Here is a 72,089-nt window from a genome sequence, read left to right as displayed (position 1 = left end):
AACTTCATCCAAGCGTGCCTTCTCTTTGGCCGAAATGACATGTGCCGAATAATTCATAAACCATGGTCGGCAAAACACGCTCTCCTCGCCCAAAATAGCTCGCGCCCACTATTTCAAAACACACTCACCTCGCCCAAAATCGCTCGCGCCCACTATAGTTCAAAACACGCCCTCCTCGCCCGAAATCGCTCCCGCCCACTATTTGTGGAGAAGCAAAGTTACTCTACTATCCCCGACCCTCAATACACAGACCCAGGCCGAGAAGCCTATAGGCAAGGGTAGAACTGTAACTCCCCCTCACATTTCAGACAAATGCGTCCGTAAGACATGGTTCCACTCCCCTCCCAATTCCCGCCCGCCCGCCCCCATTCATACCTCGTGGGCACCAAATCACCTTCTCCCCGGGAAGCTCCCTTCTCTCAAGCCGCGAAACCTAAGCCCCACCTCCATGGCGCCCCCCACCGCACCAATTTCACAGCCGCCCTCCTCCCTAATGCCGGAGACGCTGTCCATTTGCTGTCGTGCACAGGGCCGTGTGCCTCTTACTCCGTGCTGCCGGTGCTGCCTCAACGACGGCCGTGTGAACCGTATCGGAGCCGATTTACCCCCGCCGTTATTCACGGCGCCGGAGCGGCTCCAACTTCGGATTCGTCCAGAGTCCTGGCGCTGCTTCCACGTAGCCATCGACCGTCGCGACATCGCTCTTTCCCTACCGCCGGTCGCCACCACAACCGCGTCGGCCTCACCGACTCGGCAGCTGGACCTGCCTACTTCACCATGCTGCCATATAGGTCGCACCCTCATCTCAAATCACTTTATTTAGGCATCAGTTGTCTGAATTTTTATTATGGGCCAATCCATTCCCAATGGGAAGCAGCACCCCTCGAGGCGGCGGAGCTCCTAGGCTGCCGGTTGGCTGGTGTCTAATGTAAGAGTGCGGGGCCGCAAGTTCACCGCGGAAGCAGCGCTTAGATGGCTATCTTTTAGAGTTGCGTGAGTTGAAGGTACTGTCGCCGCCGGATCTGGATGACGGGGAGTCTTTCTGGATTGGCCCGGGGGCGGCGCAACCATGGCAGTGCGGTGGGGCAGGGAGCGGGGTTTTGGCCAGGGCCACGGATGACGGAGGCAGGCTGCTCTGTCGTTGGTCGCTGGCTCTTCAGGGAAGATTCTGATCAGTGTCAGCCGGGAGGCACAAGACGGCCAGCCATCCGGCGTAGATCGGATAGTACCAAAATAAAATAAAATCGTGTGACCCCAATTTAGTCTTCAGTCAACAAACGTGTGACCACTCTCGTACCTTGCTATTGATCTCTTAGTGTATTTCTTCAGATCAAAGAGATATGTCGTTCTTAACATTATGCGTTATCTGCATCTTCAGACACACTGTCTTCTGAATCACCGCAGCTGCTCCAACAAGGGAAGCATACACCAAAAGGGAGCTATAGTCCCCACTCAACAGTTCCCTGCATTGAATGTGCGCGCCCGACATGGACAGCCACCACAACTGCAGGGCCATCGACAAGTCAGCACATGATGCTCACTCCTATGGATGGCAGCCAGATAGGTTGTACCCTCATCTTACTTGTGTGCAACATTTATGGCTTTGTTATTCATCTAAGCATGGAAAATAGATTATCACATTTCACTGTATATTCATGCTGATCTCTTACGGGTCTTGTTCAGGAGTTAACGATGTTCCATAGTTCAGCTAAGATACTTGTTCTTTAGGTAATGTTGTTCCATAGTTATCATCCATCAGCCAATGCTATCCCACAGGCTGGTGATTATAGTATTATACCACTTCTAGTATTACCTATGTTGTTCTTTAATACTTTTCTGTGCCATCTAGTTAATCTTGAGTACAAACGATACATATTTTGTAGCTTTCATCTGTGTTCTCCCTTTAGTTTATGAGACCTGTTGCTGCTAGTTAACCCCAGTCCTACTATTTATGTCGTCTCCTACAGGCGCTCATTACATAAATCTAACTACTAGTTGTCTTCCATGCATGTCAGATATAATTGCACACACTGATATATCCACAAGAACCTCACGGAGCAATGTAAAGGCCAATAAACTTGATGTCAATGATACCCAATATGATGGAACATGTAAAGGCAGTTCTTCAGAAGACTTGTAGAAAGATGATGAATCCTCTTCACCCCACAAGGTCCTTGCTCTAACTTGGCCTGTGATATGGGTATAACATGCATATAATGTCCTGGAGTGTATCTACTCTGTTGCAATGCCATGTTCTTAGTATGCTGATCATGCATGTAAATATGTCATGCCTTCCTGTTTTTCAGTACCTATTCCATTCATGATAACATGTTTTCAAATTCAAGTACGGTCATTCTACTCTATCGCAATGCCATCTGCTTAATTTGGACATCATGCTTCTGAATATCTTATGCGTTATTATTCATCAGTATGTACTTCATCTGTCTACCATACCATGTTTTTTACATTGAAGTGTTGTTCTAGTGCTCTGTTGCAATGCCATCTTATTTTCCCAATCATACATGTGTATGTTGCCTTAGTTATTTTTGTATGTATTTCGCTAGCATACAGTTTTACATTCAACTAGTGTTTTTTTGCTGTGTTGTCCTGTCGTATCCCTAGTCTTACACCATACTCCCTCCGTCCGGATTACATGTTGCCGAAATGGATAAAAAGGAAGTATCTAGAACTGAAATACGCCTAGACCCATCCATTTTTTCCGGATGGAGGGAATACATGTCAATATGTCATGCATTTCTATTCTTCAGTACCTATTCCATCTCTCTGCTGTTGCATGTTTTATAATTAAAGCACCATTCTTCTATACAAGGCATGCAAGGGGAAGACGACTATGTTAGAATCTGAAGGGTTACAAACAAGGCCTTTGCAAAAGATCCAAACGCCAGGAGATAATAAACCAACTCCAGTTTTTATAGATACTGCTCCAGCATAGAGAAACCCAACTCTTACTGATAATAAGCAGATTCCAGTGGCCAAAGAACTAGTCCGCTCCAGTCCAGCAAAAATATGTCAACTCAATTCTAAGAAGCATGTGCGTATCCTTGCATCATGAAATTTTATAGCATGCTGATCATATTTTCTACATGTTTCTTACCCATCTCTCTTTTAGAAAAATAAGCTTAACGGATAGAAGAATTTCTGCAATGGTATTGTTTATGAGGAAAGATTCTTGCAGGAATTCTCTGTGCTCCAATGTAGATGTAAGTACCTGTTGTATATCACTATATTTTTACATCAGCATGTATTTTGTTAATCGGCGTGAATCCAACCTTTATCTGATCTAAATTTAGTTGTAGCAAAATGTATGATTAAAGGCCACAACGTTGATTTTTGCAAGGAAAACTGCTTGGTAGTTTTGCATCCTGAGCTGCATGAGTGTACTATCTCATATCAGTGGGTTTGAATACTTTGGTTCTGCAGTGGGTTTTTCAGTGTTTTTTTACTGTGTTGTCCTGTCGTATCCCTAGCTCTTACATCATACTCCCTCCGTCCGGTTTAAATGTCGCAGAAATGGATAAAACTGGATGTATCTAGAACTAAAATACGCCTAGACCCATCCATTTTTTCCGGATGGAGGGAATACATGTCAATATGTCATGCCTTTCTATTCTTCAGTACCTATTCCATCTCTCTGTTGTTGCATGTTTTATAATTAAAGCACCATTCTTCTATACAAGGCATGCAAGGGGAAGACGACTATGTTAGAATCTGAAGGGTTACAAACAAGGCCTTTGCAAAAGATCCAAACGCCAGGAGATAATAAACCAACTCCAGTTTTTATAGATACTGCTCCAGCACAGAGAAACCCAACTCCTACTGATAATAAGCAGATTCCAGTGGCCAAAGAACTAGTCCGCTCCAGTCCAGCAAAAATATGTCAACTCAATTCTAAGAAGCGTGTGTGTATCCTTGCATCATGAAATTTTATAGCATGCTGATCATATTTTCTACATGTTTCTTACCCATCTCTCTTTTAGAAAAATAAGCTTAACAGATAGAAGAATTTCTGCAATGGTATCGTTTATGAGGAAAGATTCTTGCAGGAATTCTCTGTGCTCCAATGTAGATGTAAGTACCTGTTGTATATCACTATATTTTTACATCAGCATGTATTTTGTTAATCGGCATGAATCCAACCTTTATCTGATCTAAATTTAGTTGTAGCAAAATGTATGATTAAAGGCCACAATGTTGATTTTTGCAAGGAAAACTGCTTGGTAGTTTTGCATCCTGAGCTGCATGAGTGTACTATCTCATATCAGTGGGTTTGAATACTTTGGTTTTGAAGTGGGTTTTTCAGTGTTTTTTTACTATGTTGTCCTGTCGTATCCCTAGCTCTTACATCATACTCCCTTCGTCTGGTTTAAATGTCGCAGAAATGGATAAAACTGGATGTATCTAGAACTGAAATACGCCTAGACCCATCCATTTATTTTCGGATGGAGGGAATACATGTCAATATGTCATGCCTTTCTATTCTTCAGTACCTATTCCATCTCTGTTGTAGCATGTTTTATAACTGAATCACCATTATTCTATATAAGGCATGCAAGGGGAAGACAGCTATGTTAGAATCTGAAGGGTTACAAACCAGGTCTTTGCAAAAGATCCAAACGCCAGGAGATAATAAACGAACTCCATTTTTCATAGATACTGCTCCAGCACAGAGAAACCCAACTCCCACTGATAATAAGCAGATTCCAGTGGCCAAAGAACTAGTCCGCTCCAGTCCAGCAAAAGAATGTCAACTCCATTCTAAGAAGCGTGTGCGTATCCTCGCATCATGAAATTTTATAGCATTCTGATCATATTTTCTACATGTTTCTTACCCATCTCTCTTTTAGAAAATATGGTTAAACGATACAAGACTTCCTCCATTGGGATCGTATTCGAGGAAAATATCTTGCGGGAATTCTCTATGCTCCAATGCTGATGTAAGTACCTGTTGTATATCACTATATTTTTACATCAGCATGTATTTTGTTAATCGGCGTGAATCTAACCTTTATCTGATCTAAAAGTAGTTGTAGCAAAATGTTAAAGGCGCCAGTGTTGATTTTTGTAAGGAAAACTGCCTGGTAGTTTTGCATACTGAGCTGCATGAATGTACTATCTCATATCACGCACATTACTAAATTGTAGTGCTTCTCTGGTTGCCCATTCATTCATTGTGTCAATGTTGCTTTCGTATTACCTTACCTGGCTGATGATAGTTGTGCCATATTGTGTTAATTTGGTGTAGGCTAGTTGCCCAAATGTTCGTTGTGTCAATGTTGCTTTCCTATTATCTGACTTGGCCAATGATAGCAATGCTAGTGTGTTAATTTTGTGCATGCTGCTAAAGATAAGAAGACAAACTCTAAAAACAGCAAGGCAACCCCATTGTTTCTTTCCAGTAAATCTAGGACAGGTAATATGGCAATAACTCATTATTAATCTGTTTGGTTCCCGTCCTAATTTATGTTATGATGCAGTGGTCGAGACACTCTCCACTATCAATAATACAAGCCTGCCAAAATCGTCATCTGAATCTGTTCAGCATCCTCTGTCTCGAATGCAACAGAATAAATGTATGTTTGTGAACCAATTAATGGCTGAAGCAATGATGGAAATGGTGGATGAATCAGAGGTGCAGAGTTGTGCGACACAACAACTGATCAATGTTTTCAGAGACAGTGTAGCAAAACAGCAAGAACTTGCCCACATGCTTATGGGCGTCATCTGTGCTGAGGTTGCAGATTGTGACGTTGTAGATGGTTAGGTTCTGCTCATTTATTTGCACTAGCATCAATCTTTGATTGCCCAGTGGATGTAATTTCCTGTAATATATCTTGGATGTGCAACGTTATTCCCTGTATGTCGTACCTTTGCTAGATCAGTTTTGGTCCTGTGCATAATTGTTCGTCGTAATGGGCTCAAATTATCTAATTTGGCCTAAAGACATGAACGAACTTTAGTGGGCCCATTAAGTTAATGGACCGTTACTAGGCCGAAAGTTAATGGTCGACCCTCTTACCTCCCGGGTCGTTAACAGGCCCTTACTAAGTTTGGGCTACATATGGCCCAACTATACTGTAGGCCTTCAGTAGGCCGAAAGAGACAGCGGGCTTATACTGGACCATGAAGAGCATGGGCCGCTAAGAGGCCGAAAGTCAGGTCGTATTGTAAACGGCCCAACTGTGTTGTGGGCCTTTAGCAGGCCGAAAGAGAAATCGGGCTGGTATTGGACCATGAAGGGCATGGGCCGTTAAAAGGCCAAAACTAAGGTCCGACTACAAATGGCCCAACTCATTTATGGTCCGTTAACAGGCCGAAAGGCACACAGGGCCGGGAATTGGCCCAACACTTAAATGGGTTGCTAAAAGGCCAAAACTCAGGTCCGACTACAAATGGCCCAACTGATTTATGGGCCGTCAACAGGCTGAAAGTGACACCGGGCCAGAAATTGGCCCAACACTTAAATGGGCCGCTAAAAGGCCGAACCTCAGGTCCGGCTACAAATGGCCCATCAGATTTATGGCCGTCAACAGGCTGAAAGACACACCGGGCCGGAAATTAGCCCAACATTTAAATGGGTCACTAAAAGGCCGAAAGATGTACATCCTGAAAATTGGCCCATCCATTAAATGGGCTGTTAACAGGCCAAAATCTCATCGGGCCGATATTGAGCCCAAATATATAGCGCGCTGTTAACGGGCTCGAACTAACGATGGGCTGCAATCGTGTCAAATCTTTAACGGGCCATTGACGGGCCGAATTGGCACATCTCGTATGGGCTGTGGGCTTAAATGGACCTGACACAAGTAGGCCTTATATGGGCCGGCCTGCTAATTTTTACTGGGTCGGCCTTTTTCACCGGAATGGGCCACTGTTAGGTCGTGCCACGTGTCGACCTATCATAGGCGCCTCCTGTCCAGTGAGTGGATGACATCTGTCCCAATGGTGAGGCAACACGTGTTTCCTTCAGCCAATCAGAATTTTACACTGGGAATTTCCCATTGGTCAGGGCTGTTAACGGGTTATCGAATCCAAAATCCGACCCGATAGCTTAACGGCGTTCCGTTACGGTGGATGCCACGTGTCGGTCACCCTTGACGAAAGCACTTCTGTGACGCGCGATTTATCGTCATGGAAGTGGACACTTCCGTGATGATAATTTTGGTAATGTCATGGAACACTTCTACGACAGCACAGGTATGACTATCTTGATTCTGTCATAAATTTGTCGTGGATGTACATGCATGACAAAAAATGCGACCTACTATGACAAACACGTATCATCACGGAAGTGTATTTTTTTGTAGTGTTCACCGCGTCTTCCAAGAGACTCTTTTCCCTCGCATTGGGAATCTGGATATGGTCCACTCCTACCTCGTGGACATGCTTCTCTTCTGCCAGCATGAGAAGGAAGCAAACACTGGAGAGTCCCTGGACATTTCTCATGTTATGTGGTATGAACTTCTTTCTGCCATTTCTGAGCGCAAGTGCCTGATCTATGTTCCTTTCATCATGCTGCTCATTGAGAAGGCCTGGGCACATCACTATCCCAAGGCGGCGCTGGAAACTGGAGAGTTGATTTCTCATGATATCAAGCGTCTGAGGAAGAAGGACAATTGGGGCACCCAGGCCCCTCGTTCTGGTGATCCACCTTCTGAGGCTGACATGGAGATCGAGGACAAGGCTGAGTCCGACAAGGATGAGGACTATGAGCCCTCCGATGTGGAGCCCTCATGGGCTAAGAGGATTAAGCGCAAGATGAAGAAAATTTTCTGCATGGAGTCTCATGGCCAGTACATGTCTCATGTCTCTGAGAAGAAGGCCCGCAGACGTCACAAGGAGCTCATGCGCCAGTTGGGTGCCATTGTTAACAGCGAATCTGAGGAGAGGATCGCTGATGAGGAGGAGAGGGTTCATCAACATTGCCCGTGGACCGATTCAGACGCTGAGCAGTTTCCGACCAATGACGGTGGTGCAGACGATCCCGCTGGGATGTGATGTTCGAGATCCTCGGCTTGCTATCACCTGGAGCCGTAGCAACACTCTTTGCCCTTTTGGTGTCTCGATGCCAAAGGGGGAGAAAGTTTAGGGATTTGTGTTGTTGTTGTTGCCGTGTTGCGAGTGTGTCTTTGTGGTTTGTGGTGTCGTCGTGTTTTCTCGCCGTTTGCTTTGTTTGGTTTTGTGCCAGTAAGACCTAAGTACCAGACATATAGTGTGAGATATATGCTACCTTATCTTTATCTTTTCATTATCTATGTCTATCTAGTACTTTGGTGTCTTATGAGTTGCATGCTTATCCTGTTATATACCCTGCTCTCATGTATCCTTTGCTTAGATCGTTGGACTATAAAATATAGGGGGAGTGTTGATCCTAATGTGTGTGTCTTGCATTCCAAAGGCACTACTAACTAGGTGCAAACATTCAGGGGGACCCCGTCTATATTTTGTAGTTCTAAGTATCTTTACTTTCATGTCTTATCCCTGTGCAAATCCCTGGTTGTCATCAATCCACCAAAAAGGGGGAGATTGTTAAGGCATATCTCTCTCGATGTAGTTTTGGTGATTGATGACAACATGTTTGCGGACTAATCATGTGCTTTGAGCATTTCAGAGATTCATCCTTTGGCACGAGACGATTTATTTCCCCTCGGAGTGTTATTCAAGACGGTGTAGCTCTTTCGTTTCTTGTTTGGTGGACTAGTTTCGTAGGAGTCGTTCTATCAAGAGGGGGTCCGCTTTTGGTAAGGGTTGGGTGGAATCAACACGTACACATCCTTTCCTCACCCTCTGAGCCGTTCCACTTCAATGGGGTGCTCTTTCCCCTTTCAGTGTGCTGTTTTGGGTCCAAGCGGTAGTACCACGGTACCCAGCGGTAGTACTGCTTGTGGGTCTCAGCCGTAGTACCGTTGCGGTAGCGGGCCCCTGCCGCGTCGACTCGAGGGGGTCTCCTCTCGTGTCGGGTTGTGCGGCACTTGCAGCGGTAGTACCGCTCGAGAGCAGTAGTACCGCCCTACCACCGCAGCGGTACCGCACCGGGATCAGTTCCTGCACCGCACGGTAGTACCGCGAGGAGGAGCGGTAGTACCGTTGGGTCCAGTGATAGTACCGTTGCCCCCTGCGGTAGTATCGCCCTCTGCGGGGCTGTTTTGGGGGTTACGGTTGGATGGGTTCCCCTTTTATAAAAGGGGGTTCTCTTCTTCTTCGTTGACTTACCTCTTCCCCCAAAAGCTCCATTAATGCTCCAAGCTCCATTTTCGCCCGATCTCTCTCCCCAGCCAATCAAACTTGTTGATTTGCTCGGGATTGGTTGAGAAGGCACCGATCTACACTTCCACCAAGAGAAATTTGATTCACCCACTAATCCCTAGCGGATCATGTTACTCTTGGGTGTTTGAGCACCCTAGACGGTTGAGGTCACCACAGAGCCATAGTCCATTGTGGTGAAGCTTCGTGGTGTTGTTGGGAGCCTCCGATTAAGTTGTGGAGATTGCCCCAACCTTGTTTGTAAAGGTCCGGTCGCCACCTCCAAGGGCACCAATAGTGGAATCACGACATCTCGCATTGTGTGAGGGCGTGAGGAGAATACGGTGTCCCTAGTGGCTTCTTGGGGAGCATTGTGCCTCCACACCACTCCAACGGAGACGTACTTCCCCTCAAAAGGAAGGAACTTCGGTAACACATCCTCATCTTCACCGGCTCCACTCTTGGTTATCTCGTACCTTTACTTGTGCAAGCTTATTAGTGTTACTTCCCTTGCTTGCTTGTGTGCTTGTTGTTGTTGCATCATATAGGTTGCTCACCTAGTTGCACATCTAGACAACCTACTTTGGTGCAAAGTTTAATTTGGTAAAGAAAAGCTAAAAATTGTTAGTTGCCTATTCACCCCCCCTCTAGTCAACCATATCGATCCTTTCAAAGTTGCTTACATATTGGGCATCAAGATCTGTAGAGATAGATCAAGATGCTTAATTGGACTTTCACAAAGCACATACCTTGACAAAGTTTTGAAGAATTTCAAAATAGATCAAGCAAAGAAAGGGTTCTTGCCTATGTTACAAGGTGTGAAGTTGAGTAAGACTCAATGCCCGACCACCGCAGAAGATAGAGAGAAAATGAAAGATGTTCCCTATGCTTCAGCCATAGGCTCTATCATGTATGCAGTGCTGTGTACCAGACCTGATGTGTGCCTTGCTATTAGTTTAGCAGGGAGGTACCAAAGTAATCCAGGAGTGGATCACTGGACAATGGTCAAGAACATCCTGAAATACCTGAAAAGGACGAAGGATATGTTTCTCGTTTATGGAGGTGAAAAAGAGCTCGTCGTAAATGGTTACGTCGATGCAAGTTTTGACACTGATCCAGACGATTCTAAATCACAAACCGGTTACGTGTTTTTATTAAACAGTGGAGCTGTCAGTTGGTGCAGTTCTAAACAAAGCGTCGTAGCGGGATCTACATGTGAAGCGGAATACATAGCTGCTTCGGAAGCAGCAAATGAAGGAGTCCGGATGAAGGAGTTCATATTCGATCTAGGTGTCATACCTAGTGCATCGGGTCCAATGAAAATCTTTTGTGAAAATACTGGTGCGATTGCTTTGGCAGGGGAATCCAGATTTCACAAGAGAACCAAGCACATCAAAAGACGCTTCAACTCCATCCGGGACCAAGTCCAGGTGGGAGACATAGAGATTTGCAAGATACATACGGATCTGAATGTTGCAGACCCGTTGACTAAGCCTCTTCCACGAGAAAAACATGATCAGCACCAAGGCTCCATGGGTGTTAGAATCATTATTGTGTAAACTAGATTATTAACTCTAGTGCAAGTGGGAGACTGAAGGAAATATGCCCTAGAGGCAATAATAAAGTTATTATTTATTTCCTTATATCATGATAAATGTTTATTATTCATGCTAGAATTGCATTATCCGGAAACATGATACATGTGTGAATACATAGACAAACAGAGCGTCACTAGTATGCCTCTACTTGACTAGCTCGTTAATCAAAGATGGTTATGTTTCCTAGCCATATACAAAGAGTTGTCATTTGATTAACGGGATCACATCATTAGCAGAATGATGTGATTGACTTGACCCATTCTGTTAGCTTAGCACTTGATCGTTTAGTTTGTTGCTATTGCTTTCTTCATGACTTATACATGTTCCTATGACTATGAGATTATGCAACTCCCGTTTACCGGAGGAACACTTTGTGTGCTACCAAACGTCACAACATAACTGGGTGATTATAAAGGTGCTCTACAGGTGTCTCCGAAGGTACTTGTTGGGTTGGCGTATTTCGAGATTAGGATTTGTCACTCCGATTGTCGGAGAGGTATCTCTAGGCCCACTCGGTAATACACGTCACTTAAGCCTTGCAAGCATTGCAACTAATGAGTTAGTTGCGGGATGATGTGTTAGGGAATGAGTTAAAGAGACTTGCCGGTAACGATATTGAACTAGGTATTGAGACACCGACGATCGAATCTCGGGAAAGTAACATATCGATGACAAAAGGAACAATGTATGTTGTTATGCGGTTTGACCGATAAAGATCTTCGTAGAATATGTAGGAGTCAATATGAGCATCCAGGTTCTGCTATTGGTTATTGATCGGAGACGTGTCTCGGTCATGTCTACATAGTTCTCGAACCCGTAGGGTCCGCACGCTTAAAGTTTGATGACGGTTATATTATGAGTTTATGGTTTTTGATGTACTGAAGGTAGTTCGGAGTCTCGGATGTGATAGCGGACATGAATAGGAGTCTCAAAATGTTCGAGACATAAAGATTGATATATTGGACGACTATATTTGGATACCGGAATGGTTCCGGGTGAGATCGGGATAATACCGGAGCACCGGGAGGTTATCGGAACCCCCCGGGAGGTATATGGGCCTTAATGGGCTTTAGTGGAAAGGAGGGGAAAGGATCAAGGGAGGGGGCGCCCCCCCCCCAAGACCAATCCAAATTGGGAGGGGGGCCGGGCCCCCTTTCCTTCCTCCCTCCTTCCTCTTCCTTCCCTCTCCCTCTCCAAATAGGAAAAGGAGGAGTCTTACTCCCGGTGGGAGTAGGACTCCCCCCTTGGGCGTGCCTCCTCCCCTTGGCCGGCCCTCTCCTCCCCTCATTTATATACAGAGGAGAGGGGCACCCCATAGACACAACATTTGATCTCTTGGATCTTTTAGCCGTGTGCGGTGCCCCTCTCCACCATAGTCCACCTCGATAATATTGTAGCGGTGCTTAGGCGAAGCCCTGCGACAGTAGAACATCAACATCGTCACCACGCCGTCATGCTGACGGAACTCTCCCTCAAAGCTAGGCTGGATCGGAGTTCGAGGGACATCATCGAATTGAACGTGTGCAGAACTCGGAGGTGTCGTACATTCGGTACTTGATCGGTCGGATCGTGAAGACGTATGACTACATCAACCGCGTTGTGCTAACGCTTCCACTTTTGGTCTACGAGGGTACGTGGACACATTGTCCCCTCTCTTTGCTATGCATCACCATGATCTTGCATGTGCATAGGAAAATTTTGAAATTACTATGTTCCCCAACACAAGCACCAATCTAAGGTTCCGTTACAAAGATTGAACACAAGAGATGAACTAGGTTTTGAGAGGAGATGGTGCTGTTGAAGATGTTGATGGAGATTGCCCTCCCAAAGATGGGAGAGTTGTTGGTGATGATGGTGACGATGATTTCACCCTCCGGGAGGGAAGTTCCGCCGGTGGAATCGTTCCGCTGGAGGGCAAAAGTGCTCCTGCCCAAGTTCCGCCTCGAGATGGTGGCGCTTCATCCCGAAAGTCTTCTCCTTATTTTTCTAGCTCAAAATGACTTATATACTAGAAGAGGGGCACCAGAGGTGGGCTGAGGAGGGCACAACCCACCAGGGCGCGCCTGAGCTCCCTGGCCTGCCCAGGTGGGTTGTGCCCACCTGGTGGGCCCCCTCGGGTAGTTATTTGCTCCAATATTCTTCATATATTCCAAAACAATTCTCCGTAAATTTTCAGCTCATTTGGAGATGTGCAGAATAGGTAGCTCTGACGTAGATTTTTCAGGTCCAGAATTCCAGCTGCCGGCATTCTCCCTCTTCGTGCAAAGCTTGCATATTATAAGAGAAAAAGCATTAGAATTACTCCATAATGCATTATTATGCATAAAAACATTATAAATAACAGTAGGAAAACATGATGCAAAATGGACGTATCAACTCCCCAACCTTAGACCTCGCGTGTCCTCAAGCGAAAACCAAAATCAAAAACATGTCCACATGCTTAGAGAGAGAGAGGTGTCGATAAAAACAAAATGTGGACATAGAAGCATCATGCATATTATTATAACAACAACAAACTTTAGCATAGAACTTTATCATAGAGCTTTCATCATATAACTTCTCATGAACAATTAACAATTCATCACAACATCGAAGCATAAAGCATAAACTCTATTGAAACCAACAAACTATGTTCTCAGCCAACTTCGCAACTACAATTCATCATGTTTTCAGGAAGGGTCACGTATCGGAGCCTTTTGGCAAGTCCACATACTCAACCATCATATAGTCTTCTATGATTGCTAACACTCACCGCATACACATGAGCAAAAAGTTTCAACCGGACACATAGGAAGATAGGGGCTTATAGTTTCGCCTCCCAACGTATTCACCTCAAGGGTGATGTCAACAATAATAACTCATGTTCACCCATATCCAACTGGATATATGTGCTTAGATCTTTCCTCACCACATGATGCTTGCAAAAGAGAAAATAAAAAGGAATGGGGAAGAATACTTTGACTCTTGCATAAAAGTTAATACATAAAAGTAAAAGATAGGCCCTTCGCAGAGGGAAGCAGAGGTTGCCATGCGCCTTTTTGGTTGTATGCTCAATCTCTTAGTGCAAAAGAACATCACGTTATATTGCCCTTGTGATAGCAACCTTTATTATGCAGTCTGTCGCTTTTATCATTTTGCCATAACAAGTTCGTACAACGCTCAATTTTCTCTTACACTAAATGATCTAACACATTTAGAAGCATTTTTATTACCTTATTGCACCGATGATAACTTACTTGAAGGATCTTACTCAATCCCTATGTCGGTATGGTGGACTCTCAAAATAAGATTTGGTTTTAAGGGTTTTTGGATGCACAAGTAGTATCTCTATTTAGTGCGGAATTTTTGGCTAGAAAGATATTGAGCAAGCGCCATATGTTAAAGGATCTGTGATAATATAACTTCTATGTGAATATGAACAAACATAAATCATTATGTTGTCTTCCTTGTCCAACGTCAACAATTTTGGCATATAATATTTTCATGGGGGATCACAATCATAAAAGATGTCCAAGATAGTGTATTTGCATGTGAATCTTCTCTTCCCTTATTAATTCTTTAACGAGTTGCATCATTGACCAATGCTATGTTTGTCAATCTCCAATAAATTTTACCACTTATACTTTTCCTTATGTGATGTCATTACTCACCATAAGATTAGCATTTGATTTGTTTCATTTATTTTCCTTTCTTTTTATTGAAACCTAAAAGTAAAGAAAGCAAAACTCAAACTAACCTTTATTATATATCTTGCACACGATTACAAAGATAGATAGATCACTAAGAAAACACTCGAAGAAAGATCGAACTAAACTTTCATTTAACTAAATCAAAAGATAACTAAAGATCGAACTAAGATAAATAAAGGCAAAGATAATGGTGGTGATATGATACCAAGGCACCTCCCCCAAGCTTGGCACAAGCCAAGGGGAGTGCCCATACCATGAACTCAAGTCTCCTTTGGTGGTGAAGATGAAGGAGGTGGTGTTGATGATGAGGTAGTAGATTGTTTGTCCTACGGTTTCTATGGTAGTGGCTCACCGTCATAAGAGGAAGAACGAGTCTTGCGAGTCCTGCAGTTGGCAGCCAAACTCATACCTTTAAACCTTGCCTCATATTCAAAGACTTGGTTTTGAATATCATAGATATGGCTTTGCAAAAAGTTAATTTGATCGATGAGGGAGAGGACGACGTCCTTCATGGACTGGCCATCCACCTTGAGATCACGGGTAGGATCCGTAATCATGAGGTAATTGACATTGAGTCCGCGCTCCACCATCCCCTTGCACTTGAAGACCTCTTGCTCCATGGCTTTGAGCCTAGCCTCCATGGTCCCCTTCCCCTTAGGTCCCTAGACATCACGGATGTGGAGCACCCCATCACGCATCTCCATGGCTTGAGGGTGATGCATCACCTCCCACAAATACGGGTTGATGACGTTGTCGAAGAACTTGTCCTTGGAGGAGCTCGAGGCGGCCATGGCGATCTAGATCTGTCAAAAAAACTACAAGAAATAAGAACAGGAGATTTCTCCATGATACGGTGGTCAATAGGTTGGGGGGTATATACAGATTTTTTATCTTGGGAAACAAACAAACGGGAGAAAAACGGAGTCCGGATGGTAACCGAGGTGGGCACAACCCACCTGGGCGCGCTTGGCACCAGGCGCGCCCTGGTGTCTTGTGCCCACTAGGGTTGCCTTCTTGGTTGTTTCTTATTTTTCCTATTTTCTGTAATATTCCAAAACTGACAAAAAAAATTGCGGATTTTTCAGAGTCCTTTTACTTACCGTATCACGTACCTCCTCTTTTTTTCATGATTCTAGAGTATTTCGGAAGGTTTCTTTTATATGTTCCTACGGTTTCATAGTTTGGATAATATTGCTTTCGACATTAATGGGTATACTTGAGATATAATGTTTGATTCTTTGCCCATTGACCACCTTTCGGTTAATACCTTCGGCATTATTTATTTTGATAGCTTCAAAACGATAAACTTCTTCGATAATATATGGTCCTTCCTATTTGGAGAGAAGTTTTCCTGCAAAGAATCTGAAACGAGAATTGTACTAAAGAACATATTCTCCAACTTTAAATTCTCGCTTTTGGATCCTTTTGTCATGCCATCTTTTAACTTTTTCTTTAAATAACTTGGCATTTTCATAGGCTTGGGTTCTCCATTCATCTAGTGAGCTAATATCAAATAACCTCTTTTCACTGGCAAGTTTCAAATCATAGTTGAGTTCTTTAATTTCCCAATAAGCTTTATTTTCTAACTCGAGAGGCAAATGACAAGCTTTTCCATAAACCATTTTATAAGGTGACATACTCATAGGATTTTTATAAGCTGTTCTATAGGCCCAAAGTGCATCATCCAATTTCTTAGACCAATTCTTTCGGGGCCTGTTAACAGTCTTTTGTAATATTAGTTTTATTTCTCTATTGTTAAGTTCAACTTGACCACTAGACTGAGGGTAATAAGGTGATGCACTTCTATGGTTGACATCATATTTAGCAACCATTTTACATAAAGCACCATGAATAAAGTGTGAACCACCATCAGTCATTAAATATCTAGGGACTCCAAACCTCAGGAAGATAACTTCTTTAAGCATTTTAATGGAAGTGTTATGATCAGCACTACTAGTTGGAATAGTTTCTAACCACTTAGTAACATAATCAACATCAACCAAAATATGTGTATACCCATTAGAGGAAGGAAAAGGTCCCATATAATCAAAACCCCAAACATCAAATGGTTCAATAGCAAGAGAATAATTCATAGGAATTTCTTGATGCTTGCCGATATTACCAATTATTTGACATTCATCACAAGATAAAAAAACTTACAGGCATCCTTGAAGAGAGTAGGCCAATAAAAACCAGATTGCAATACCTTGTGAGCAATTCTATCTCTTGCATGATGTCCTCCATAGGCTTCGGAATGACATTTCCGTAGGATTTTTCCCCGTTCATGCTCAGGTAAACAACGTCTAATAATACCATTTACTCCTTCTTTATAAAGATGTGGGTCATCCCAAAAGTAATGTCTTAAATCATAGAAGAATTATTTCTTTTGCTGGTATGTGAAACTAGGTGGTATATATTTAGCAACAATATAATTAGCATAGTCGGCATACCAAGGAGTTTTATGAGAAACGTTTATTGCAGCTAATTGCTCAGAGGAAAACTATCATCAATAGGTTGTGGGTCATCAAGAATATTTTCTTACCTAGAAAAGTTGTTAGCTACGGGGTGATGACCTGCAAGTATAGGGGATCTATCGTAGTCCTTTCGATAAGCAAGAGTGTCGAACCCAATGAGGAGCAGAAGGAAATGACAAGCAGTTTTCAGCAAGGTATTCTCTACAAGCACTGAAATTATCGATAACAGATAGTTGTGTGATAAGATAATTCGTAATAGTTAACAAGTAACAAAAGTAACTAAGGTGCAACAAGGTGGCCCAATCCTTTTTGTAGCAAAGGACAAGCCTGGACGAACTCTTATATAAAGCAAAACACTCCCGAGGACACATGGGAATTATTGTCAAGCTAGTTTTCATCATGCTCATATGATTCGCGTTCGTTACTTTGATAATGTCATATGTGGGTGGACCGGTGATTGGGTGCTGCCTTTCCTTGGACAAGCCTCCCACTTATGATTAACCCCTCTCGCAAGCATCCGCAACTACGAAACAAGAATTAAGATAAATTTAACCATAGCATGAAACATATGGATCCAAATCAGCCCCTTATGAAGCAACACATAAACTAGGGTTTATGTTTCTGTCACTCTAGCAACCCATCATCTACTTATTACTTCCCAATGCCTTCCCCTAGGCCCAAACAATGGTGAAGTGTCATGTAGTCGACGTTCACATAACACCACTAGAGGAGAGACAACATGCATCTCATCAAAATATCAAACGAATACCAAATTCACATGATTAGTTATAACAAGACTTCTCCCATGTCCTCGGGAACAAACGTAACTACTCACAAAGCATATTCATGTTCATAATCAGAGGAGTATTAATTATCACTAAGGATCTGAACATATGATCTTCCACCGAATAAACCAACTAGCATCAACTACAAGGAGTAATCAACACTACTAGCAACCCACAGGTACCAATCTGAGGTTTTGAGACAAAGATCGGATACAGGAGATGAACTAGGGTTTGAGAGGAGATGGTGCTGGTGAAGATGTTGATGGAGATTGACCCCCTCTCAATGAGAGGATCATTGGTGATGACGATGGCTTCGATTTTCCCCTCCCGGGGGGGGGGGGGGGGGGGGGTTCCCCGGCAGAACAGCCCCGTCGGAGCCCTAGATTGGTTCTGGCCAGGTTCCGCCTCGAGACGGCGACGCTTCATCTTGAAAGCTCCCTTCTATTTTTTCAGGTCAAAACACACCTTATAGGGCGCGCCCCCACCCTTGTGGATGGCAGGTGGCCCCCACCCTTCCAAAACAATTCTCCGTGAAGTTTCAAGTGTTTTGGAGTTGCGCAAAATAGGTCTCTAATATTTGCTCCTTTTCCAGTCCAGAATTCCAGTTGTCGGCATTCTCCCTCTTCATGTAAACCTTATAAAATAAGATAGAAAGGCATAAGTATTGTGATATAATGTGTAATGACAACCCGTAGTGCAATAAATATTAATATAAAAGCATGATGCAAAATGAACGTATCACGGGGTTCTCGGCTCCTTTCCTATCAGTGATATGCAAATCAGATTCTTGTAGCAAGAGAACCCACCTAATGAGTCTAGGTTTAGCATCTTTATTTTCCATAAGATATTTTGTAGCAGCATGATCAGTGTGAACAATTACTTTGGAATCAACAATATAAGATCTAAATTTATCGGAAGCAAAAACAACTGCTAAAAAATCTTTTTCAGTAGTAGCATAAATTCGTTGGGCACCGTCTAAAGGTTTTACTAGCATAATGGATAACATTTAATTTTTTATCAACTCTTTGTCCTAGAACAGCACCAACAACATAATCACTAGCATCACACATAATTTCAAAAGGCAAGTTCCAATCAGGTGGTTGAACAATAGGTGCAGTAGTTAAGGCTTTCTTAAGTGTTTCAAAGGCTTCTACACAATCATCATCAAAAACAAATGGGACATCCTTTTGTAAAAGATTTGTAAGAGGCCTAGAAATTTTAGAGAAGTATTTAATAAACCTCCTATAGAAACCAACATGACCAAGAAAACTACAAATACCTTTAATATCTCTGGGACATGGCATTTTTTCAATTCCATCAACTTTAGCTTTATCCACCTCAATACCTCGTTCAGAAATTTTATGTCCCAAGACAATACCTTCATTAACCATAAAGTGGCACTTCTCCCAATTCAAAACAAGATTAGTTTGCTCACATCTCTGCAAAATTCGATCAAGATTGCTTAAACAATCATCAAAAGAAGTTCCATAAACGGAAAAGTCATCCATGAAAACCTCAACAATCTTTTCACAAAAATCAGAGAATATAGCAGTCATACATCTTTGAAAGGTGGCAGGTGCATTGCGTAAACCAAAAGGTGTACGTATATAAGCATAAGTTCCAAAATGACAAGTAAAGGTGGTTTTATCTTGATGAGGTTGTGAGACAGGTATTCGAGAAAAACCAGAATATCCATCAAGGAAACAAAAGTGTGTGTGCTTAGATAATCTTTCTAGCACTTGATCAATAAAAGGCAAAGGGTAATGATCTTTTCTAGTTGCCTTATTTAATTTTCTAAAATCAATTACCATTCTATAGCTAGTAACAATTCTTTGTGGAATAATTTCATCTTTATCATTAGGAACAACAGTAATAGCTCCCTTCTTAGGGATACAGTGAACGGGACTTACCCATCTGCTGCCAGCTATGAGATAGATTATACTTGCTTCCAGAAGCTTTAATATTTCAGTTATTACCACTTCTTTCATTTTAGGATTCAAACGTCATTGATGATCAACAATGGTTTTAGCATCAGGTTCCATATTAATCTTGTTGAAAGTGCGTTATATCGACTAGAGGGGGGTGAATAGGCGATTTTTATGGAAGTCTTCAAAACGTGGAAGTTTCGAAGACAAACGATAGAAATAAACCTATTACCATGCAGCGGAAGGTAGACTACACTAGGTAAACCATAGTCAAGTATTCAATGAAGTGAAAGCACAATGACTAATAGCAGCTAGGTAGTAAGGATTAGGTAGGAAGATATTATGAAGCCAAACAGAACACGCAGTTACTCAGTGAAGACAAAAGATAGTGCAATCATACAATGACTTCACAAGGACCAACAGTAAGTAAAGGGAAGGGAAGGATGAAACCAGTGACTCGTTGAAGACAATGATTTGTTGGACCAGTTCCAGTTGCTGTGACAACTGTACGTCTGGTTAGGGCGGCTAGGTATTTAAACCTGAGGACACACAGTCCCGGACACCCAGTCCTAAACACGCAGCTCAGGACACCCAGTCCTCACCGTATTCCCCTTGAGCTAAGGTCATACAGACCTCGCCCAATCACTCTGGTAACTCTTCAAGGTAGACTCCCAAACCTTCATAGACTTCATTCACCGGCGATCCAACAATGTCTCTTGGACGCTCAGAATGCGACGCCTAACCGGCTGGAGGATTCACAGTCCTCAAGTGTAATAAGTCTTCAGATCACACAGACAAGAAGACTTAAGTGATGCCTAACACTCTTAGGCTCTGGGTGGTTAGGGCTTTATCCTCGTAAGGAATTCTCTCTCAAAGGCTTCGAGGTGGGTTGCTCTCAAACGACAAAAGCCGTACACTAACTCTGAGCAGCCAACCGTTTATGGTTGTAGGGGGTGGGCTATTTATAGCCACTAGGCAACCCGACCTGATTTGTCCGAAATGACCCTGGGTCACTAAGGAACTGACACGTGTTCCAACGGTCAGATTTCAAACTCACACGGCAACTTTACTTGGGCTACAAGCAAAGCTGACTTGTCCGACTCTGGACAAGATTCACTCTCATAGTCTTCACTCGAAGACATAGGTTTTGGTTAAGCATCACTTCAGTCATTCTGACTGGTTCTCTTGGACCCCACTTAACAGTACGGTGGTTCCTATGACTCAACAAAGAAGAAAAAGAACTACGAAGGATCTAAGTCTTCGAGCTCCATAGGCTTCATGCGATGTCTTCTCTTGTCATAGTCTTCAATGTGAATATCTTCATATACCACCTTTGACATCAATGTCTTCATACATTTTTAGGGGTCATCTCTGGTAGGAAAATCGAATCAATGAGGGACTTCTACCTGTGTTATCCTGCAATTCTCACAAACACATTAGTCCCTCAACTAAGTTTGTCGTCAATACTCCAAAACCAACTAGGGGTGGCACTAGATGCACTTACAATCTCCCCCTTTTTGGTGATTGATGACAAACTAGTTGAAGTTTTCAACGGGGAATATAATATGTGAAATTGTAAGAGGATAGGGAATTGTCTTCATAAGCTGTGAGGGCTCCCCCTGAAGATGTGCATATAAGTAATTTGCTTTTGGAATGCAAATGCACATGGCAGGTTGTGCTTGTGGAGATCCTCTTCAACTTATGATGACAATCCATTATGCATGAGAAGGTATGTGAAAATAATGGCATGCATAATGGAAAATGGACGTCTACAAGATGATCTAAGTGCGGAATTTATTGTCGCACATGCGGAATTTATCGTCGCATCACGAAGTAGCAAATAAGTAGCAGACGACCATTGAGTTTAAGTGTTACAACTCAAAGAACCAAATGTATCAAAACGAGAGTTGTAAACACGAAGCAAAATATAAAGCAACCGCCCATATGGACCCGCTTGAAGACTATCAAACTCATATGCTTCTCCCCGTTTTGTCAGTAAGGACCAAAAAGGTTTGAAGACATAGAGCATCTACTCATTCCCATGAAGAGTAGGTGAAGCAGCAGGGTCGTCGGTGGTGTTCGGCGGTGCAGAAGAACTTGGAGCAGTGTCGAAGCATGCTGAAGGAGGTGGCGGTGAAGTAGCATCGTCTTCATCCTCGATCACTCTGGCATTCACAATTGCAGCAGAGGAAGAGAACTCAGAGTCTTCAAGAGATGGAGTTCGTCGCAGCACTGCCCTTCGAGGAGGTGTGGAGTCAAACTTGAAGTGTTCAGAGAAGCCATCCTCTTGAAGATCATCTTCACAGCACATCAGCGTCAGCCCTTTCCATGTGCGTCGAGAGGTTTCATGGGCAACAAAGGCATTCTTGGTGGCAAGATTGCGAATGCGATTGACGTCCACCAAGAGGCTTTGCATTTGGCGCTTCAGCCAGTCATGATGCCTATCCTGTTTCTGATGAGGAGCCACCAAAAGCTCTCGGTCATTGAGAACACGAGTGCGCTTCTTGGGTCGTTGGGCAATTGTGCTATCGGTGGCTTCAGTGAGGGAAGGATGTGGTCCACATGTAGTGCCAGCCAAAGGATACACATGAGTGACGGCTTCAACTCCTTCAATGTTCTGAGAAAAACTTTGATGCTCCGCATTCTGAAGACTTAGAGGTTCCTTGGCAGGCTCAGGATAAATGGCTTCAATAGACATATCCACATCAGGCAGAAAGATCTGATGATTGCGAGCAGATGGCTGATATGAGATAGCGGAGTGGAGTTTAATCAGCCGCATTATCCATGGAGCGTAGAACTTCAAGCCAAAGAGATCAGAGGCTGATGCAGCAAGTTGGCGGATGAAGAAGTCTTGTGCATTGAAGCATTTTCCATGAAGAATATAGAAGACCAAAGTCTTCATTGCACCTTCCAGCTTGGCATGTGGAGAATGTCCTTTTATGGGCCAGAGAGTTCGCCTTATGATGTGATAAATAGTCCTTGGCAGATACTCAAGGTCTTCAACGAAGAATTCCTTGGGATATGCAGCATCTTGGGGCAATGGCTTCATCATACTGAGCATCTGACTCATGTTAGGTTCAGGCTTCTGAAAGATGCTCTCCACAGCTTCACTGTGAAGTTGACAGCCAGATTCGTAGAGATCGCCAGGAGTGGGTAGACCAGTGAGCTCAATGATATCAAAGGCTTTGGCTTCGTGATGAACATTTCCTGCCATCCACTCCAGGACCGAAGTCTTCGGATCTCTGTTGTATCCACGGATGTGAAGTGTGGCATAGAATTGGAGCAGCAACTCTTCATTCCAATGTGCTTGGTTGGTAACGAACGGCAGCAATCCAACCTCTTTGAAGCAATCCAGAGCTTCTTCCAGACAGGGTAGACCAGCTATTGCTTCAATGTCAAGATGCTTATGTGCGAAGATGCGACCTTGATTGTATAGAATGCAGGAGTAATAGCTTCGTTGTGGATAGCTCCAGAACCGATCAGAAGATATTCTTTCCCTTGAGTAGGGGTTCCTGGAGCTATTGAAGAAAGTGTTGTCTGCTTTGAAACCATTGACATTGAAGGATCCAGGTGCTGATGCAGGACCTGGAAACCTGGGCAATCTTGGGATTGGCTTCTGTACCTGAGGCCTGTGCTCAACATGATAGTCAAACTGAGGACCAGCAGCAGGTGCAGGAACAGAAGCAGTAGCATCAGTGGCTTCGCTGACTTCTGGTGCTTGGGTTGGTGAAGGCTCCACATTAGCTTCAGCCATGACAGCATTAGTGGCTTCATTGGTGTTGGTGGTGGCAGCCTCAAGATTCTCAACCTCCACTTGACGAGCTGGAGGGTCGGTCACTGTCACGTTCTCCTCGAGAACAGCTTCTTGGTGGGATGGGGGAGTAGCATCTTTTGGGGTTTCTTCTTCATCGGTTGATGCAGCCGGAATGTCTTCAGCAGCTGTAGCTTCAGACTCAGAGACTGGAGGCCTTGATCCTTTGCGAAGCCTGCGTAACGCTGGCGACGCCTGTGGAGTTGGAGTTGGCTGGGCCTCAAAGTCTTCCTCCTCTTGTGCTTGTGGTCGATCAGCCCATGATGCATCCTGAGCAATTGGCGTCAAAGGACGACCAATGTTGATGAGCTCGATGTGCGTTAGCACAGGCGATGATACCTGTTGGTGCTCGAGCTGAGGAAGAACTGCATCATATTCAACATGGTCATGATGACCAATGTCTTCAGTAGTGGTGGGATCAGCTGCTGGAAAGTCTTCAGCTTCATGAGCCTCGGTGAAAGCAGGCTCATGGACAGTCAGTTGGCGCTCCTGAGGTTCAGCGTCAGGGCGAACCATGGAGATGGGTTCAACAATCAAGGGCTCTGTGGGAGCAGCCCGTTCCTTCTTTGTCTTCCGCTTCTTCTTGGAGGGGGCAGTAGCAGAGGCTTCAGGATGTTTCCTCTTCCTTGCTTCAGCCTCAGTAGTCCTCGTCTTCTTCAGCTCTGAAGCGGTTGACTGGGCCTTTGGCTTCAAGCCAGTTATGCTAGTTGGGAAGACAATGGGATCTGCTTCCTGCCTTGGTGCATTGGGTTCGGCCACAGTGGGCTTCTTCTTCTGCTTGGCAGCCATCCTAGGATCAATGCCCGGACGCCCCAAGGGCCTTGCGCTTCTCAGCCTCGTTGTAGCCTTGCACACACTTGTCAGCCAGGCTCTTCATGCGCTCACGAGAACCCTGAGCTCCTGTGCGTTTCTTGAGAAAGGTTTCTTTGAGCTCGTGCAGCATAATCTTGAAGTTTTTCACCTCTTGCATGCTGAGCTTGGACATATGCTTCTTGAACTGAGCTTTCTCAAAGTCAATCCTTTGCTTCAGTTCAACAATGCGCTGGGCGATAGCTAATTCTGAAGCAATGGCGCCATGGAAGGCGACACTGAGGCCAATGGGTAGTTGCAGATCTTCGAAGATGAGGTTGGGCGTGTCAAACCACTCATCAATGAAGTTGTGGATGATTGCGACGTCAAAGAGAGGCGGATCATTGAAGATTTTTGCTTCTTCTTTGCTCTTGATCAGTTGCTCAAGAGCATCATCTGCCAGATCTTCATCACTGGACAGATCAATGGCATCATTGCGCAGAATGGCAGCAGCAGTCAGTTCTTGGCTGGTGTGTGGCAGAGGCATCTTGACCTTCTAGGGCTTGAAGATGCGTGACAAATCTTCAGACTGCACACTGTCTTTAGGAGGTGCAATGGCCAGTGGCTTCGCCCGTGAGATTTTTGGCGCAGAGGCAGGCTTTGAAGCTTTTGGCTGCTTCAGTTTCTTTGGCTTCGGCGCTGCAGGCGCTTCATCTGATTCAGCGTCCTCTGTAGGCTCATTCACGGTTGTCCCTTGAACCACGATGTGAGTGATGAGACCTTCCAGGTTGTAGAAGGGCCCAACAAGATTGGGTTTAGCTTCGCGTGTCCCATCAGCACGGGGAGCAGAGGGACCAGGGTTGAAGTTTAATCCCAGAGACTTCTTGTTCTGCTTCGCTGAGTTCTGGGCAAACTGGAAGTTGCGCTTGAATAGATTGTCGTCACGACACCATAGTAGTGACGATGAGTGTGCATCTGCAGGCTGTGGCCCACGGACCATGCAAGGATAGAAGCCTTGTTCAATGGCTTCATCTCTGGACCTGGGTTGAAGATTTTTGTATAGGATGTCTCCCCATGGTCGCTTGATGGCATTCTTTTCAGCATATTGCTTTGTCACAAATCTGTACTTGAACCAGTGTTCTGCCCAATATCGCCGAATCCATTGGATTCGTGTCTTGCGCTGATTGTAATCCTCTTCAGGATCTGTCTTGTACAGTTCTGAGAGGTCATCGGGCAGATCTCTTGATGTTTCTCCTCGACGCTTTCTGCCACCCTTCCTTGCAGATTTCTCTAAAGCCATGAACTTTAAACTGAAAGGCTTCAAGACGTTCAAAGGCTTCAAAGGCTTTCGCTTGCTGGACAAACAGGAACTGGCTTCGGGAGAATTTATATGATGTTGTAAGAATTCTGCAAATGAATGCAGACTATGAGAACCAAGGGATTCTCCCACGGACATGTACCTGTGACAGCATTAAGGTGCGAGGGAAGGGGAAGAGGTCATATGCATTCTCAGAAGATTTTGAAGATAAATCAGTTTAGAAGACATTGACCTCATCGTGCGAAGACATTCACTCATAGATAAGGAGTTGGTTCCAGATTTGTACGAATCCATGGATCAGTACAAGTGAGGAATCTAACTACTTTGTGAAGTACAAGTGAATATACTAGGCATATTATGAGATGCAGTATGAAAGAGATCCAACTTGTGTGAACAGAAATTGCTTGTGGTAGAAAGTGACGAAGCTATAGGATCAAAGGGGCCGTAAAAAGGAAGTTTTATTTACCACACAAGGAATTGCTAGACGGAGTGGAAGAGGAGGCCGAGCAGTTCGATCGTCCGTGCCCTAACTTGGCGACGGAAGACACCTACGGCGACGGCGGAGAGGACGATGTCCGCGGTCGGCGTGAAGACGGCGTCGGAGAGGTTGCGACAGCGAAGCGCTTCGTCGCCGGCGTCGTCGAGAGCTAGCGGTGGCGCTAGGGTTCGTGCGAGAGTGGAAGAAGAGATAATGACTGTGGTGAGGCATGTATTTATAGGGACAGGGGCGGCACAGCGTTATTACACAGGTGCCCCTGGCGATTCACATCTGAGGAACACGTGGTCATCATGCAGCATATCGGAGGTTGTTTCACGTCCCACGCACGCCTGGATTGTCGGGTGGTCGTTCCCACTTCCCCGGGTTTCAGGTGAAGGAATGAGCATTGAAAACAGACTTAATGTTTGTCTCTGTATTTTCTGCTGACAAGGATGCAGAGAAGACATTCGACAGTTTCAATAGAATGCATATGATTTGGAGAGATAGAGTTTGAGATAGAAAGCATAGATAGGTTAGGGTCCGATCACATTCACTTAGTTCAAAAGATTCAACAAGAAGACATAGCTATAAGTGAATGCTGTAGAGGACAGAACACTAGTATATATATATATATATATATATATATATATATATATATATATTCAACATAGTGAAGATAACCATGAAGGCATGTTGAGATTGAAGCCAAACCAAATGTGAAGACATGGCAAATGTAACGCCATGAGTGAAACACTTCAAACAGAACCTTTGGTGGTGGCGTTACCCACCGTATAGGAAGTATTAGACCCAGACACGGCGCACAATTATCGTGGCGCTCCGAAGTCAAATTCCACATTAATGTATTCACACTTAGAATGTATGTCTTCATTGATTGAAGATATGCTTTACTTCGTGTGTTGCACATCTAAGTCATCAATATGCATAAGTGTTAGGATGTGTGCCTGATCACAGGACATTTGAGGATTCCAAGATATTTAGCTCACACCGTAACTTGCAAAATCTCTTCTCATCCAAGGGCTTGGTGAAGATATCTGCCAATTGCTCTTCAGTGTTGACGTGTATGATATCAATATCTTCCTTCACAACATGATATCTGAGAAAGTGATGACGAATTTCAATGTGCTTTATCTTCGAGTGCTGAACTGGGTTGTTGGCAATCTTGATGGCGCTTTCGTTGTCGCAGTAGAGTGGCACTTGCTTCAGATGAATGCCATAGTCCTTGAGTGTTTGCTTCATCCACAGAAGCTGAGCGCAGCAAGATCCAGCAGCAATGTATTCAGATTCAGCAGTGGAGAGAGATACACAGTCATGCTTCTCTGAAGACCAACATACAAGTGATTGTCCCAGAAAATGACATGTGCCTGATGTAGACTTGCGATCCACCTTGTCACCAGCATAATCAGCATCCGAGAATCCAACCAGATCAAACTCTGAGCCCTTTGGATACCATAATCCTAGAGTTGGGGTGTGAGCCAAATATCGAAGAATTCGCTTCACAGCTAAGTGATGCGACTCCTTTGGTGCCGCTTGGAATCGAGCACACATGCAAACACTAAGCATAATATCTGGCCTAGATGCACATAGATAAAGTAAAGAACCAATCATGGAGCGGTATACCTTTTGATCGAACTCTTTACCATTGTCGTCGGGACCCAGATGATGTTTGGCTGGCATTGGCGTCGTGAAGCCTTTGCAGTCTTGCATACCGAAATTCTTCAGGCAATCTTTGAGATACTTCTCTTGAGATATGAAGATGTCGTTGCGTTGCTGTCGTATTTGAAGACCGAGGAAGAACTTCAGCTCTCCCATCATGGACATTTGATATTGCTCTTGCATCATATATCCAAACTCTTCACTGTACTTCTGATTGGTGCAGCCGAAGATAATGTCATCCACATATATTTGGCACACAAACAGTTCACCATCATATGTCTTCGTGAAGAGAGTGGGGTCGAGGGAACCAGGTATGAAGCCTTTGCTCTTCAGGAAGTATTTGAGTGTGTCATACCAAGCCCGAGGGGCTTGTTTGAGGCCATACAGTGCCTTGTTGAGCTTGTATACCATGTCAGGATGTTTTGGATCTTCAAAGCCAGGCGGTTGTGCAACATACACTTCTTCTTCAATCTTGCCATTGAGAAAAGCGCTCTTCACATCCATTTGATATAGAAGTATGTTATGATGATTTGCATAGGCCAGCAGTATGTGTATGGCTTCAAGTCGAGCCACAGGAGCAAATGTTTCATCGAAGTCAATGCCTTCCACTTGAGTATATCCTTGAGCAATTAGACGAGCTTTGTTTCTGACAACTTGACCATGCTCATCTTGCTTGTTGCAGTATATCCATTTGGTGCCAATTATGTTGTGCTTCCGAGGATCAGGACGCTTAACCAGTTCCCATACATTATTCAGCTCAAACTGTTGAAGCTCTTCTTGCATAGCTTGAATCCATTCAGGTTCCATGAAGGCTTCTTCAACTTTCTTGGGTTCTGTTATTGAGACGAATGCAAAGTGCCCACAGAAATTTGCCAGCTGAGTAGCCCTTGAACGAGTAAGCGGACTAGGTGCATTGATGCTATCAATTATTCTCTCAATCTGCACTTCATTGGCAACACGAGGATGTACAGGGCGAAGATTTTGCTCTTGCTGATCATTGTCATTGTTAGTGGGATTGTCTTCAGGCTGAGCATTGTCTTCAGGTTGATCAGGTGCGGAGATGATAAGTTCCTCTTCAGGTTGAGCTTCAGAGGGTATGATTTCTCCAGTTCCCATTAGCTTGATTGATTCGCTGGATGGAACTTCATTTAGCACATTTGGCAGGTGCTCTCTTTGTGAACCGTTAGTCTCATCAAATCGCACATCCACTGTTTCAACCACTTTATAATGAAAGAGATTGAAGACTCTGTAGGAGTGTGAATTCTTTCCATATCCAAGCATAAAACCCTCATGTGCTTTTGGTGCAAATTTTGAAGTGTGATGTGGATCCTTGATCCAGCACCTGGCGCCAAATACTCTGAAGTAACTGACATTTGGCTTCTTGCCAGTAAGGAGCTCATAAGATGTCTTATTCAGAAGCTTGTGAAGATAAACACAATTGATTGTATGGCATGCAGTATCAATGGCTTCAGGCCAGAATTTTCTTGGAGTCTTGTATTCATCAAGCATCGTTCGGGCCATCTCAATGAGTGTTCTGTTCTTGCGTTCGACGACGCCATTCTGCTATGGCATGTACGGAGCTGAGAATTCATGTGTGATGCCCAAAGTATCAAGATATGTATCAAGGCCAGTGTTCTTGAATTCAGTGCCATTGTCACTTCTGATGTGCTTTATCTTGGCGCCATAGTTGTTCATTGCTTGATTGGCGAAGCATCTGAAGACATCCTGCACTTCAGTCTTGTAGAGGATTATGTGCACCCAAGTATATCTAGAATAATCATCAACAATGACAAAGCCATAGAGACAAGCAGTAGTAGTAAGAGTTGAGTAATGAGTGGGACCGAAAAGATCCATGTGGAGTAGTTCGAAGGGTCGAGTAGTAGTCATGATTGTCTTCAAGGGATGTTTGGCCCTCGTCATCTTTCCTGCTTCACAGGCACCGCATAAGTGATCTTTCTTGAACTTGACGCCCTCGATGCCTATGACATGCTTCTTCTTTGCAAGGGTGTGGAGGTTCCTCATGCCAGCATGCCCTAGCCTCCGATGCCAGAGCCAGCATTCTGAAGCTTTTGCTAGAAGACATACGGCAAGCTGTGGTCCTGCTGAGAAATCTACCACGTACAAATCATCTTTCCGATACCCTTTAAACACTAGAGACTTGTCAGATTCCATTAGAACAAGGCAACGATATTTTCCAAATATTACGATCATGTTCAAATCGCAAAGTATTGAGACAGACATTAAGTTGAAGCCAAGGGATTCAACAAGCATGACTTTATCCATGTGTTGATCCTTTGAGATTGCAACTCTACCTAGACCCAATACCTTACTTTTACCAGTGTCAGCAAATGTGATGTGACTCTTGTCAGATGGACGTAAGGTTGAGTCCATAAGAAGGCTTCTTTTGCCAGTCATGTGATTGGTACACCCACTATCAATAATCCATTTTGAAGACGCTGGTGTCATACCCTACAGTGCAGTTAGGGGGATAGGCTTCACGAAGAGAATTGTGAAGCAAAAACATTTGATGAACCAGTGGGTTATGAAAGCTTAGATCCAGATTAGGACTAATAGGGAGAGTAGCAAGTGATTCAGGAACGAAGTACATAGTAAGACCATTCGGGCATTTGATCTTGCGCCCTAGAAGATGTTTAAGGTCCCCAGCAATAGCGTCAGACGATTTTGGTTTTCTGCTGGAGACCTTTCCCTGCAAAAGAGAGTTAAGCTTTCTTAGCCACCCACATCTTCAAGGGTGGCTTAGAAGCAATAAGTCCAAGTGCAGCGTCTGAGAACTTTGGCTTTGGATCCCTAGCAAAAAGTCTTGCAGGCGGACAATAGTACTCATAAGAATAAGCAGAATAGTTCTTGGTCTTATGAACATGGCGGTTCGATGAACCACGCTCATATTCATAGGCCTGAGTGAACCGCGCTCATATTCATAGGCCTGAGTATGGTTTCCCTGCAAAACATTTGCGTTAGTGCAACTCAGGTGAGTCCTCTGTCTGTATGAAGCCTTTGGACCGTATGAAGCCTGTGGTCTGGGGTTTGTCTTCTTCACCTGTGGTGTCATGATGACATTCACAGGAAGATTTTCCAAACACTTTTTTGGCACCCAGATCTTCTTCATAGGCGGCCCATTCCTGCAGTTAGTGCCAATATACCTGGCAAACACTTCACCATTCTGATTCTTAAACAGTTTATAGTTTGCATCAAAGGATTCATCAATGACAATGGGGTTAGCACAAGTGAAGCCAGATAGATTGGATGGATCTGCTGAAGGTTCCTTTGCAGCAACCCATGTGGTTTTGGGGTACTGCTCAGGTTTCCAGTAAGAGCCATCAGTATTCATTTTCCTTACGAACCCAACACCCTCTTTCCTCGGGTTTCGGTTCAGAATCTGCCTTTTGAGGACATCACATAGTGTCTGATGCCCTTTAAGACTTTTGTACATCCCTGTTTCAAGCAATGTCTTCAACCTAGCATTCTCATCAGCAATAGCAGTGGTATCCTCAGCATAGGGGTTAGTTCCCACATCAACAGTTGAAGATATTGCAACAGTAGCAGCAGTAGAACATTCAGCAACAGAAGTAGCATCATCACGCTCAATGCATTTAAGACATGGTGGTTCAAATCCTTCCTGAGCGGAACTGATCTGTTCGGCGCGAAGTGACTCGTTTTCCTTTTGAAGATCTTCATGAGCCGCTCTCAATTTCTCAAGATCTTGCTTCCTTTGAAGATAATCATAGGAAAGCTTTTCATGAGTTGTTGAGAGCGTTTCATGACGACTTTCAAGTTCCTCATACTTAACGTGAAGATTTTTTATGTCTTCAATTAAGGACTCAGATCGAGTCATTTCAGCACCTAACAGATCATTGCTTTTGTCTAACAGTTTTTGAATATGTTCCATAGCTCTCTGTTGTTTAATGGCAAGGGAAGCAGGTTTTGCATAGCTGGGTCCAAATTCATCACCAAATTCATCATCACTGGATTCAGATAGATAGCATTCAGTTACCTTAGCATCTTTTGCCATAAGGCATGATGCAGAAGATGATGATTCTGGTTCGAATGTCATCGCTTTGAGAGATTCCTTAAAGTCCTCAAACCAAGGATCATGACAAGTTCGATGACCTTCATAGACCTCAGAGAGACGGTCCCAGATAAGCTTCGCATGATCGAGATGCATGATATTCCTGAACTGATTTTGAGACAGACAGGAGCAGATGAAGTCCTTCGCCGTGAGGTTGAGAAGAGTGTACTTGCGAATGTCATCAGCTTCCGCCATCTTGCACAAATCGGTCAGACCAATCTCAGTGACGGTCCACAGCTCGCTGTTCATCGCCATGAGGTGCTTCTTCATCATGGCCTTCCACTTGGGATACTCGTGACCGTCAAAGATGGGGCATGACACAGTCTTCATTCCTATGGTCGACATAACTAGAACTCCAGGCGGTTAAACCAAAATCACACAGAACAAGGGAGTACCTCGCTCTAATACCAATTGAAAGTGCGTTATATCGACTAGAGGGGGGGTGAATAGGTGATTTTTTTGAAAGTCTTCAAAACGTGGAAGTTTCGAAGACAAACGATAGAAATAAACCTATTACCATGCAACGGAAGGTAGACTACACTAGGTAAACCATAGTCAAGTATTCAATGAAGTGAAAGCACAATGACTAATAGCAGCTAGGTAGTAAGGATTAGGTAGGAAGATATTATGAAGCCAAACAAAACACGCAGTTACTCAGTGAAGACAAAAGATAGTGCAATCATACAATGACTTCACAAGGACCAACAGTAAGTAAAGGGAAGGGAAGGATGAAACCAGTGACTCGTTGAAGACAATGATTTGTTGGACCAGTTCCAGTTGTTGTGACAACTGTACGTCTGGTTAGGGCGGCTAGGTATTTAAACCTGAGGATACATAGTCCCGGACACCCAGTCCTGAACACGCAGCTCAGGACACCCAGTCCTCACCGTATTCCCCTTGAGCTAAGGTCACACAGACCTCGCCCAATCACTCTGGTAAGTCTTCAAGGTAGACTCCCAAACCTTCACAAACTTCATTCACCGGCGATCCATAATGTCTCTTGGACGCTCAGAACGCGACGCCTAACCGGCTGGAGGATTCACAGTCCTCAAGTGTAATAAGTCTTCAGATCACACAGACAAGAAGACTTAAGTGATGCCTGACACTCTTAGGCTCTGGGTGGTTAGGGCTTTATCCTCGTAAGGAATTCTCTCTCAAAGGCTTTGAGGTGGGTTGCTCTCAAACAACAAAAGTCGTACACTAACTCTGAGCAGCCAACCGTTTATGGTTGTAGGGGGTGGGCTATTTATAGCCACTAGGCAACCCGACCTGATTTGTCCGAAATGACCCTGGGTCACTAAGGAACTGACACATGTTCCAACGGTCAGATTTCAAACTCACACAGCAACTTTACTTGGGCTACAAGCAAAGCTGACTTGTCTGACTCTGGACAAGATTCGCTCTCATAGTCTTCACTCGAAGACATAGGTTTTGGTTAAGCATCACTTCAGTCATTCTGACTGGTTCTCTTGGACCCCACTTAACAGTACGGTGGTTCCTATGACTCAACAAAGAAGAAAAAGAACTACGAAGGATCTAAGTCTTTGAGCTCCATAGGCTTCATGTGATGTCTTCTCTTGTCATAGTCTTCAATGTGAATATCTTCATATACCACCTTTGACATCAATGTCTTCATACATTTTTAGGGGTCATCTCTGGTAGGAAAACCGAATCAATGAGGGACTTCTACCTGTGTTATCCTGCAATTCTCACAAACACATTAGTCCCTCAACTAAGTTTGTCGTCAATACTCCAAAACCAACTAGGGGTGGCACTAGATGCACTTACACTTGTGCTAACAGAGAGTGGGACTAATGCCCTTAAGATCATCAAGAGTATATCCAATAGCAACTTGGTGCTTCTTCAGAATTTTCAATAATCTTTCTTCTTCATGTTCTGAAAGGTTAGCACTAATAATAATAGGATATATCTTTTTATCAGCGAGATAAGCATATTTCAAAGTGTTGGGAAATTGTTTTAATTCAAACACAGGATCACCTTTAGGTGGACGAGGACCTCCTAGAGTTTCAATAGGCAAATTATGTTTAAGCAGAGGTCGTTGTTCAAAGAAGATTTTATCTATTTCATTTCTTTCATGCATATGCATATCATTTTAATGGTCAAGCAAATATTGTTCTAGTGGATCAGTAGGAGGCACGGCAATAGAAGCAAGACCAATTATTTCATCCTTACTAGGTAATTCTTTCTTATGGGATTGTCTATTAAACTTGGAGAAGTTAAATTCATGAGACTCATCACCAAAGCTAACACTGACAGTTTTATGACAATATATAGTAGCATTAACAGTGTTCAAGAAAGGTCTGCCAAAGATAATGGGACAAAATTCATCTTGTGGGGAAACAAGAACAAGAAAATCAGTAGGATACTTTATTTTCCCACACAAGACTTCAACATATCTAACAATCCCAAGTGGTGTGATCATGTCTCTGTTGACAAGTTTAATAGTAACATCTATGTCTTCTATTTCAGCGGGTGCGATGTCGTTCATAATTTATTTGTATAAGGTAAAAGGAATAGCACTCACGCTAGCACCTAAATCACATAAACCATGGTAACAATGATCTCCTATTTTAACTGAGACAACAGGCATGCCGATAATGGATCTATGTTTATCTTTTTCATCGGGTTTGGCCATTCTAACAGCTTCATCACAAAAGTAAATAACATGGCCATCAATAGTTTCTACCGAGAGATCATTAACCATAGCAACACTAGGTTCTACTTTGATTTGTTCCGCAGGTTTAGGTGCTCTAATATTACTTTTGCGAACCACAGTTGAAACCTTAGCATGTTCCTTTATCCTAACAGCAAAAGGTGGTTTTTCAATATAAGCAGTAGGAACAACTGGGTCAACATTGTAAATAATATTTTTCATCTTTGGCTATGACTGGTTCTATAGTTTCTTCTTTAATAGGGGGATGATATTTAAACCACTTCTCCTTAGGGAGTGATACGTCTCCAACGTATCTATAATTTATGAAGTATTCATGCTGTTTTATTATCATTCTTGGATGTTTTACAATCATTTTATAGCAACTTTATATCATTTTTTGGGACTAACCTATTGACTCAGTGCCCAGTGACACTTGCTGTTTTTTGCTTGTTTTTTAGATCACAGGAAATTAATATCAAACGGAGTCCAAACACCGCAAAACTTTTTGAGGATTTTTTATGGACCAGAAGACTCCCGATGGGCTAGAGCAGCACCTGGGGGTGCCCCGAGGGGGGCACAACCCACCAGGGTGCGCTTGGGGGCCCGGCGCGCCCAGGTGGGTTGTGCCCACCTCGGTGGCCTCCCACACCCCCTCTTTACCCTATAAATTCCCAAATATTCTGAAACCCTTGGGGTTAACCTAGATCAGAAGTTCCGCCGTCGCAGGGCCCCGTAGCAACCGAAAACCAATCTGGACCCATTCCGGCACCCTGCCAGAGGGGGGAATCATCACCGATGGCCATCTTCATCATCCCGGCGGCCACCACGATGAGGAGGGAGTAGTCCACTAATACGTCTCCAACGTATCTATAATTTTTTATTGCTCCATGATATATTATCTACTGTTTTGGACATTATTGGGCTTTATTATCCACTTTTATATTATTTTTGGGACTAACCTATTAACCGGAGGCCCAGCCCAGAATTGCAGTTTTTTGCCTATTTTAGGGTTTCGAAGAAAAGGAATATCAAACGGAGTCCAAACGGAATGAAACCTTCGGGAGCGTGATTTTCTCACCGAACATGATCCAGGAGACTTGGACCCTAGGTCAAGAAATAAAGGAGGAAGCCATGAGGTAGGGGGGCGCGCCTACCCCCCCCCCCCCAAGCGCGCCCTCCACCCTTGTGGGCCCCCTGTTGCTCCACTGATGTACTCCTTCCTCCTATATATACCTACGTACCCCCAAACGATCAGATACGGAGCCAAAACCCTAATTCCACCGCCGCAACCTTCTGTATCCACGAGATCCCATCTTGGGGCCTGTTCCGGAGCTCCACCAAAGGGGGCATCCATCACGGAGGGCTTCTACATCAACACCATAGCCTCTCCGATGAAGTGTGAGTAGTTTACCTCAGACCTTCGGGTCCATAGTTATTATCTAGATGGCTTCTTCTCTCTTTTTGGATCTCAATACAATGTTCTCCCCCTCTCTTATGGAGATCTATTCGATGTAATCTTCTTTTTGCGGTGTGTTTGTTGAGAGCGATGAATTGTGGGTTTATGATCAAGTTTATCTATGAACAATATTTGAATCTTCTCTGAATTCTTTTATGTATGATTGGTTATCTTTACAAGTCTCTTCGAATTATCAGTTTGGTTTGGCCTACTAGATTGATCTTTCTTGCAATGGGAGAAGTGCTTAGCTTTGGGTTCAATCTTGCGGTGTCCTTTCCCAGTGACAGTAGGGGCAGCAAGTGATACGTCTCCAACGTATCTATAATTTTTGATTGCTCCATGCTATATTATCTACTGTTTTGGACATTATTGGGCTTTATTATCCACTTTTATATTATTTTTGGGACTAACCTATTAACCTGAGGCCCAGCCCAGAATTGTTGTTTTTTGCCTATTTTAGGGTTTCGAAGAAAAGGAATATCAAACGGAGTCCAAACGGAATGAAACCTTCGGGAATGTGATTTTCTCAACGAACAAGACCCAGGAGACTTGGACCCTACGTCAAGACACAAAAGAGGAGGCCACGAGGTAGAGGGCGTGCCTACCCCCCCCCCCCCAGGCGCGCCCTCCACCCTCGTGGGCCCCCTGTTGCTCCACCAACGTATTCCTTCCAACTATATATACCTATGTACCCCCAAACGATCAGAAACGGAGCCAAAAACCTAATTCCACTGCCGCAACTTTCTGTATCCATGAGATCCCATCTTGGGGCCTGTTCCGGAGCTCCGCTGGAGGGGGCATCGATCACTGAGGGCTTCTACATCAACACCATAGCCCCTCCGATGAAGTGTGAGTAGTTTACTTCAGACCTACGGGTCCATAGTTATTAGCTAGATGGCTTCTTCTCTCTTTTTGGATCTCAATACAATGTTCTCCCCCTCTCTTGTGGAGCACTATTCGATGTAATCTTCTTTTTGCGGTGTGTTTGTTGAGACCGATGAACTGTGGGTTTATGATCAAGTCTATCTATGAACAATATTTGAATCTCCTCTGAATTCTTTTATGTATGATTGGTTATCTTTGCAAGTCTCTTCGAATTATCAGTTTGGTTTGGCCTACTAGATTGATCTTTCTTGCAATGGGAGAAGTGCTTAGCTTTGGGTTCAATCTTGCAGTGTCCTTTCCCAGTGACAGTAGGGGCAGCAAGGCACATATTGTATTGTTGCCATCGAGGATAACAAGATGGGGTTTTCATCATATTGCATGAGTCTATCCCTCTACATCATGTCATCTTGCTTAAGGCGTTACTCTGTTTTTAACTTAATACTCTAGATGCATGTTGGATAGCGGTCGGTGAGTGGAGTAATAGTAGTAGATGCAGGCAGGAGTCGGTCTACTTGTCTCGGACGTGGTGCCTATATACATGACCATACCTAGATAGTCTCATAACTATGCTCAATTCTATCAATTGCTCAACAGTAATTTGTTCATCCACCGTAGAATACTTATGCTCTCGAGAGAAGCCACTAGTGAAACCTATGGCCCCCGGGTCTATCTTTATCATATTAATATCCTACTACTTAGTTATTTCCTTTGCTTTTTTCCTTTGCCTTTATTTTACTTTGCATCTTTATCACAAAAATACCAAAAATATATTATCTTATCATATCTATCAGATCTCACTCTCGTAAGTGGCCGTGTAGGGATTGACAACCCCTATTCGCGTTGGTTGCCAGGATTTATTTGTTTTGTGCAGGTACGAGGGACTCGCGCATAGCCTCCTACTGGATTGATACCTTGGTTCTCAAAAACTGAGGGAAATACTTACGCTACTTTGTTGCATCATCCCTTCCTCTTCAGGGAAAACCAACGCAGTTCTCAAGAGGTAGCAAGAAGGATTTCTGGCGCCGTTGCCATGGAGGTCTACGCAAAAGTCAACATACCAAGTACCCATCACATACCCTTATCTCCCGCATTACATTATTTGCCATTTACCTCTCGTTTTCCTCTCCCCCACTTCACCCTTGCCGTTTTATTCACCCTCTCTCTCTCTCTATCCTCCCTCTCTTTCTCTATTGCCTCTTTTTGCCCGCTTGTTTTTTGTTTGCTTGTGTGTTAGTTTGCTTGCTTGTCACGATGGCTCAAGATATACTAAATTGTGTGACTTTACCAATACCAACAACAATGATTTTATTAGCACTCTGATTGCTCCTCTTACCGATGCTGAATCTTGTGAAATTAATACTGCTTTGCTGAATCTTGTCATGAAAGATCCGTTTTCCGGCCTTCCTAGTGAAGATGCCGCTACCCATCTAAATAGCTTCGTTGATTTGTGTGATATGCAAAATAAGAAAGATGTGGATAATGATATTGTTAAATTGAAGCTATTTCCTTTTCGCTTAGAGATCGTGCTAAAGCTTGGTTTTCGTCTTTGCCTAAAAATAGTATTGATTCATGGAACAAGTGCAAAGATGCTTTTATCTCTAAGTATTTTCCTCCCGCTAAGATCATCTCTCTTAGAAATGATATTATGAATTTTAAGCAACTTGATCATGAACATGTTGCACAAGCTTGGGAGAGAATGAAACTAATGATACGTAATTGCCCTACTCATGTTTTAAATTTGTGGATGATTATACAAAATTTTATGCCGGATTGAATTTTGCTTCTAGAAATCTTTTAGATTCGGCCGCGGGAGGCACTTTTATGGAAATCACTTTAGGAGAAGCTACTAAACTCCTAGATAATATTATGGTTAATTATTCTCAATGGCATACTGAAAGATCTACTAATAAAAAGGTGCATGCGATAGAAGAAATTAATGTTTTGAGTGGAAAGATGGATGAACTTATGAAATTATTTGCTAATAAGAGTGTTTCTTCTGATCCTAATGATATGCCCTTGTCTACTTTGATTGAGAATAATAATGAATCTATGGATGTGAATTTTGTTGGTAGGAACAATTTTGGTAACAACGCGTATAGAGGAAATTTCAACCCTAGGCCTTATCCTAGTAATCCCTCTAATAATTATGGTAATTCCTACAACAATTCTTATGGAAATTATAATAAGATGCCCTCTGATTTTGAATCTAATATTAAAGAATTTATTACTTCGCAAAAGAATTTTAGTGCTTTGATTGAAGAAAAATTGCTTAAGATTGATGAGTTGGCTAGGAACGTTGATAGAATTTCTCTAGATGATGATTCTTTGAAACTTAGATCTATTACACCTAAGCATGATATCAATGAGTCTCTCAAAGCCATGAGAATTTCCATTGATGAGTGCAAAGAAAGAACCGTTAGGATGCGTGCTAAGAAAGATGCCTTTATAAGAGCTTGTTCTTCTAGTTCCTATGAAAATAAAGATGAAGATCTAAAAGTTATTGATGTGTCCCCTATTAAATCTTTGTTTTGCAATATGAATCTTGACAATTATGGGACTGAATATGATCCACCTTTACCTAGAAGGCGTTCCAAGAATTCGGAATTTTTTGATCTTGATGCTAAAATTGATAAAAGTGGGATTGAAGAAATTAAAACCCTAGATGTTGCTAAACCCACTATTATGGATTTCAAGAAATTTAACTATGAAAATTGCTCTTTGATTGATTGTATTTCCTTGTTGCAATCCGTGCTAAATTCTCCTCATGCTTACAGTCAAAATAAAGCGTTTACTAAACATATCGTTGATGCCTTGATGCAATCTTATGAAGAAAAACTTGAATTGGAAGTTTCTATCCCTAGAAAACTTTATGATGAGTGGGAACCAACTATTAAGATTAAAATTAAAGATCATGAATGCTATGCTTTATGTGATTTGGGTGCTAGTGTTTCCACAATTCCAAAGACTTTGTGTGATTTGTTAGGTTTCCTTGATTTTGATAATTGCTCTCTAAACTTGCACCTTACGGATTCCACTATTAAGAAACCTATGGGAAGAATTAATGATGTTCTTATTGTTGCAAATAGGAATTATGTACCCATAGATTTTATTGTTCTTGACATAGATTGCAATCCTTCATGTCCTATTATTCTTGGTAGACCTTTCCTTAGAACGATTGGTGCAATTATTGATATGAAGGAAGGAAATATTAGATTCCAATTTCCATTATGGAAAGGCATGGAATAATTTCCTAGAAAGAAAATTAAATTACCTTATGAATCTATTATGAGAGCCACTTATGGATTGTCTACCAAAGATGGCAATACCTAGATCTATCCTTGCTTGTTATGCCTAGCTAGGGGCGTTAAACGATAGCGCTTGTTGGGAAGCAACCCAATTTTATTTTTATTCCTTACTTTTTGCTCCTGTTTAGTAATAAATAATTTATCTAGCCTTTGTTTTTGTTGTGTTTTTGTGTTTAATTAGTGTTTGTTCCAAGTAGAACCGTTGGGAAGACTTGGGGAAAGTCTTGTTACCCTTGCTGTAAAAAACAGAAACTTTAGCGCTCATGAGAACTGCTGCCATTTTTATTTGCAGAGTGATATTTAGTTAATTATTTTTTCAGATGATTAATAGATAAATTCATCACGTCCAGAAATTTATTTTAGACTTTTTGGGGTTCCAGATCTTGCGCTAGCTACAGATTACTACAGATTGTTCTGTTTTTGACAGATTCTGTTTTTCGTGTGTTGTTTGCTTATTTTGATGAATCTATGGCTAGTAAAATAGTTTATAAACCATAGAGAAGTTGGAATACAGTAGGTATAACACCAATATAAATAAAGAATGAGTTCGTTACAGTAACTTGAAGTGGTCTTTTATTTTCTTTCGCAAACGGAGCTCACGAGATTTTCTACTTTAAGTTTTGTGTTGTGAAGTTTTCAAGTTTTGGGTAAAGATTTGATGGATTATGGAACAAGGAGTGGCAAGAGCCTAAGATTTTGGATGCCCATGGCCAGCGGCGAATCTAGAAAGAAAATGAAGGGTGGGCTCAAAGTTTACGCCAAGAAAACTAAACGCTACTCTGAAGAAAAAATATGATCATCTCCAAATCAATTTGTCCAAATAAGCTCAAACTTTCCCAGATTACTACTGGGAACATGTACTATTTAACTGATTTTTTTCAGATTTTTTGAAAAACATGAATTTTTGAACAAAAACTTGAATCTGTTTAGCAAAAATAGCCCTTATCTCATAATCCGGTCGTCAAAATAAGCTCAAACTTTCCCAGATTACTACTGGGAACATGTACTATTTAACTGAATTTTTTCAGATTTTTTGAAAAATATTAATGTTTCAAGAAAAACTTGAATCTGTTTAGCAAAAATAGCCCTTATCTCATAATCCAGTCATCCAAATATGCTCACACTTTCCCAGATCCATAGATCAAGTACAGTTCACACCCATAAACTAGTAGCATGATTGACAAAGTTTCATACAGTTCACACACCCATAGATCAAGTACTAGAGAAGCAACAAAAAAAGACAAAAACAATGATATTGGTGTTGCGTGTTGCTTCTTAGCTGATACTAGTAGTTGCAGAACACCTCCACACCAAAATCCAAGAGACAAACTACAAGCCATCTGTCAAAATGAGCACAATTGTTAGTGATATAGTAAGGCATCCTCAAGTGACTCAGCACTAGTAGAAAAACAGAGGCATACCTCTAAGAAATCACATTATACTCAGGAGGCAAATGTCCTTTCCGATCTTTCTTTTTCTGGAATCGTATCATAATTTGATCATCGGGAATACTTCTGAATATCCTTTTCTCACAATAGCAAACCATTAAATCATTAAGCCAATAATCTGATATCTTATTGCGCAAATCAGTTTTGATGATCTTCATTGCTGAAAATATCCTCTCGACCGATGAAGTTGCCACTGGAAGAATCAATGTCAACTCGATGAGGCGATATACCAATTGGAAAGTTATATGTTTTGTTGTTTGAACCATCAACCGAGCAAGGGTAGAAACATCTGGACATGCATTAAATTCCTCACTTCTCCTAATATTTGTAAGGAATGTTGGAAGCTCATATCTTGGCAACAACCGTTCAGCTTGTGTAAAATCCTTAGCATAAATTTCAGCAAGCCGTATAAGCTTGTCAATGTTAAACTTTGAGAAGTTGTTTGCTGGATTAAGACAAGACATGCAATCCACTAACTCGGTGTTAGCTTCATTGAATCGATGATTCATCTCAGTGAGAGTTGCATCAATACCAACATTGAATATGCTAACCTTGAAATAATGATGTCGAGTCACCTTATTCTTGGAACGAACAGATTGCCCCATAGCTCCAACAAGATCATCCATATTTGGCACCTCAATGCCATGTTCCTCACAAAAGTTATTTGCTTGGTCACATAATGACTCATACCCATTGTCCCTCATATTTTGCAAAGCTTCTTTCACATCCAAGATCAAACGAAGGGCTTCAACAACATCTTGATTCTTCCTTTGCAAAGTTTGTGATAGCATTTTTGTGATGTTCAACAAGTTTATCAAGAATAGCATGATGAACACAAATTGAAAGCATTCCATTTGTACAATCAAACCTGAAGCTCCACCTTGAGAAGAGTGTTCTCGGGCATCGTCCACCATAATTGATAGCACATCCACCACTGCATTCCACATTGTGTAGATACAAAGCAAGGTTCTAAGATGTGAGCCCCAACGAGTAGCTCCTGGTCTAGCAAGGTTAGTTTCTTGATGTAAACCAGTTCCAGATGATATCTTACCATTCTCCATCAATTCTATCAAGTCGTCATGATGCTTTGCAAGCAATGCATCTTTTCTTTTGCAAGATGAACCTACTTGAGTCACTATCAAGGGAAGATAGTTAAAAAAATCAGCAATAACTGGACAACACTGAGCCACTATGACAACCACCAATTGCAACTGATGAGCAAAACAATGAACAAAGAAAGCATATGGACACTCGTCACGAATTAGCTTTTGCAAACCATTGAATTCTCCTCTCATATTTGAAGCCCCATCATAACCCTGTCCACGGATCCTATTAATAGGCAAGCCATGGTACTTTAACACACCAAGCAATGCTTCTTTAATTCTGGCTGATGTACAATCTGTGATGTGCTTAATAGCAAGAAATCTCTCCTGAAGCTCCCCATGATCATCCAAAAATCTGCACATTTGAAAAGCTACAAATTAAAAGAAGAGAAACGAACAACAATGACAAATAAAAGACTATGCAAATTCGTATGCATTAGCTCAAAATCATTGCCCTTTGCTCCTTTATTGAGCAATCTCTAGCCTCATCAACAAGTATCGAAAATTTCTTATCTCCAAGCTCATTCTTGATGACTTTGGTTACCTCCATTACACAACATGTAGCAAGGTCCTTTTGAATATCTGAACATATCATTAGTGCATTACCTTGCCCCTTATCAAATGCATCTTTCACATCTTTATTCTTGTCCTTGTACCAATCCAAGAACTCCCTGAAATTGCCTTTGTTGATGGAATTGGAGGACTCATCATGTCCACGAAAAGCTTCCCCTTGAGCTATGAGATACCTTGCACAATCCAATGATGCAGTCAAGCGGATTTTATATTTTATTTCAGCCTCTTTATTGTAAACTCGGAGTTTGGTACCCACATTGGCCCTTTGATTGTTGAAATCATCACTCAAGCCCTTAGCGATGTTGTGGTAACTAGATGGACCACCAACATGTTTCTGAAAATTTGCCAAAGCTGTTTTCCAACGTTTGTATCCACCTATTGTAAATACATCATTGCCAAATCTAGTGGCATGTGATGGATTCTTGAAAAGAAAACAAGGGAAACAAAAGGCAGCCTCCTTTTTCTCACTATATTCCAACCAATCGAACCTATCTAGCCATTGGGGTTGAAAAGATCTCCAAATTTTACCTTCCAATCCCACTTCAAATTTGTGCCCGCTAGCTTTGTTTCTTCCTTTCAACAAATAAGCTCTTCTCACTTCACTTCAAATTTCAGGGACATAATCTTCTATTGGTATTCGATCAGCCGGATCACCAAAAATCTGACTCGGATGGAATTCTAGTATATGATGCCTTGGTGGTTGGTTTGTGCTCTCATTAGTTGGGGGATTGGTACTCTCATTTGTGCGAGGGGTAGTGGTCTCATCGGCTAGGGGATCAAGACTCTCATTTGTTGTAGGGGGATAGTGCTCTCATCGACATCGGTAGAGGGATTAGTGCTCTCATTTGTTGGAGTTGGGTGAATTAAGTTCTCAACTGGGGCTGGTTGAACAACAACATCAATTGGGGGAGTATTGGGTTCAGGAACAACGGGGGATGCGTTTGAATTGCTTGCAAACCAACTGTGCAAAGTCCTCTTTCTCTTCATTTCTACAAACAAGAATAAAGATGGATACATGGATTAATTTTAGGATGTTAACAACCACCACCAACAGCCACTGTACATCTACTATGAATCAGTAATCAATTGGTAGCTAAACAATTTACTACAGTATATAGCTAGGCAGCTACCTAAGTCTAAAAATCTGAAAAACTGAAATTGAATCAAGTGAATCAACCTTCATACTTTCAGAGCAGAGCAGCAGCGGCGGCACCGGCCGGACTACGCCGGAGCCTGGACACGTTGACCAGATGCTGGTCGTCGGCGAGCAAGAGGCCGACCAAGCCCCCAAATCCACGGCCTCGCCGTTGCCGCCGGATGAGACAAGGATGCCACCGGGTGCGGTGTTGGGAAGGGGATGAGCAGCCGTTGGGGATGAGCACCGTCGTTGGAGACTGGGGTTGATTGGGATGAGCACGCGATGAAGAGATTCTGGCGGCCGGCGGCGGCTAGGGCACAGGAGACATGGCGAGCGGGGGCGGCTCACGAGCGGGTGGTCTCTGCCTCCGTCTCTCTCACTAGAACGAACGAGGTTGCCTAGTGCGAGCGAACATGTGGTGTCCGGCTGGGCTGAAGTCCAATATTTAGCTGGGTTGGGCCCTTAAGAGTAGTAGTAAAAAAATTACATCGCTGGAGGGGGGCTCGAGCCTGTTAAAGCCCCCCAGTAGATTCGCCGTTGCCCATGGCACCCCCAAGATAATCTAAGGACACCTAAAAGCCAAAGCTTGGGGATGCCCCGGAAGGCATCCCCTTTTTCGTCTACGTCTATCTGTAACTTCACTTAGAGCTATATTTTTATTCACCACATGATATGTGTTTTGCTTGGAGCGTCTTGTATGATTTGAGTCTTTACTTTTTAGTTTACCACAATCATCCTTGCTGTACACACCTTTTGAGAGAGCCATACATGATTTGGAATTTGTTATAATACTCTATGTGCTTCGCTTATATCTTTTGAGTTATGTAGTTTTGCTCTAGCACTTCACTTATATCTTTTAGAGCACGGTGGTGGATTTGTTTTATAGAAATTGTTGATCTCTCATGATTCACTTAGATTATTTTGAGAGTCTTAAAAAGCATGGTAATTTGCTTAAAATCCTAATATGCTTGGTATACAAGATTAATAATAAAACTTTCTTATAAGTGTGTTGAATACTACGAGAAGTTTGATACTTGATAATTATTTTGAGATATAAAGATGGTGATATTAAAGTTGTGCTAGTTGAGTAGTTGTGAATTTGAGAAATACTTGTGTTAAAGTTTGTGATTCCCGTAGCATGCACGTATGGTGAACCGTTATGTGATGAAGTCGAAGCATGATTTATTTTTTGATTGTCTTCCTTATGAGTGGCGGTCGGGGACGAGCGATGGTCTTTTCCTACCAATCTATCCCCCTAGGAGCATGCGCGTAATACTTTGCTTTGATAACTTGTAGATTTTTGCAATAAGTATATGAGTTCTTTATGACTAATGTTGAGTCCATGGATTATACGCACTCTCACCCTTCCACCTTTGCTAGCCTCTCTAATATCGCGCACCTTTCGCCGGTATCATACACCCACCATATACCTTCCTCAAAACAGCCACAATACCTATCTATTATGGCATTTCCATCGCCATTCCGAGATATATTGCCATGCAACTTTCCACCATTCCGCTTCATCATTGTCATATTGCTTAGCATGATCATGTAGTTGACATCGTATTTGTGGCAAAGCCACCATTCATAATTCTTTCATACGTGTCACTCTTGATTCATTGCATATCCCGGTACACCGCCGGAGGCATTCATATAGAGTCATATTTTGTTCTAAGTATCGAGTTGTAATTGTTGAGTTATAAGAAAAATAAAAGTGTGATGATCATCATTATTAGAGCATTGTCCCAGTGAGGAAAGGATGATGGAGACTATGATTCCCCCACAAGTCGGGATGAGACTCCGGACGAAAAATAAAAAAAGAGAAAGAAAAGAGGCCATAAAAAAGGTCCAAATAAAAAAATGAGAGAAAAAGAGAGAAGGGGCAATGTTACTATCCTTTTACCACACTTGTGCTTCAAAGTAGCACCATGATATTCATAGTAGAGAGTCTCTCATGTTATCACTTTCATATACTAGTGGGAATTTTTCATTATAGAACTTGGCTTGTATATTCCAATGATGGGCTTCCTCAAATTGCCCTAGGTCTTCGTGAGCAAGCAAGTTGGATGCACACCCACTTAGTTTCTTTTTGAGCTTTCACATACTTATAGCTCTAGTGCATCCGTTGCATGGCAATCCCTACTCACTCACATTGATATCTATTGATGGGCATCTCCATAGCCCATTGATACGCCTAGTTGATGTGAGACTATCTTCTCCTTTTTTGTCTTCTCCACAAACACCACTCTATTCCACCTATAGTGTTATGTCCATGTCTCACGCTCATGTATTGCGTGAAGATTGAAAAAGTTTTGAGAATGTCAAAAGTATGAAACAATTGCTTGGCTTGTCATCGAGGTTGTGCATGATTTAAATACTTTGTGTGGTGAAGATAGAGCATAGCCAGACTATATGATTTTGTAGGGATAACTTTCTTTAGCCATGTTATTTTGGGAAGACATAATTGCTTAGTTAGTATGCTTGAAGTATTATTATTTCCATGTCAATATTGAACTTTTGTCTAGAATCTTTCGGATCTGAATATTCATACCACAATTAAGAAGAATTACATTTGAAATTATGCCAAGTGGCATTCCACATCAAAAATTATCTTTTTATCATTTACCTACTCGAGGACGAGCAGGAATTAAGCTTGGGGATGCTTGATATGTCTCCAATGTATCTATAATTTTTGATTGCTCCATGCTATATTATCTACTGTTTTGGACATTATTGGGCTTTATTATCCACTTTTATATTATTTTTGGGACTAACCTATTAACCGGAGGCTTGCTGTTTTTTTTCCTATTTTAGGGTTTCGAAGAAAAGGAATATCAAAGGGAGTCCAAACGGAATGAAACCTTCGGGAACGTGATTTTCTCAACGAACAAGATCCAGAAGACTTGGACCCTACGTCAAGCAACCAACAGGGAGGCCACGAGGTAGGGGGCGTGCCTACCCCCCCCCCCCCCCAGGTGCGCCCTCCACCCTCGTGGGCCCCCTATTGTTCCACCGACGTACTTCTTCCTCCTATATATACCTACGTACCCCCAGACGATCAGATATAGAGCCAAAAACATAATTCCACCGCCGCAACTTTCTATATCCACGAGATCCCATCTTGGCGCCTGTTCCGGAGCTTCGTCGGAGGGGGCATCCATCATGAAGGGCTTCTACATCAACAACATAGCCTCTCCGATGAAGTGTGAGTAGTTTACCTCAGACCTACGGGTCCATAGTTATTAGCTAGATGGTTTCTTCTCTCTTTTTGGATCTAAATACAATGTTCTCCCCCTCTCTTGTGGAGATCTATTCGATGTAATCTTCTTTTTGCGGTGTGTTTGTTGAGATCGATGAATTGTGGGTTTATGATCAAGTTTATCTATGAACAATATTTGAATCTCCTCTAAATTATTTTATGTATGATTGGTTATCTTTGCAAGTCTCTTTGAATTATCAGTTTGGTTTGGCTTACTAGATTGATCTTTCTTGCAATGGGAGAAGTGTTTAGCTTTGGGTTCAATCTTGCGGTCTCCTTTCCCAGTGACAGTAGGGGAAGCAAGGCACGTATTGTATTGTTGCCATCGAGGATAAAAAGATGGGGTTTTTTATCATATTGCATGAATTTATCCCTCTACATCATGTCATCTTGCTTATTGCGTTACTCTGTTTTCATGAACTTAATACTCTAGATGCATGCTGGATAGCGGTCGATGAGTGGAGTAATAGTAGTAGATGTAGGCAGGAGTCGGTCTACTTGTCTCGGACGTGATGCCTATATACATGATCATACCTAGATATTCTCATAACTATGCTCAATTTTGTCAATTGCTCAACAGTAATTCGTTCACCCACAGTAAAATACTTATGCTCTTGAGAGAAGCCACTAGTGAAACCTATGGCCCCCGGGTCTATCTTCATCATATTAATCTTCCAATACTTAGTTATTTAGCTTTTATTTTACTTTGCATCTTTATCATAAAAATACCAAAAATATTATCTTATCATATCTATGAGATCTCACTCTCGTAAGTGACCGTGAAGGGATTGACAACCCCTTATCGCGTTGGTTGCGAGGAGTTATTTGTTTGTGCAGGTACTAGGGACTCGCGCAAAGCCTCCTACTGGATTGATACCTTGGTTCTCAAAAACTGAGGGAAATACTTACGCTACTTTGATGCATCATCCTTTCCTCCTCAAGGAAATCCAACGCAGTATTCTAGAGGTAGCACATAGCAACGAGAGGGAAGAGTGTAGTCCACGCACCCTCGTAGACCGAAAGCGGAAGCGTTATGACAACACGGTTGATGTATTCGTACGTCTTCACAATCCGACCGATCCTAGCACCGAAGATACGACACCTCCGCGATATGCACACATTCAACTCGGTGACGTCCCTCGTACTCTTGATCTAGTTGAGGCCGAGGGAGAGTTTCGTCAGCACGACGGCATGGTGACGGTGATGGTGAAGTTACCAGCGCAAGGCTTCGCCTAAGCACTACGACGATATGACTGAGGTGTGTAACTATGGAGGGGGGCACCGCACACGGCTAAAAGATTGTTTGTTGTACCTTTGGGGTGTTCCCTGCCCACGTATATAAAGGAGGGAGGAGGAGGCCATCCATAGAGGGGGCGCGCCAAGTGTGGGGAGTCCTACTAGGACTCCCAAGTCCTAGTAGGATTCCCCTTTTCCTTTCGGGAGTAGGAGAGAAGAAAAAGGGAAAGAGAGAGGGAGTAGGAAAGGGCAAGGGGGGCGCTGCCCCCTTTCCCCTAATCCAATTCGGACCCATGGGGGGCGTGCACCTCCTTCCCTTTGGCCTGCCTCCTCTATTCTCGAATGGCCCAATAAGGCCCGATACTTCTCCCGGCGAATTCCCGTAACTCTCCGGTACTCCGAAAAATACCCGAATCACTCGGAACCTTTCCGATATCCAAATATAGCCTTCCAATATATCGATCTTTATGTCTCGACCATTTCGAGACTCCTCGTCATGTCCGTGATCTCATCCGGGACTCCGAACAACCTTCGGCACATCAAATCACATAACTCATAACACAAATCGTCATCGAACGTTAAGCGTGCGGACCCTACGGGTTCGAGAACTATGTAGACATGACCGAGACACATCTCCGGTCAATAACCAATAGCGGAACCTGGATGCTCATATTGGATCCTATATATTCTACGAAGATCTTTATCGGTCAAACTAAATAACAACATACGTTGTTCCCTTTGTCATCGGTATGTTACTTGCCCGATATTCGAACGTCGGTATCTCAATACCTAGTTCAATCTCGTTACTGGCAAGTCTTTTTACTCGTTTCGTAACGCATCATCACTCAACTAACTCATTAGTCACATTGCTTGCAAGGCTTATAGTGATGTGCATTACCGAGAGGGCCCAGAGATACCTCTCCGATACTCGGAGTGGCAAATCCTAATCTCGATCTATGCCAACCCAACAAACACCATCGGAGACACCTATAGAGCACCTTTATAATCACTCATTTATGTTGTGATGTTTGGTAGCACACAAAGTGTTCCTCCGGTATTTAGGAGTTGCATAATCTCATAGTCATAGGAACATGTATAAGTCATGAAGAAAGCAATAACAATATACTAAACGATCAAGTGATAAGCTAACGGAATGGGTCAAGTCAATCACATCATTAATCACATCGCTTGCAAGGCTTATAGTGATGTGCATTACCGAGAGGGCCCAGAGATACCTCTCCGATACTCGGAGTGACAAATCATAATCTCGATCTATGCCAACCCAACAAACACCATTGAAGACACCTGTAGAGCACCTTTATAATCACTCATTTACGTTGTGACATTTGGTAGCACACAAAGTGTTCCTCCGATATTCGGGAGTTGCATAATCTCATAGTCATAGGAACATGTACAAGTCATGAAGAAAGCAATAGTAATATACTAAACGATCAAGTGCTAACCTAACGGAATGGGTCAAGTCAATCACATCATTCTCTAATGATGTGATCCCGTTAATCAAATGACAACTCATGTCTATGGCTAGGAAACTTAACTATCTTTGATTCAACGAGCTAGTCAAATAGAGGCATACTAGTGACACTCTGTTTGTCTATATATTCACACATGTACTAAGTTTTCGGTTAATACAATTCTAGCATGAATAATAAACATTTATCATGATATAAGGAAATATAAATAACAACTTTATTATTGCCTCCAGGGCATATTTCCTTCACAAAAGACAAATCTGTGCCTCCCAAGGAAGCAGAAAAAAAATACATTTTTCCCTTTTCCGAGAGGCACATTTGTGCCTCTTGCGGAAGCAAATTCGTGTCTTCATGAGAAGTAAATTTGTGCCTCCTGTGAAAGAAAAAATGTTTTTTTCTAAAAAAATAAATCTTTTCTCCCAACCCCGCACTTCGTGATTCCAGAACTGCTAGCCAATATGCCATTGTCAAGTTTGTGTTAGTTATGTGGGGAGCGGCGCACTTGACCCAACATAGCCGGATTTCTCCACCGATTTTTGTTTTGCTTTGTTTTTGTTTTGATACTGGATTTCTTCGACTTTCTCCTTTTTATTGATTTTTTTTACTTTCTCTACTTTTTTTGTTTTCTTTGTTTCTTTCTCAGTTTTCGTTGCCATTTTTGTTTTCTTTCTTTTTTCTTCGTTCTTTTTCTTTGTCGCTTTTCATCGGTTTTTTGTTTTCTCTCAGTTTTCAATGTTTTTCTATATACACTTTTGTTATATATCTAATACATTTTTTATTAAATGTTCAACATTCTTCAATAAAAAATCATCATTCTATTTAATACATGGTCAGCATTTTTGAACACATGGTCAACACTTTTCTACACATGTTTAACATTTTGCAATGCTTAATTAACATTTTTTAAAAAAATAATATTTTTAAATACATGATCGACATTTTCTCTGTACACATTTAACCTTTTCAAATACAAGTGTAACATTTTTTAATACATGCTGAACATTTTTTCTAAACACATTTAAGATTTTTCATACAACTTCAACATTTTTTAATACATGGTCAAAAAAAATTGTACACACATTCATCATTTTTCAAGTTCAAGTTTAACATTTTTTGTATACACATCTAACATTTTTCAAAGACATGTATAACATTTTTAAAATATATGGTCAACATTTTTTCTATACACATTTATGATTTTTCAAATACAAGTTTAACATCTGTTGAATACATGTTAAAAAAATTATATACACATTTAACATTTTTCAAAATACAAGTTTAACATTTTTCAAACATTTTTTCAACATTTTTGTAACATTATTGGATTAGCATTTTTTAAATACATGGTCAACATTTTTTCTATACAGATTTCATGTTGTATACCGGTGCATCGGAGCCCGTTGCACACTAAAAAATGTTCAAAAAAATTTGGAAAAAATTTAGTGTATCGATACAATATCGATGTATGTTGTCACAAAAAATCAAATCAAAATTCAAAACAATGATCAAGATACAAAAATGACAAATTTGACGTCAATGTGCTAGTGGGCCAAAACTGAAGCCCAACTTGTGTTACGTACTATTCAGTGTCAAATTTGTTATTTATGTATCTCAAGCAATGTTTCGAATATTTATCTAAATTTTTGTGACAACATACATTCATGTTGTGTCAATGCACTAAATTTTTTTTCGAATTTTTTTGAACATTTTTGAATGTGCAATGGGCAACCGGTGCACCGGTAGCACAAATTGCCCGGGTGCACCAGATACATCCCCCATTTTTGTGTACGTGATAAACATTTTCACTATACAAATTTAACATTTTTCAAATGCTTGGGCAACATTTTCAAATGTTTTTTGTAGAGTGTTTTTTGTAATATATATAATATTTATAGTATAAAAAATTAAGAAAATAAAGCAAAAAAGAACACAGAGAATGTAAAAAAACACAAAGATGTGGCCTTTCGCATGCCTGTGCCAGCCCAATTCGCCCTCGCCTTCACCGAGGGGTCTCTAGCTCTCTAACTCTCTAGCTCGCCGAGGGGTCTCTAGCTCTCTTGCTCCCGGATACATCTTGTAGTAAGCAATAGCATTTCCTCTGTTACGGATGTGTTTGATAGCAAGGTATTGTAAAAACCAAAGTATTGAAAACTGTAGTATTTTAGTCCGTGGGTATAAGATACCATAGTTTTTGACATACCAAAGTATTGTGAATACTACAACCTGTTTGGCTAGTGCTTTATGCAACAACGTAAAACTAGCTAGCTAGCCGGCTGATAGCTAGTACAAGCACGTCTGTTCCTAACTAGTTACGGTCACTCGAGCAAGAGCTAAATGGGTATATGGTATGGATACTCGTGTGTTGTAGCCGGCACCCATGGACAAACATCGCAAACAACAGCTACAGTAGCTCAGTTTTGCAGTCGCATGCCCGGGTAGCAAGCTCCACCATCAGTCCAATAGGACTTGCTCGCTCCTTTCCTCACGGCTAGCGTAACAGGGCTGGAGGGGGAAACGACATGAGGCAGGGATCAGTGCCGGCACGGAGAGTGTATGACGTACTGGCGATCAGCTATTAGACAGTGCACCACAACAACACACCAGAGGCAAAGGTTGAGCGAAGGAGTTCACGGACAAGATTCAACCGAACAAGGTCGTCGAGCAGAAGTAACATGAGGATGAAGGAGGGGGTGACAGCGGCTTGGAGCAAGGAGGAAGATGATGACGAGGCGTTTCTTTCGCCAGCTCAGTTTTAAAAAAGAGGTCCGGGGTTCTTTTTTAAAAACAGAGAAAATACCACAGTTTTGTAAATACCACAGTATTAAAATCATAGTTTTTAGTGGCAACCTAACACCTCATAATAATTAAAACCAAGGTAATCTCAAATACTGCAGTATTATCAAAATACTTAGAAAAAACTGAGCTATCAAACGGGGCCTACACAACATTTCGCAACTTGGTGCACAATCTCCGCCCCCAGCTTTGGGCCGGCCCAATTACTCTTGTTTTTTCATTTTAAACCCCCCAAAAGATATGCGCAACCTGTGATTCGAAGCCCGCTCACTAACCAAGTGGGTCACCTGAGCTGATGTGCCAGGTTTTAGTTTTTTATTTTAAAATGCAACGTTGAAAAAGCACAACTGTTTGGTTTTCTTTTTCTCTTTTCTTTCGTATTTTGTTTCCTTTTTCTTTTCTTAAATTCACATACTTTTACAAATGCATGAACTTTTCTCCAAATTCGATGATTTGTTTTTCAGATTGTGACTTTTTTTAAAACCCATGAACTTTTATTTTCATATTTTATGTTTTCTTTCAAAATTGATATACAAACTTGTTGCACACATGCTTCTTATGAGGGGCAATACACAGATCCTGAATGTATCTATAAAGCAAAGTGCCGAATGAGATCTCTACTCCTAATGGATGAGTTGGTGAATCGTCTGCGCGGTTTATTTTCGCTGGTTTTTTCCGTCTCTCCTCCCACCACCCCCTCCCACCCTGGTCCATCGGTTTATTTTTCTCTCCACTCTTTATTACAACCAGAACTTTCCTAACGTATAACAAATCACGGATCTAACTTCTTTAAATTATGTAAATCAATCAATTCCTTTTATTGGTTCAATTTGTCTTAGGAAACAAATAACAGATTTTCAGGAAACAAATAATACATTTTAATCTAACTTTCTTAAATTATGCAAATCAATTGATTCCTTTTATTGGTTCAAGTTGTCTTAGGAAACAAATAACAGATTTTCAGGAAACAAATAATATATTTATCTAACTTTTCTAACTTATCTAAATCAATCGATTTCTCTTATTAGTGAAATTTGTTTTAGGAAACAAATAACATACACGTCACAACTTTCTTCCCAATAAATAGTTTCTTAACATTTGCAAACTTTCCTAATCAGACACGTCACAAACGGACAGGTACTGATATCACGTTACCAAACAATAAAACCCCATTTGCATAGAAATCAGTTCAAAATCCTAAATTTCCTAATTTTTTACCTTTCCTTGATAACAACCAATCTCTACTTCTAATGGAGCAGTTGGTAGTCTTCGCCGGTCAATTTTTGTCCCACCTACCATGGTTTTTTTTCATCCCACCTTCGCTGGGTTTTTTTCTAGATTTTTTTCGTCCCCTCCCCACTTCATTGGTTTATATCAGGTAGCGAAAACCAACGACAACCACGTAACGAAAAAAACTAGGCTGTCATCGATCTATTCGCGGATCCCTTCATCCCCAATTCTGCTCTGCCTAGGGTTACGAGAGAGACTCCTCCTCCGCCACTCTGGGATCCCTCCGCAGCCGATTGTTGTGGCCATGGCGCCCCTCCCATCTCCTCGACGTGCTACACTACCGGAACGCTATGAGCTGCTCCGGGACCTTGTCTTCGCTCCCACGGCGAGCACTTGCGCCACGTCCGCCGGCTTTGCTCCCCGTTGGAAGGTCGCGCCGGTGATGGTGGTGGTTCATCGGCCAGATTTCGTCGGAGAGGAGGAGGTTGACCGGCCAGATCCTGATCCTCCTTGCACCACCGTCGTGTCGTTGCCCCAATGCTCCTCTCGATGCGCCTCCACCGCATCTCTACTTCTAATGGAGCAGGTAGTAGTCTTCGCCGGTCAATTTTTGTCCCACCTACCATGGTTTTTTTTCATCCCACCTTCGCTTGGTTTTTTTCTAGATTTTTTTCGTCCCCTCCCCACTTCATTGGTTTATATCAGGTAGCGAAAACCAACGACAACCACGTAGCGAAAAAAACTAAGCTGTCATCGATCTATTCGCGGATCCCTTCATCCCCAATTCTGCTCTGCCTAGGGTTACGAGAGAGACTCCTCCTCCGCCACTCTGGGATCCCTCCACAGCCGATTGTTGTGGCCATGGCGCCTCTCCCATCTCCTCGACGTGCTACACTACCGGAACGCTATGAGCTGCTCCGGGACCTTGTCTTCGCTCCCACGGCGAGCACTTGCGCCACGTCCGCCGGCTTTGCTCCCCGTTGGAAGGTCGCGCCGGTGATGGTGGTGGTTCACCGGCCAGATTTCGTCGGAGAGGAGGAGGTTGACCGGCCAGATCCTGATCCTCCTTGCACCACCGTCGTGCCATTGCCCCAATGCTCCTCTCGATGCGCCTCCACCGCATCTCTACTTCTAATGGAGCAGTTGGTAGTCTTCGCCGGTCAATTTTCGTCCCACCTACCATGGTTTTTTTTCATCCCACCTTCGCTGGGTTTTTTTCTAGATTTTTTTCGTCCCCTCCCCACTTCATTGGTTTATATCAGGTAGCGAAAACCAACGACAACCACGTAGCGAAAAAAACTAGGCTGTCATCGATCTATTCGCGGATCCCTTCATCCCTAATTCTGCTCTGCCTAGGGTTATGAGAGAGACTCCTCCTCCGCCACTGTGGGATCCCTCCGCAGCCGATTGTTGTGGCCATGGCGCCCCTCCCATCTCCTCGACGTGCTACACTACCGGAACGCTATGAGCTGCTCCGGGACCTTGTCTTCGCTCCCATGGCGAGCACTTGCGCCACGTCCGCCGGCTTTGCTCCCCATTGGAAGGTCGCGCCGGTGATGGTGGTGGTTCACCGGACAGATTTCGTCGGAGAGGAGGAGGTTGACCGGCCAGATCCTGATCCTCCTTGCACCACCGTCGTGCTGTTGCCCCAATGCTCCTCTCGATGCGCCTCCACCGCATCCCAGTAATTTCTCAATCCAATCTTTGTCTCGCTGTCTCATCTCACAGCATGCCGCCTCCCCTTTTCAAGATGGGGAGCCCAAGCGACCTCGAGCAATTGTCGCCGTCGCCGTCACGTATGGCCCAGCGAGCTCGTACAGCGTGTGCCCCGCCCTCCCTCCTCCGTGTGCCCCTGTCTACTCCTATGCCCCTATTAGCCACGAAGGTGATGCCTGTTTACAAGCAACATACTCTCGTCTATGGATTCTCAATCTCAGGTGAGCTTCCCTCGTTCCATTTGATACCCTGTATTCTTCATGGTTTGGACAACATACAGTTTGATTTGTGCCCCTGTGATTTTTATGCATGAACTCGAGAACAGGAAATGAATCTTGGGGGATGCATTTACCTTCATGGAGATGATTCGAGGGTGCAATTTTCTGACCCGTTCTTTTCTTTAATGGTAGGGAATGCTCACCTTAGACTCTTTACGGTGGGTAGCTTGATGTTGTTGAGGTACCAAAGTCTGAATGTGAGTACTACTTTGTTGTGCGCTTACATGGTGAATTGAATGCATAATTTTTTTCTCCCGACTACTGTTTTGATTTCCGAATGATGGTTTTAAATGAACCAAATTGCCTCTGTAAGGTAGTTGATATTTATGTAGCTTTAAGATTTCTTTTCTTGTGCCTGATAATAGTAGTTGTTTGTGTAGCTTTAAGGTTTATTTTCTTTTGCTTGATGATGGCAGGGTTGAGTAGATTAGTGCCACACCCTGATATGGCCGGTCGTCCTTGTATTTTCAGGCTCTCGAATATTGTTGATCGAGTCAATGGATGTTTCCTGGTTGCTCTTATGGTGAGTATCAGGTGGTTCTCTTCGACGGTGATGTCGCCAATGCAGCAGATGCAGCTTGCGGATCCCACGGCATGACTCAGATGCTGACGATGAACCGGACTACCTGTTGTAATTTGACCACCTAAAAAAGGTTCATATACTCCTCCGTGTTGGTTAACATTGCTTCAGTTTCACTTTCATTGAGTTATTTGTGTTATTTTCAAACAAGCTATTACCAAGTTATGTTGCATGTGTGCTGCTAAATTCATCTTTGTTAATTAGGATGATGCATATGGTAAATTTGCCATTGGTAGGATGTTTCGGCTGAAGTTGTGGCTGTAAAATTTATTTTTATTTTTATTTATAGTTTTCAACTACTCTTTTGGTATTCGAAATTTCACTTATGTGGTTTTTATAGATTAGCACTAAACACTTCCTTTTAGTTTTGTTTCTTTCTTCAATGAGCTCTTTTGTATTCTTCTCAATTTTGATGCAAAAACTAACATCCGGACAACAATTGATATCATCTACCATATAAGAAGTTCTGTGATTGAATCAAGTTGCGCAGGAAAATCACAATTTCTGCTGACGTTCAGGTTCTTGGACCCGTTGCAGCGCGTGTTCTACAACAACAATACCGGGCGCGAGGCACTGGTGAAGAAGTGCGCAGATGAGCACATGCAGCAGTGCAAGGTGCTCCGCGGTGGCCGCCGTGTCGTCGAGTACATCCATATACAACTTCTCCTTCTACAGAGTTCTCCTTTGCTTTCTTGCACATGTGCTCTGCCAGACTAACGTACATACACTAAGTAGCTCTTTTCTTCATTTGGGGTTTCCTTCGCAGGGTGATTCCCAGGGCTCTCAACCTGTCGAGGTACGCAATCTTGATGCTTTAGATTTCTATCTATGTAATCTACATCTTAGCATTGTGTACGTGTAGTATCTAAGAGTAAGAAATATATTGTCCGGTTTAGTCATGTGGTGTGTATTGGTGTTTGGAATTCAGTCATGTACTCATTCATACTGAAACTAAAGTCTGAAAGGCTGGTGGAGGACGTTGTGGAGAGTGTCGCCGAAGGTGGGTCTGTCCGGCTGTCACTACTGCTGGAGCTACAGCGCCGGTACACGGAGATCAACGGGAAGGTGGCCATCGCCGAGACCCGATTGAGCCTCATGCAGGAGGACATGTACATACTAACATAAACAAGATGATAGAGAAGTTCTCTGCTCTTCAGCTCAAAGTGAAGGAGGTGAATGCATTGTTCACCATGAAGCAGAATCAGTCCTCCAAAAGGTGACTAATTAATTTACATTGTCTTCTTTTTGTAGTTTATTCATGCCAAGTTCAACGGCCAGTCTGAACTTATTTATGAAAGCAGTTTCTGAACTCTGAGCTTGTGTAACTAACACTGAAGTGATCCGTTGTGGTAACTCCTTTTGAATCTCCCAGGCCTGCTAGGACAGCAAGGGCAAGTGCATGATGGTGCCCTGAAGCATCACGGTGAACATGGTAGTGTCAGGTTGTTGATGGAGCGATTCAAATTGGTAATCGATGTTATTGACAGTTAGTATTGTACATAAATTTTCTTTGTAAGAGGTACTGATGTTATGCAGACAGAGATTCCGCCCATTTGATACCTTAGGTTTGAAGGTCGAGTACCACGCCGCCGCCATTGCAACCGCTCTAGGATACCATTAATGGGATATCACTTAAACGCCCTTGTTGCTGGATCAAAGCGTTGCAGGTTTGGTAATTTTTTTCCTACCTTGATGATGTTTCTGTAAGTTGCGATCCAGAGGACACTTGGGATAGTAGCTAGGCTGGTGGTCACATTCATTAGATGGTGTCTTTCTATAGTTCATGGTGTCCTGTGTTTGTGAGTTCATATTTTTCGAGGAGTTGAATTGAGCAAACAAACCTACAGACTTATTTACCATCACCCTTCAGCTTTGTTAATTAAGGAGTTTAGCATGTACGTAAGTGCTATGTGCAAATGATACACCAGATGTGCAGACCTTTTAGTAAACCGTATATATTTTCTGTTCTTTTAACAACTTGTTCAAGTAATAACCGGTTTTGGCAATGTTGGGCAAGAGTTCGCAGGCAGTCTTCGAGTGGCGGGATGAGGACACGTCTAGAATGGTGATGGCGCCATGGAGTGCAACAAGTATTTCCAAGGCAACATTTATATGCAGCATAGCCAGGATGTCTGGGGTAGCATTGGAAACAGCCACATAAAGGGCCTAAACAGTAAGCAAAAAATCTACTTGCCAAACAAGCATACGTAATCGTGTTCCATAGGAGTATTTCGATTAGCAATAGTTCCGTGCAATTAAGAAAATAGCAGCAACAATGGTAAAAAAACTAGAGAAAATATGTCTGTGCAATTGAGATAATCATGTCAAATACTGAGAAAATCTGGTTGCACAATCAGGATATGATCATGTTAACAATATGTAGTGCTTATTTTGTTTTTATTTCTGAAAAACCTTGAAAAGAATAGAAAAGAAATGATTAGATGTTTCCACCCTAGATCTATTTTAAAAGTTTCACTATTGCATCAGTAACATGGAATGAATAGGAAAGAGTACGAGCAAATTTGATTTACATAAACCGGCAAAAGAATCTTGAATTAGAGAAGTAAAAGATTTTCTGTTGTAGACTTATTTTTCCTTTTGCGAAGTTGCAACAATAACATGCACTTGTAGGCTACCAGTTGGGATAATCATGAAAAAGGCTAGGAAGGAGTAGGAACTAACTTTATTTAGAAAAAGGAAGGTTAGATTTTGCGATAGTAGCATGCAAGCATATTTTTCATAATAAGAATAATAGCATTTTTTAGAACAGTACTAATTCCAAATTTATTAACTTGCAGATCAAGTAGGTATGCTTTTAAAGTGGCAGTGGACTAAAGATGAGCACAGGGTTGTATACACCATGCTTAGAAAGGATGTCTCGGAGAGTGTTGAATGATGGAGTGACAAAGAGGTGTCGGCTTTAGCTCGTGTTCCTATTTAGACTATGCAACCCATCTAGGAAAGAAGGCAAGAATGTGGTGGCGTTCAAGACATCAAGAGCAAGAAACCAAAGATTTATGGACGGAAGAGGATCACATTTAATTCTAATGATAGAACCGAAGATCTCTTACACAATAGTTTTTGTGCCAGACAAACTACCGTCGAAAACCAAAGTATGATCTTGATAGCTTGAAACAAGTAGACTACTATCTCATGACCTTGATTTGTGTTATAACAGCGTGTATTTGTAAGTGTAAAACATATCCATATTATTTATCTCCCGTAGTCAGTGTTGTGCATATCATCTTTAAATTGCCACCTTTATTGTCTTTATCTGACAATGGCCTGTTGGTAAAGAATAGAAAGTGAGCTAAGTACTTCCATGGAAAAAACTACTACTTTAACCATTTCCATTCATGAGAAATGTCATTAGCAAACATACAGTTTATTGCACACTTATCTCTACTTTCAAAGTTAGTTTTAGTTCCAATTTTGAATTTGGTATCATGCACATTAAGATAAGCATGGTTGGTTTGATGTGAGGTCAGTTTTATTTCCAAGTTGGAATTTAGTACCATGAATATTAACGGCCAGCTTATATTGAAGACCACAACAGAGTTGGAGGTAGATCCGGTATAGAGTGATAAAAAGATTAAAAAAACTATATATCCTAGAGAGGTGAGGGTGAAAAATATACATCTTATGGGAGGTGGGAGAAAGGTGCAAGTTGCCTTTGGGATCAAAATTTCTATTCATATATTTCTTTTTCCGTGGCAACACATGAGCGTGGAGCTGTCATGCTAGAGCTTGGAATGAAGGGTTGGTCCAATATAGAACGAGGGGGTACTAGCACTAAGATGGGGAGGCGGTTGCCGCCCTTGTCCCTTCTTGTTGGCCTGCCACGACGACGTCGGGCTCAATTAGAACACGAATTAGTGGATTTTGTGATAAGAGTGAGGGTTGAGAATGACCGGAATAAGGGTGGAGTTGGTTTGTTTAGTTATGACTGTCTGAGTGGAATAATTTCTCTACCTTACAAAATGTGGCAAATTGCATTTCATTAGAGATGACTTTGTAGCAAATTGCATGAGCGAGCGGTTCATATTTTTTTTCATCAAGTTGTACAATTTTTTTATAAGGATGGAAGGGTAAATGCATTTGTTGGGCTCTTCAAGAGTTAATAATAGACTTTTATGTTTAGATAGAACGGTAAATGCATTGGCTGGTTGCTTCAAGAGTTATGGACACGGTGGCATATCAGTTGCATGCACAACAACACACATCATATTTTTGTTTCGTGGTAATGCATGATATTCAAATGTAGTTACAACGTGGCAATGACTCAAGAGACATCAGATCCACCTTCTTGGCTCAGGGGAGGGGGCGTCATGGGCGGTGCATGCCTCCTCTCCCTTGATGGCGGTGGTGGATCCGCACGAATAGGGAGGGAGGGGATCAGGGTGGAGAGCAGGGCGATTGGCGGGGGATTCCTCCTTGGCAGTCCGTGGGGAAGTATGGTGTGATGGAGAGAGGGTGCCATGACAATGGTAATATGGGCATCATCTAGTTTTAAAGGAGAGGACTTCAGCGCGAAATGCCCTGCTATGGCGGGAAACCGAGCAGAAAGGGGAGGGGTCGGCAGGAAAAGGGAAGGGTGTGTCGCGGGGTGGTTTTTTGTGTGTTGGGACCGCGTGTTGGAGATAACATGACAAATAGACCGGGAAACCACATTTCTCCCCCACATGAGCTGGATTTGAGATAGCTCGGACAATCTAGACGGTTGAATTTTGGGGAGCCCACCGGGCGCCCATTTGATGTTAAAACCTGCCCAAACATATGAGGGAGAAATGAGTTTCAACCATGAAGACGACCTTAATCATTTGTTTGAGTCATTTATATGTATTGTAGCTCGTAGCAACACACGTACATTCTACTATACTATTTAATCATGGATCGTATATATCAAGTTATAAGTTCTTGGGTGGCGAGCGATTTGGCATGTCAAGAAGACAGGAAGATTGCCGAGAAGGAAAAATGTGAAAGAATATGATAGAAACAGGATGCCACCATGCTTAACATGTATATCTAAATTAAAAGAATAATTTGATCTATGTGTCCATATTTTTATTATTCCCTGTCAAAACATAGGTATCCGGTTTTTGCCCGTAGCAACGCACGGACATTCTACTAATGATTGATAGTGCTCTTCATGTATGGCCTTCCTGCATACCCACTATATGGACCATAGCGTGACTGTCGGTGTCAAAATCGACGGATCTCGGATAGGGGGTCCCGAACTGTGCATCTAAGGCGGATGGTAACAGGAGGCAGGGGACACGAAGTTTTACCCAGGTTCGGGCCCTCTTGATGGAGGTAAAACCCTACGTCCTGCTCGATTTATTCTTGATGATATGGGTATTACAAGAGTTGATCTACCACGAGATCGGAAAGGCTAAACCCTAGAAGCTAGCCTATGGTATGATTGTCTGTCTATCTATCGACTAGCCTGGCCTCGGTTTATATAATGCACCAGAGGCCTAGGATAACAAGAGTCCTAGCCGAATACGCCGGTGGGGAGGAGTCCTTGTCTTGATCACCAAGTCTTGTAGAATCTTCCATGTATGCGGCAGCTGTCCGAACTGGCCCATGAGTATACGGCCATGGGGGTCCTCGGCCCAATCTAACACATCGGGAGATGACGTGGTGAGTACCCCCTAGTCCAGGACACCGTCAGTAGCCCCCTGAACCGGTCTTCAAGTTAGAGACGCTCCTCGATTCTTCCGAACTATTCTTCATCTTCGGTTGTCGGTCTTGGAAACTGGTTCAACAAATCTTCCCATCTTCGATCTTGAGGATCGCCGAAATGCATTCGACGAGTTTACACGTCGGGTATCTGAGGAGCCCCTTTAAGTTTCCGGCCTTTATCAATGCCTTGTTATTTTATGCCACACCTCGGGTTTGAAGTTGTTCCCGAGAGGCAGTGTCCTCTTGCGTCCGAGCTCCAACGCCGGACTGCATTCGAGGTATCTTTTGCAGCCGAACACCCATGTCGGACTGCTTCCGAGCTCCAACGCCGGACTGTGTCCAAGCTCCAACGCCGGACTATATCCAAGATGTCATAGATCATCTTGGTCCAAAAAAGTTGAAGGAGTTTAGCCGAGCTTAATGCCGGAAATGCCCTCTATGGAGCCAGCCACTAGCGCCCGAGCTTTATGCCGGAGTGCTTCCGAGGTGGTGCACCACCCCGACTATGGACCGATTTTTTGTCAATATTTTTTATTGGTGCAATTTATTCTCTGCCGAGATATATAGCCAGTAGCCCTCAAGGTGTGTATCGGTTTAAAACCCGAGATGCACCTGAAGGATGACGTAAGACCGCTAATCCCAGTAGCCGCTGAGACTCAGGTTGATTTGTAAAATCGGCCTGAGGATCAAGTCCTGGCTCGGCAGGATACTTCGGGACACAAAAAGCGGCGTGCTCAGTCCTCAAGACTCAGGTTGGGTGCGGCCGACCAACCCGAGGATCAAAATCTCCTCGGAAACTGTATTGCACTTAAAATTTCCTGCATTGGATAGGCAATGCAGTAGCCCCCGAGACACTGGTCGGGTGGCAACACCAGATCAGGGGATCGATGTGCCTCTTTAATATTTATAAATAATAAGCCCGAAGCCCAGTAGCCCCCGAGCCTTAATGCGGGCACGGGTGGCCGAATTAAGGATCAGTATCCATAGTAAAATCACAAATTATGTGTAATGACTCTATGTATCCAAGTACTTTACGTCATTAATGCTCGGATCCGCATTGTACAAAACTTTGTTGACCGACCATCAGCTTCCACCTCCTCGGGAAGTAGCCGAGGAGTGTTTGTCCTACTTTATAAAGCCTTTATGAGGGCAAAGATTTACGACAAACAAGGCAATCTGACCATACGATTTTATAAAGAAAGGTACGCAGAGAGATATGTTATATTACTGTTTAACATAAGAAATGTCTTCCAAAAAAATAGTCCCGCTATCGGTTCCTTTCTTTGGGTTGTCATGCTAAGCATGATCATGAAACCTCAGCTCTAATGTAAGAGCAAAATATCGAGGATTTAGTTTGGGAGGCCAGTTAATAGCCCCCGGTAGTGTTCGGCGACAGTCGAGGTCAAGCCGTAAATACTTCGGCCATTGTTATGAGTGGCCCGTCATTTTAACACAGTCATCGGATCGCTGACCAGTTTATGCTTATTATGACAGTCAGTTTTCGGCTTCCTCCACTGAGATGCTTAACCGTGTGAGCTGGAAGCACAATCGCAGTGGTTCTCCCTTTGCACGCCTAGCCGAACAAAGCGGAACATAGGAAGCAAGTGCAGGAGCCGGACAACCCAACTATTGACCAAAGACACAATTCGAAACCGATGCATATATAGCAATATCCGAGAATATTTTTGCCGAATCTATAAAGGTGTCCGGCATTGCACTGCGAGACTTGTGCTGAAAACACACAAATAGTTTAAAAGTGCCATAAGCTTGGAAAACCAAAAAACGTCAGTAAAAATTTGACGTCCGAACAAGATCAAGTGTTCGGTGCCAATCCACAAATTGGTCTTAGAAAAAAAGAGTGCTTCTGTCGTACTTTAACATTACACATCCGATCTCAAGACTTCAAGCGGGTCAGCCTACGGCTGCAGCCTCCTATCCCGAAGGCGGAGTGCTTCTCATTGGACCAGTTCGGTCACTAGAGAGAAAATGGGTTATCTGGCTATTGACCACACACTCATGTCGAAAAAGGAGCGATAGAAAAAGACTTTGCAACGACCAAGAAGAAAACACATTTACTATAAAATAGCTCATATAAATTTTAAGAGCCCCCAAGTGACTTGGGTAAAAGGTTTTATGTATAATGATTGTATGTACTGAAGTACTTATATCATATCTTTGTTCAACCGAACTTTAAACGCGTCTTAACCGACCGTCGGCTTCTCCCTATTCGGTCAAGGACCGAAAAGTGTTATGTACTCCACCTGTCGAGAATATGGATAGTGTTTCCGATAACCAGGCAACCGGGCCATAAGGCTGTAACAGACAAAGCGCGCTCAGGGAACTTATGCTATATTACAGACGAAGTGTAAGAAGCATCTTCGAAGAAAATAGTACCCCCACCAATACCTTTCTTCGGTGCTCATTATTACTATGAGACTTGTGCAATAGATTTTTTGTACTCATGAGTTCCGTTGTGTGCCGACCATGACTAAAAACAATAAGAGTGCTAGCTTTCGGCTTCACCCAGTCTGAGGTCAGAGCTCGGAGGACCCGGTCGTGACAATCGCAGAGGTGCTCCCTTTACTCCCTAGTCGAACAATCGGGAACGTAGGGGTAAGCACAGGAGCCAGGCAACCCAGCTTGCAAATCGCTTAAGTCAATATGGTGCATATTATGTAATACACGAACAAGGAACGAAGCCGTACAAGTATAATCATATGCAAGAGGAAAAGCTCTATCAAGGGAGCCCCCAAGTAAACGGGGTATTTGAATTTGTGTGTCACAAACAAAATTTGGACAAGAAATTTTTTTACAAGCAACTTTTTTCCAGAAAAGTATAATGCTTGGTTGAACCGAACACAAGTTAAAAATTAAAACTTTGAGCATGAAAACGACTTAGCTGGTTAATGTGTTCGGCATTGATGACACGGTCCGAGCTTGATGCGGGACAAGGTTCCATCCCCCAAGCCGGTCCCGAGGTGGCGGAGCGGAAAGCTCGACACGCCGAAGTGGTGACATGGAAAGGTCAATGCAGACCGGCAGAGTGATGCCGAAGTCCCCGGATCATTTTCCTGTGCACAAAAAATAGTGCAAACCGGAGATAATAGTAATAATGATAATAAAAAAATCGTTGCATAATAAATAAATTTATGCAAAGTGAGTAAATAAAATAAATATGGCCTGGTGCCGAAGTCAATGTCGATGCAGGGCGTCGGCATGATGCAGTAAAGGCGTGGCAAAGCCTGAATTCACAGGTCGGTCCGAGTTCCGGATGCGGCGTTCGCCGGACTATGTACGGAAACTGACGGAACCAACATGCGACCGTCGTTAATGCGACCATCATTTGATAGACCTGTGTACAGATGATGGACAAACCAGAGTAATAATTCCTTGGAAAAAATAAACCCAAACAAGCAAAAAAAATACTAGGATTAATAGCACATGGTTTATTTGTTGTAGCAATCCGAAGAAAGGTGATTCCCAAAATTGGGACTCGATCCGCGCACCCATTGCCTGATGGGTGATAAAGCGATGGCACGGTGATGCTGGCAAAGGTTGGCTCGCCGAGGCAAAGCCCTCAGTCCAGGTAACGTGACGGAGCTGGTCGGCTAGTGACGCCGAAGTCTCCGGAGTATAGGTTGATGAAGATATGGCGAAGCCCCCGGTCCAGCCGAGATGTCGAAGCCTCGATGTCAGCCGATGAGTCGAAGTAGGTCGGTGTGATGGACACCGCCTTGAAGAAGCAACAGTGCGGCCCTGCCGATGCAGGTCGTGACGTGGTCGATGCCGGCTTGATGAAGTGACCGTGCGGCGATGCCGGTATGCCCGCTCCGTGTAATCCGTAGGGCGGCGATGTTGGTGATGATTTATCCCTCGCGATGTCGGACTCTTGTTCGGCTTGCCGAGATGATGATCCGAAGAAGTTGAGATCGGCTTAACAAAGTGATGACGCGTCTAGCGCAGGTCGGCAGCCGTGGAGCAATATTACCGAACTGGTTTGACACCAGCATGATGTTGAAGATTATGTTCAAAAGATTTTAAAGTTAGTGGGATGTGTTTGGAAACAAAACACAACACCCCATACAAAACTTCCTTCAAAAAGGATGTCCGAAATCCCGTTCATAAAAAAGATGAACTCGGGTCGGATTCGTTTTCACGCAGAAAACAGATCCGAAAAGTGATGCACTAATCGGAAGGTTCCCGGAGTTTGGACGGTCGGATCGAGCTGAAATTTGGAGGGGTGGTAGATATGGGAATTCTGCAGTAGATGAACGGTTGGATTTTCCAAAGGACCTCCGAGCTAGGCTGTGGAGACCACGCCCTAAACTCATCCAAATCCCCGTCCAGATTTGACAAGGCTCCGGTATATCGTAGATTGTCGGAGATTTCTCCATCGGAACTCAACGAAATTTTCCAGGGTTGTTGTAGACTCAATTCCGCACAATTCCACTAAAGCAATCGTTAAAGAGACACTTGAGGAGACGGTGGCGGCGGACACAAGTTTACTGTCCAGAAAAACAGCACGGTCGCCCGAGGGCAATGTTGACGTTGAGCCCCCGGGCTCCCTGGATGATTCCTCCATGATCTTGATAGAGATCGGAGTTGATGTTTATAAAGGCCCTCATCCGAACATGACGATTGGAGGTAGGGCGCAGTCCTTGGTCGAACCAAGGTGACCAGTCAAGCTGGTGACGAAGATGTCGAAGTCGCAGTTGATCTGCAGGCGAGCCATCAACCTTTTGCCGAACACACAGCGGAACTCTCAATGAAAGCACCAATGTTGGTGTCAAAACCGGCGGATCTCGGGTAGCGGGTCCCGAACTGTGCGTATAAAGCGGATGGTAACAGGAGGCAGGGGACACGATGTTTTACACAGGTTCAGGCCCTCTTGATGGAGGTAAAACCCTATGTCTTGCTCGATTTATTCTTGATGATATGGGTATTACAAGAGTTGATCTACCACGAGATCGGAAAGGCTAAACCCTAGAAGCTAGCCTATGGTATGATTGTCTGTCTATCTATCGACTAGCCTGGCCTCGGTTTATATAATGCACCAGAGGCCTATGATAACAAGAGTCCTAGCCGAATACGCCGGTGGGGAGGAGTCCTTGTCTTGATCACCAAGTCTTGTAGAATCTTCCATGTATGCGGCAGCTGTCCGAACTGGCCCATGAGTATACGGCCATGGGGTCCTCGGTCCAATCTAACAGATCGGGAGATGACGTGGTGAGTACCCCTAGTTCAGGACACTGTCAGTGACCACAACCTTGATGAATTGTTCTTCATTCGCTGTACTCCACTAGCCATGGCTGAACATCTTCTGTTCTTTGTTTTTAGATAGCTCACCACTCATAGCCGAGCATCTCCAGGATATTGTTTGAGGGGTGAATCAAGTTTTATTCATCAAACACCACATAATTGGGATACAATTTTAGTCATGGGATTGGCCAAGCCAGATGTGACGTCCCAGACCTAACGAAAGTGAAAACTTGACTAAATTATGTGCTTCAACATTGACATCATGACCTTCAAAATTAAAAATATAGTTAAAAGACAACGTGTGTAGCTTAATCTCGCTAATATTGCTCCATTATTTCCTCGCCCACCTTTCTAGATATCCCCAGTCACCTGTTTAGCGTCAGAAGCAATGGCCAAACGATGGAGGTGAAGATCTTTAGCCAGCGCTAGTGCCTCACTGCACGCAATGAACTCTAATATCGATGCGCCGTCCACTCATCCAATGACAAAAGCGCTACTTCCTAGAAACGTTCCATCTATATCTCTACACACCGCTGCTGCCGTTTCTCCCACTCCTTTTCGGACATCAGCATCAATGTGTATCTTTGCATAGCCCGTTGGGGGGGGGGGGGGGGGCACTCCCTTTGACCATCTCAAGCTCGTCAATAAATCTATTTTGATGAAACAATGGGTACCTTGTGGGTTTTGAAAGATACCATCGTGGATCATGGTCAACCATGGGCCCAAGCACCCTTCGCCATTTGACATTCTATATCAGCCCATGCTTCCAGCTATCCATACAGCCCGAATCGGACCACCCCATAGTAAAGCCCATATTACACACAACCGACCTTACGGGCTGTAGCCGACCGCGCTGTCACGGAAAAACAGTCGCTCGTGGAAATAGTCCCTCCGACGCGCTCCCTCCCTCCGTCTCCACCCCGACCCGTGCTCGGCGGCGGCGGCGAACTCCGGCGGACAAGGCGTCTCGGGCGGCAAGGTAGACACCGCCACCCCTTTTCAGTTCCCACCCCCGCTTGTTCCGTCCCATCGTGTTGATTGGCCGAAACCCTCGGTGAAACCCTAGGTTCTGATTCGAGATTCGCCCGTCTCAACATCTCAGGTCGAGTATCCGGGAGGCGGCGGAGCCATGGAGGAGGACGCCGAGGGCATGGACCGCCTCGACATGGACGGCGACTTCGTGGGCGGCCGCTTCGGCCGCGACGGGGAGTTCTACTACCAGAGCCGCCGCGAGCGGGCGCCCCAGACCCGTGAAGACGCGCTCTACGGCGTCTTCGGCGAGGGGGACTCCGACTACGACTCCGAGGAGGACGAGGCGTCGCGCCGGCGCCGGCGCCGCAAGCGCCGCATGGACGACTCCGAGCCCGACCTCACCAGGCCCGTGCAGTTCGTCTCCAAGGGCATCAGTGCCCCAAAGCCAGAGGAGGATGAGGAGCAGCAGAGGCCTGGGCTTGGCCAGGCCGCGTCCTCCTCGGGCACTGCTGCCGCCGCCGCCTCCGAGGAGGATGCAGAGGAGGACCAGGATCCGTACATCGACCTGCCCACAGGGTTTGGGCAGCGGATCGCCGAGGGTGCACGCGCGAGGCGGGAGGAGAAGGAGCGGCAGCAGGAGTCGGCCAAGCGCCGGCGCAGTGCATTCGGGGCAGGGTTTGAACCTGGAAAACCAGCGCCGCCACCTGGGAGCCTGGAGTCCAACACGAAGGTGGCTAAGATGATGGCTATGATGGGGTACAAGAGAGGAGAAGGCCTCGGCAAGAATGCTCAGGGAATCACTGCACCAGTGGAGACCACCTTACGCCCCAAGAACGCCGGACTCGGCAGCGTCGAGGGGTTTAAGGAGCCCAAAGCTTTCACTCCCAAGGAGAACTTGCCACCCCCACCTCCTCCACCGCCTGCCAAGAAGGAAAAGCAACGGTGGTCCAAGAAGGCCAGCTTGAAGAAGGATCAGGTCTTGACTAAGAATGAGCTGTTGGCAAGGCGCGCTGAGCAGGAACAGGATGAGCAGCCCACATTTGTCCAAAAGGTGATTGACATGCGAGGGCCTCAGGCTCGTGTGTTGACAGACTTGAAGGGGCTCAGTACTGAACATGAGATGGAGGCAAATGATGTGCCGATGCCGGAGTTGCAGTACAATGTGCGGTTGCTTGTTGATGAGACTGAGGCTGATATTGTCAGGTTGGATGGGCAGCTGCGGCGGGAGCAGGAGAAGGTGGCTAGTTTGGTGCGGGAGAAGGAGAAAGTAGCAAAGCAGGAGGCTTTGCAGAAACGCCAGCTGCAAGTTATGGAGACAATTGCAGATGTGCTGGAGAAGGTCCGGGTTGATGACACCGCTGGTTTGCTCACTCTGGGGGGGTTGCTTAAGACCTTCCAGGAATTGAAGGTGCGCTATGAGGAGGAGTTCAAAATTTGCAGTGTTGCATGGGTTGCTTGCCGATTTGCGCATCCACTACTTATCCGGGTATTTCAGGGGTGGCAGCCTCTGCAGAATCCATTGTTTGGCTTGGAGGTCATGTCATCGTGGAAGGATTTGCTGCAGGGAGACCAGCCATATGATTTCTCAGATGCTACTGAATCAATGGCTCCATATGCACAGCTGGTCAGTGAGGTCATCCTACCAGCTGTGCGGATATCAGGAACTAATTCATGGAAGGCTAGGGATCCAGAACCAATGCTCCGTTTTCTTGAGTCATGGGAACGGTTGCTGCCCCCTATTGTGCTCCATTCAATATTGGAGCATGTAATAATGCCAAAGCTCACAGCTGCAGTCGAATCTTGGGACCCGCGGAGCGAGAATGTGCCAATCCATGTATGGGTACACCCATGGTTGCCAACTCTAGGGCAAAGGATAGAGACATTGTGCCACTCTATCCGGTACAAGCTGAGTAGTGTCCTCCAATTATGGCAAGCTCACGATTCATCAGCTTATGCTGTGCTATCTCCATGGAAGGGTGTATTTGATCCAGCAAGTTGGGAAGACTTGATAGTGCGTTATATCATTCCTAAGCTGAAAATGGCGCTCCAGGAGTTTCAGATTAACCCAGCAAGCCAGAAGTTTGACCAGTTTAACTGGGTTATGATCTGGGCTTCTGCTGTTCCGGTACACCATATGGTTCATATGTTGGAAGTTGATTTCTTTAGTAAGTGGCAGCTGGTTTTGTACCATTGGTTGAGCTCACCAAATCCTGATTTCAATGAGATAATGAATTGGTATAAGGGCTGGAGGGGCCTTTTCCCACCAGAGTTACTTGCCAATGAACGCATACGGATGCTTCTAACGGCTGGTCTTGAGATGATGAACCAAGCTGCTGAAGGACATGAGTTGGTGCAGCCAGGGGCCAGGGAGAATGTTGGCTTCTTGAGAGCAACAGAGAAGCGGCAATTTGATGCAGCACAGCAAGCATCGCAATACCCATCTTACCATGCTGTACCAGGAGCAGCCATGGGAGATATGAGCTTCAAGGAGTCTATTCAGGCATATGCGGCTGACCAAGGTTTGTTGTTTATGCCTAGAGTTAACAAATTCTATAACGGCATGCCAGTGTACGAATTTGGCACCGTGAGCATTTGCATAGACTCTGTCAAGCGACTACTCTATGCACAACTTCAAGAGGGAACTGAAAGATGGAGTTCTGTGTCTCTTACACAACTGCTGGAAATGAACCGGATGGCAAGACCACGTTAGGAGATCATCTATAGCTTGGAAGTTTCATCTGATCATTTTTCCTGCCAGTGTAGGTAGTCTTCAAATGTGTCTTGCGATCATTGTTGTAGAATTACTTGATAAAGAACAAAATTTCTGATGATGTATCTGAATGTGATTTTCCACATTTCAACATGGAACTTGGTTATTGCCCTAGAACGAATAATTGATGCAGAACTGTTTCTACATGTACATTGAGATACTGTTTATTTTTTGAGGTTGTTATTTTGATAAGTTCATTTCTTGTTTTGTTTCCTGTGATAATCGAATGCCCTCCCACTAGGATTATTAATGTGCATCTAGCTTTTGTCACTATGTATTAAAGATTTAGGAAACTACCACACGTACTGTAATACTTTTGGATGGATGAATTTTTTGCTCGATGCCATGTT

General features: G+C 43.4%; 3 protein-coding genes across 4 annotated transcripts; 2 read left to right on the top strand and 1 right to left on the bottom strand.

The window, feature by feature from the left end:
- Nucleotides 1-41,632: 41,632 nt before the first annotated feature.
- Nucleotides 41,633-43,355, bottom strand: LOC147984219 (uncharacterized). Its single transcript, XM_087539710.1, has 2 exons — nucleotides 43,203-43,355; nucleotides 41,633-43,117 (listed from the first exon to the last, which is right to left on the bottom strand). The coding sequence occupies exons 1-2, from the start codon at nucleotides 43,353-43,355 to the stop codon at nucleotides 41,633-41,635; spliced, it is 1,638 nt and encodes a 545-aa protein (XP_087395836.1).
- An 11,985-nt stretch (nucleotides 43,356-55,340) lies between these two features.
- On the top strand, nucleotides 55,341-56,508 carry LOC147984218 (uncharacterized). The gene is made up of 2 exons (XM_087539709.1): nucleotides 55,341-55,628; nucleotides 56,230-56,508. The coding sequence occupies exons 1-2, from the start codon at nucleotides 55,341-55,343 to the stop codon at nucleotides 56,506-56,508; spliced, it is 567 nt and encodes a 188-aa protein (XP_087395835.1).
- A 12,287-nt stretch (nucleotides 56,509-68,795) lies between these two features.
- On the top strand, nucleotides 68,796-71,885 carry LOC125536171 (septin and tuftelin-interacting protein 1 homolog 1). 2 transcript variants are annotated; one of them, XM_048699333.2, is made up of 2 exons: nucleotides 68,796-68,976; nucleotides 69,064-71,885. In XM_048699333.2, exon 2 carries the CDS (start codon nucleotides 69,127-69,129, stop codon nucleotides 71,677-71,679), a length of 2,553 nt encoding a protein of 850 aa, XP_048555290.1. In that variant the 5' UTR covers nucleotides 68,796-68,976; nucleotides 69,064-69,126; the 3' UTR covers nucleotides 71,680-71,885. The 2 variants fall into 2 exon arrangements, with proteins under 2 accessions (XP_048555290.1, XP_048555289.1); XM_048699332.2 differs by having other exon boundaries at nucleotides 68,798-68,976; nucleotides 69,100-71,885.
- Nucleotides 71,886-72,089: the final 204 nt, after the last annotated feature.

This window comes from Triticum urartu, chromosome 2A (assembly GCF_056163025.1).
Source record: "Triticum urartu cultivar PI428250 chromosome 2A, HENAU_Tu73, whole genome shotgun sequence".
NCBI lineage: Eukaryota > Viridiplantae > Streptophyta > Magnoliopsida > Poales > Poaceae > Triticum > Triticum urartu.
The sequence above is the reverse complement of the archived record's forward strand: the minus strand, read 5'-3'. Positions and strand labels throughout refer to the sequence as shown.

Bases quoted from the DNA above. Each gene is read 5' to 3' on its own strand.
- LOC147984219 (XM_087539710.1), bottom strand. From the start codon at position 43,355: ATGATATGTTCAGATATTCAAAAGGACCTTGCTACATGTTGTGTAATG. The intron at 43,118-43,202 runs AGCTAATGCATA...TTTCAAATGTGC, and splicing joins AGCAAAGGGCAATGATTTTG to AGATTTTTGGATGATCATGG.
- LOC147984218 (XM_087539709.1), top strand. From the start codon at position 55,341: ATGGCGCCTCTCCCATCTCCTCGACGTGCTACACTACCGGAACGCTAT. The intron at 55,629-56,229 runs GTCTTCGCCGGT...CCCCTTTTCAAG, and splicing joins TTCTAATGGAGCAGTTGGTA to ATGGGGAGCCCAAGCGACCT.
- LOC125536171 (XM_048699333.2), top strand. From the start codon at position 69,127: ATGGAGGAGGACGCCGAGGGCATGGACCGCCTCGACATGGACGGCGAC.